This window comes from Rhinatrema bivittatum, chromosome 2 (assembly GCF_901001135.1).
Source record: "Rhinatrema bivittatum chromosome 2, aRhiBiv1.1, whole genome shotgun sequence".
Taxonomy (NCBI): Eukaryota; Metazoa; Chordata; class Amphibia; order Gymnophiona; family Rhinatrematidae; genus Rhinatrema; species Rhinatrema bivittatum.
The window spans coordinates 458682511-458754599 of record NC_042616.1 but is presented as its reverse complement, the minus strand read 5'-3'; the positions used below and the strand labels follow the sequence as shown (position 1 = coordinate 458754599).

Genomic DNA, 72089 nt, shown 5'->3' with positions numbered 1-72089 from the left:
TCTCTGTCCTTCTTGTTTCCATGCTTCCTGCAGCATTTTCTGCCAGAACTTGTATACTGTAGCGTGCACATACCATATCCTTGGTAGCTGCTAGTTTGTGCATGCAAAGTCTTTAAAGGGTCAGTTAGCAACATCGCGCATAAGTTGGCCAGCAAATAAGCACATAAGTGCTGTCAATTATTAAAACAAACTTGTGCCGGTGATGTCATCCATGGATGCCGTGGATGCTGCAGGCCCTTTAAATTCTGAGATGTCTACCATGTGCACACACATGGGGGGAGCTAGAGGCGGCAGTTCAAGTGGTGTCCTGCCATGCGAGGAGAGGCTGGCAGCATGGTGGTGAGTTGTAGTCTCAGGGACCTCGGCAGAGGGAGCCCTTCTCTCCTAGGTGACGTCAGGAGGTTCCGCAGCAAGGGTTACTGTGGATGAGTTAGATGAGATATTAGAGTACTCACTCGGTGTTAGCTGTTATGGATGTGATTCCACCAGATAGTTGTCGTAGGTACAGGCACTGAGGCAGGGAGAGCAGGCCCTCGAGGAGCGAGTACCTGTTCCCTGAATGGCACCTGAAAATAGGACAGAGGGCCCCCGAGGAGCGGGTACCCAAGTTAGTAGCAAACCCCAAAGGGCAGAAGGAAAGCTTCCTGTAGGCAGCAGGGAAGTGGCAGAGTAGCGCAGGCAGGAACAGTTCGTGTCCATACGAGTCTATTCGAGCCTTTGTCAACATAATGAGCTAGCAATCTTGAGAAGTAGATATACCTGGATTGGCGTGACAACAGATGAGGGAACACCCTCAAGGTTTGCACCACTGTGCGTATTTAGACATGGGTTGCACACGCGCGCACCCTAGCAAGTACCTGGGAGGAGCAATGGCGTATGGCTGCACCATAGCCGTTCCGGGGACACCAGAGAGGTTGGCTTGACGACGCTGCAGTAGCCATCTTGTCCAGGTAAGTGGGAGGATCCGAGATAGGGGTGCAACAAGCAGGGCGAAGACGTCGAAGACCGACAGATGCAACAATAATGTTCCTGAAAAATCTCACTAACTCCTGCAGCAGTATTAACTATCTCTCCAAAGTGTTTCTACAGACCAGAAACAAATGCTGACTTGCGATCCCCTCTAACAAGACCTGCCAACAGTTTCCCTGACCTAGTCCCATACAGAAAACGTTTTTCAGAGCAAATAAGGAAGATGTCACTCTTTTATGAAAGCTATCATCCAGTACTTTCCTTACTAAAAGAAATTGTTGCTGGTTTTCCAGAGAGGGCTGTATATCCACGTAAGTTTTGCTTCAATTGTTTAGTTAGGTCTAAAATATCCTTCTCCAACTCTCTCTTTTTATGGATAGTATATCTGATTAAGTCTCCCCTAAAGACTACTTTTGCCGTTTCCCAAAACAAAATTGTTTCCAATTTATGCTATTGTTCCTTTCAAAATTCTACCATTTTGACAACAGAAATTCTTGAAAAGCCTTATCTTGAAACAGCCATGGTGGCATTTTCCAATCATTGCATCGATCATTTCCTTGTATTACAAAAAAAAAGGAATACCTTTGGATGATCCCATTGGCCTATACTTACTGTTAAATTGATGATCTAGAGTCGGATCCACTATACAATTTAAATCTCCCCCTAACACCATGGAATCTTCCCCAACGAAAGGATATGAGACATGACTTCTGTGAAAAATGTATGGTCATAAACATTTGGCCTGTATACTGAGGCCAATATCATTGGTTTTGTTGCGATCCTGCCCGCGAGGAGCGCGGGCAGGCTCTTACCTCCACGTGGCCAGTCGGGCCACGGACGCTGTCTTGCTCGCAGTGGGTTGCCTCCGGCCCTGCGCGGCAGGGTCGGGTCACCGGGAGATCTCTCAGGCGGCTGGAGTCTGCCGCTGCCGCTTCTGCTTCTCTGCACCAGCTTGGGCCGTTCCCGCAGCTGCTCCACGATGCCGGGGTCTTCAGCTGGCAGGGAGGCCGTCCCTGCCGGTGCCTGCAGCCACCTTCTGCTCCCTGCTCTTCCTGCAGTCAGCCCTTCTGCTTCCTGCAGTCTTCTGCCTTTGTCTTCGCGGCATGGAGCCGCTCCCACAGCCTGCCACCTCTCCAGCTTCGGGGCAGGGCTGCCCCGCTTCTGGCTCCATTGCCTGCCCCGCTTCCTGGGTCCTCCACGTGGCCGAGAACGCCACCAGCGGATCCTGCTTGTCTCTGCTCTCTAGCTCTCCTAAGGTGCGGGCGCACGCCTCTCTCCTGTTTTTCAAGGGCCAGCCAGGTGTGGCCCTCTGGTGACCCCTCCCTGGGCATTGTCTTCTTCAGCCCTACAAAAGGGCTCAGCGTCCATTCCAGCTTTGCCTTCGCAAGGAGTTGGTCACTCCTGGGATCCCGCTGTCCTTCGCTCCAGGAGTCGTCCTTGTTCCAGCACTTCTTCAAGGTCCTGTGTTTCCTGTTCTTCGTTGGAGCTCCTCGTCTTGTCCTATTGTCTACGTTCCAGTCCTGATGTTCACCTGCTGTTCCAGATGTCCGTGTGCCAGCCCTAAGGTTTGTCTCCTGACCAGTACCTGTGTTCCAGTCCAGATGTTTGTTCCTGATATCCGTGATCCAGCCTGATGTTGCTTCTCCTGATCCTGAAGTCCGTGAGTCTGTCTTGCTCTTCTGATTTCCTGGTTCCTCGTTCCTGAGTCTTCTGCACGCTTGGTACCTCGCGGCAAGCCATGTCGTGGTCCGCGACCAGCCCCGCGGGCAGGCTGAGTAGGGCGCTTCATGATGCAAGCCTTGTACCTTGTTCCTGAATCTTCTGAAAGCCAAGTACCTTGTTCCTGAATCTTCTGTACGCTTGGTACCTCGCGGCAAGCCATGTCGTGGTCTGCGACCAGCCCCACGGGTGGGCTGAGTAGGGCGCTTCATGATGCAATCCTTGTACCTTGTTCCTGAGTCTTCTGAAAGCCTAGTACCTCGTTCCTGAGTCTTCGTCTATGCCTGAGTCTTCGTCTGTGCATCCCACAACCTCGTTCCTGAGTCTTCATCTGTGCATCCCAGAACCTCATTCCTGAGTCTTCGTCTATGCCTGAGTCTTCGTCTGTGCATCCCAGAACCTCGTTCCTGAGTCTTCGCCTGTGCCTGAGTCTACGTCTGTGTATCCAAGTATCTCGTCATGTTCCGGTCTCCGCTGCCCCGGCCTCCATCCGGCCTGCCGCTTCTTGCCGTACCCTGCGGCAGGTCCGAAATGGCTTGGAACGGTCGGAGGACTGTTCATAAGACCATCATTGCGTTGTTGGTCTTCCGAAGTGTGCAGGTCCAGAGGAGGGTCAGTGTCTCCAGTCTTCAGTCCAGCCTCGCTCCTGTCCAGCCCATGCTCGGGCATGCCTTGCCTACCGCGGCACCTCTTCAGAGTTCCTCTGGGGTCAGGCTGTGGCCCAAGAACACACATCTCTCTGTAAGTGGGACTGCTCTCCTAGCGCTCCACAACAGGTTTATCAAATAATGCTCCCAATATTATAACAGCGAAGTTCAGTATCTACAATTGAGTTTTGCAATTGAAAGGAAACAGATTATGAATAAGGATTGCCACTCCACGATTGTTAGAGGTTCCTTGAGCTGCAAATACTTTATTTATCTCTCTCCTTTTTAACCTCAAATGTTCTTTTTCTGACATATGAGTTTCCTGCAGGAACATAATTGAACCCTTAAGTCTGTTAAGGTGAGAAATCACCTTTTCCCTTTTTATTGGAGTGCCCAACCCTGCTACATTCCAAGTTAAAAATGTAATAGCACTCCCCATCTTACCACATAAAAAAAAAAAAAAATAATCAGGACCATACTTTGCATGCATTGTACGAGATCTCCCAAGAGACTTCCACAAATTCCAACTCCCCCTTATAATACATAATTGCCTTGACCTACTTGCCTCTCTTAATTTGACTTCTCTCCACACTAAAAAGGATGCATTCCCTCTCCCCTTTCCCTCCCTCTCCCACTCTCTCTCCCCTGCCCTTTATCCCATACCCAATCTACCATTCTCCCCCTACTACTGCCCCCCTTCCCTGATTCTTCCCAAACCTGTCCCATACCACTTGAGTACCCTGACAATCAAGAGAATGAATCACATTAATGTGTTTGGGTGCCCTACCCCCTCAATAGGTGCAATCTTCCATTCCACTTCCAGAACACCCCCCTTTCTGTCCAAATTTTCAAAATAGACTCTCCAAACTTCCATATTTATCTAGCTTAACAATAACTGTTAATTACACAAATTTATAAGAAAACTTCATGCTGATACCCTGTAACAGAAATTCATCATCTCTCTCAAAAAGACAGCCAAACAGGCTAGCTAAATAAAATGACTTTTGCTTATTAACTTGTAAACTAAGCCAACATAGCAGACTTTTCCTCTTATGCAGCTGCACTGCCTAGATAACTTCCAGTAATCAAACTTGCAAAATAGTGATTTCCTTCCCGATGTCAGCCCATCTCATCAATAGTAATATCCAGCCTCCTCCGACAAAGTCACAAAGTCAGGCATTTCTAACTGGGGAAAAGCAAAAACTTCAAGTTTCATCAGCAATACGTCCGGTAGATGCCACCCTCAGATATACATTCAAATCAAACTGGGCCACAGTAAACAGAGCTGAAGTCAGAATATGTTCAGCAGACTTTTAAACCTCATGCTATTTTGTCTAAGGAATGCACAAAAGATTCAGCCTCATCCACCGTGTCATAGAACTGAGTACCGCCATTGTACCACACTAAGCTTGGCTGGGTACAACAACACGAAGCGGATCTGCTTTTTAACGAGTGCCAAGCTTATTGGCATGAACTCTCTTCGTTGTGGCGAGACTCTCACTGAGAAGTCTTGGACAGGAGAATTTACTGATTTTGATATATCAGCTTTTTCTTCCTTTGATATGCTTTGTTTGCGTAATTAATTATCTTTGCTATCACGACATGCTGCTTGCTCCAACTTGCATTTTGAGGCCTCAACCTGTGCGCATTCCACCAACATGGCCTATCAGTTCCTGCAGGCCTAGGTCTTCGGGGAGCCATTGTTCCAGTATCTCCTGCAATTTCACATCAGAAATATCTTCCACAAAGCGAAAATTGGATCTCCGGTGCGATTTTCTAAGCCCTCCAGTTTTGTGACCTGCGCTCCCACCAGCTTCTCAAGTTTGGCACTTTTACCTGTCATGGCGAGCGCTTCATCTTCTACTAGGCCCACTCAGCCCTTGACTTGGTCAAGCCTGGAGTTGAATTCACTAATGAATGACTTGACATCTGTGATATGTACTGAGATTTCCTCAAACTTGGAATTGAATGCCACAACTACCGCCACAATAAGGTCTGAAACCTTTGACTTGTTTAAAGCAACCGTTGGGGTGCTATCCTTAATTGGAGTATTTTTTTTAGCAGCGGCCATTTTTCTTCAATCATTCGTGCTCTCTCCTTCTCTTTTCTGATAACACAATTTGACATGACCCTTGGAAATTTCATGACAAATGTATCCATCCGCCAAAGGAATCACCTCTAGCCTTTTTTAGAGTGGTTGTAGACAGAATTCATACAGATGGACCCAGATGCAGAGGGAGGGCATCCAGAGCATAAGAAAATGCGACTTCCTCCACTCTCCACATCATGTGATCTCCAAATCACAAATTTTTAGCCATGAAATGTCATTTTTGTTTTAAATTGAAATAGTGCAACCATCTATTTTATATTTTCTTAAGAAAATCCTTGTCATTGTTCCAAGTATAGAAGCTTATGGATGCTGAAAATGCCTTTAACATCAGCAGTTTGTCATGATGTTAATTACACAGAAAGATATGTGTACATATATTGGACACATGGCAACAGACACAAAAAGGGGTGAAGTAGCACAAGTTTGAAACTTGACAGGAGTAGCGTCAATTGTCAAGGCTTTTAAGAATTGAAATCAATGCCTGCTCTGCCACAGTGGGACACCAGAAATTGCAAACTTCCAAAACACATCCAGGACTTTGTAAACGGTGTATGGTTGGCCACATATGTGAACCCCACCCCCCCACTTGGTCCGAGATCCTTAATACAGGGGTCACACATTCCCAGGGCCAGACCTTTTACTCTTCTCACAACTTCTCTGCATTAATTAACCCCTGGGAAGCTGGGGTCCAACTGGTGAGGAGGAGGATTTGCTTCCAGGACCCTCGGCTCTAGGGAGTGGGAACCCTTTCATAGTATTTCACAGCCACTCTTCCAATGATACTCTTGTAGGAAGCTGTCTTCAGTCAGGTTCTCAAGAAACAAGTAACAAAACAGACTGGGAGTAGCGTTCAAAAGAAAAACTGTTTACTGCAACTTAAAGCATAAAATCGACACAAGAATGGTAAAAAATCATCATCATGAACAAAAGAATGATAACCCCCAGTATTACAGTCTCTTTATCTATTTCCAAACTTGAATCAATACACAAAGCCCTTTCCCAGTGAAAGGAAAGTAAAACCTCAATTCTCCAAAAATAGGCAGGGAGGTGGTGGTGGTAGAAAAATATCTCCTTCTTTCTCAAGGTGAAACAAAACTTCTCAAAACAGTTCTTACTCCTGGGAAACCACACACCCCACCTTTACTGTGGGGAGGGCGATGTAGAACCCTGACCCTAAAGTTTCTGCTTTTATCGGGGACAGAGCGCAGGAGCCAAAATCCAGTCCCAATTCGACAGGGGAGTTTGCCCTTCTGAGTTGGAAGCTGGTCCAAAAAAAAATAGCCAGCTCTCTCCAAGTTAAAAAAAAAAAAAAATCCTCTTTGTTCTGTTCTTCCTCAAGACAGAACCCTCTAGGTCTATGAAGGCTCTTGCGGGGCTTCTGTGCTTGAATAATCCCACTGTTGCAGGCTGTGGGACCTACAGGAATTCACCAAAAATTCCACTTTTCTCCAAAACAAAATATAGCTCCAATCAAAGAATACCTGCAACCACACTTTTAGCATGCTCAACCCAGTTTATAAAAGGGAGCTTGACCTATGCCAAAACACCGGGAATGGCCAACACCTGGGGAGGATCTATAAATGCATAAATCTCCCAGCAGATGACACAATTGCATATGCAAGTGCAAGAACCTTTGTATAAACATGAAATTCTTCTAAAGGGACATCTAGAAATTATTTCAAAATCATATATGATTTGATTTAACAGATCATCTCTTTGAGGAACAAACATTCTGACTGCTTTCTCTGGTCACGCCAACCTAACTTCTCCCAACTGTTTCTCTCATGATAGGAGGAGGATGGGGAAACAACAGGGGAGGGCCTGGATTATGAGCAGAGTGCCTCTACTGTCCTCTGCACTGTTTGCTCCAGCTACAGGTTCACAATACCATATTATCCCCTCCTCCGCCGCCCACCCTACCCTACAGGCATCTTGTGAGGGGAGGAAGTGGAGCAGGAAGCAGAAAGGGAGAAGATACCGAAAATGGGCACTCTATAGCTTTCTTCAGATGATTACATTGAGAGATGTGGAACTTCACATTTGTTGATTGAGTGGCAGGTTGTAAATTATGCAGCAACAGGCTATTTATGTGGTTTTTCCCACAGCCACAGAATTGTGAAAGCCTGGAGGGTACTGATGTAGATGTGCTGGCCAACATGTGCTGAGGAAATGTGCCCTGAATCAGATCTATAAAATATGAAGAGGTCTGCGAGCATAAAGTAAAGTAATAGGCTGTAAAAAGGGGCAGAGTAAAAGTAGAGACTGCTAAGTCTTTTTAGTTATTTGGCTTTATTATTATTTATTTGGTTGTTTTTATTGAAAATGTATATTTTTAGCCTATTTCTTCTAAATTACCTTGTTTTTATTATTTAGTTACTAGATCCAATCCTGATAACATTTTGGTATTTTACGTTATGATTTCTTTAATGAAAACTATTGATGTGACATGATTTTGCGGTTAATAAAGACAAAATAAAATAAAAGTAGAGATTGCTAAACCTGTGAAAGTGTGTGAGACTGCTCCTTGGAGAGAAAAATTACTGAATCAGAGAGATCCTGGGAAGAATGAGTTGTTTCAAGGAAGTGAATTTCCTGAGACAAGGAATAAAACCTTAGACTCCTAAGATTGTACTGGGACTGTCTAAAAACTTGAAATAAAAGATTTGGCTCCTGTGTGGAGAAACTTCTGTACCTAAAGGACTGGATATTCTGTGTGAATAAGTATTGTGTATGTGAAAAGAAATTTCAAAATGCAGAAAAGTTTGTATATCATTGAGTGAGTGAGGGCGAGAGAGTGCAGTACTTATCAGTGTGAACGGCACGGCAGCAGTAAGAAATCAGCACTAGGGACACATTCTATTTTCAAATAAAAATATTCTCAGTCACATATTGGGTATCTTGACCAATTGTTCAAGGGAAATAGTTTCTCTATTTCCGTATTCGCCTATTAGAGCATAAAAGCTGTTTAAAAACAGCTAAGATGCAGGCTTCAATGGTGACTCATTTTGCCGAGTTCAAATATCAATTTTTTTTACGTTAAATGATCGATTCTTGAATGGGTAAAGAGAGACTGGAGGGGGGTAATCGGGTAAAAATGTTACATCAGCACGAGCAATGGATTTATTGAATGCAGTCCATTATACCTAATGGATTCAATGCTGATACTGAATGGGCATTGTCCTTTAATAAATAAATGAACATTGGGACAGCTGATTTGTCATTTTTTGGTCCATCTTATCAGCTTCCATCACTGACGTGGCCACATGAGTTGACTGATGTAGATTTTGAAATTGAGCTCTGTTGCAGAACGCAGTTGACGTATGAATGACAATGGAGATGTTAAGAAGGTAACTTTGATACTGGCACACGAGTGCCAAAGGGCACAACCATTTTATTACATACGCGTGTATATGTGTGCATGGTATAAAATAGGCTATACGTCCGTACATGTGTGCACAATTTTAGCTGGATGTTCGCATGTGAGCGCAAATGCCATCTCTACTGTGCAAGTAGGGAAATTTTATTTGACACCCACGCCGACGCAGTTACCAGTTTCCCCAGTTCGTTCCCAGTTTGCCCAGGTAAAGGATAGGACTTCCTCACCCCCCTAGTTAATTAACCTCCCTTTTTCCCTGTTAGCTGCTCCCTTAAAACCCTGCTGACTAGACTATTTTTTTTTTGTTTTAGAACTTACACACTATCCGTAGCAGAAGTAGAGTTACGCAGTACAGGATCCTGGTGTGCGCTTGTGCGCGCAAGTATGTACGTGCTGGTTTCATTCATAAATCCTGGAATGCCCATGCCCCGCCCATGCCCTTTGTCTGAAAAAATGTATGCGTGCGTAAAGGGAGATACTCGCGTATGTGGGTGCCTTTTAAAATCTGTGCGGCACATGCCGGCCTGAATTCTGCACGTATCTCCTGGCTTAGGTGTGCGACTTGCTTTTAAAATTCACCCCTAAACTTGTAGTGGTTTTCTGAAAGTAAATGCTTCTACTTGAAATATTGCTGTTGAACTACTGCTAGACTGGTTTGCCTCATTGTGTGTTTTTATTAATCTTTTTCAGCGATAATCTAAAGAAACAGGAGCATGCACTGAGACGAGAGGATCACCTTGCTGGTGGCTGAAAGGAATCAGTAAGTTTTTTGGGACATTGTCTTTTTTAAAAGTATTGGGGCAAAGTTAACTATTTGGGAATATTAATTAGTGTGTTTGTGTGTTTGTGCTTTTAATAGTAAGGCAGTGAATAAACAAGTTAGACTGTATTTTTAAATAGTCAGTCAATAAGGCAGCTAGTAAGCAGTAGGTAGTGTGTTTAGTTTTAAAAGTCTATAAGGCAGCTAGTAAGCAGAACTGAGTGTTTGTATTGTTTTTTTGTATTAAAAAAAACAAACACAACCCCCCCCCCCCCAAAAAAAAGTAGCCAGAAGCTAGAAATAAGCTAGGAGCAGTGTATACCTAAGTAAAAAGGTTGAAAAGTTCCGCTCAGTTACTCACCTTGGAAAGGTGTTGAGGTAGTGTGACTTGGTTTGATTAGGTACCAACATTTGTTAATCAAGAGAGCAGTGAGTCACTCTGGCTGACTAACCGAAGTCAGACTGTTTGGCGACCCGCGAAGACGAGGCCCAGAGGTGAGAGAGAGGCTGAGGGCCCGTAGAGTGTGCGTGTGTGCGCGTGTATGAGATGAGTTGAGAGATTGTGTGTGAGAGTGAGGACCTGAATGTTTGCAGAGACAGCATGTGAAAGCCTCTGTGTGTGTGTGTGAGAGAGACAGCATATGACAGAGAGAGCCTGTGTGTGTGTATGAATGATTGTATGAGAAAGAGCATGTGACAGTGAGAGCCTGTGCTTGAGCAAGACAGCATGTGGGAGTGAGAGAGAGCCTGTGTGTGTGAGACTCAGACAGCATGTGCCAGTGAGAGACTGTGTGTATGAATGATTGTATGAGAGAGAGCATGTAAGAGTGAGAGCCTGTGTGTGTGTGAGAGAGAGAAATGCATGTGAGAATGAGAACCTGACTGTGTGTTTGAGGGAAGAAGATGGAGAGAAAAGAAATAGAAATAAAGACAATATAAAAGGAATTGGCAAAAAAAAAATAAGAAAGGGAAGGTGGAACAAAAAAGCCTGAGACCAACATATTAGAAAATTAAGATCAGACAGCAAATATAAAAAAAAATAAACTACTTTTTACTGATTGGCACATGTAATCTTTGGGAATGTGCAAGAGTAGCACTTTCTCTATGCGGATCTCACAATGTACGAGATCAGCCTGGAGGAAGTGGAAACCCACAGGGCCTGCACAGAGGAGGCAGCAGAATGGGCTTCAGTGTCAGTAGCAGCAATCGGTGCCTCCCCAATAGCCATGCGGCATCAGTGACAGTGGCAGCAGAGGAATGAGAGAGGTTGCAATGTTGCTGGCAAAAGAGAGGGGTGTCTGCCTTTAGTGTGTGCATGTGTATGAATGGGACTCTGCCTGGGGGTGTATGTGTGTGAATGCATGGGTGCCTGCCTGGGGGTCTGTGTGTGAGAATGAATGTGTGCATGCCTGGGAGATGGGGAAGGAGTGGTGTGAAAATGATTGGGAGCCTGCCTGGGGTCAGTGTGTGTGTGTGTGATAATGACTGGGAGCTTGCCTGGGTGTATTTGTGTGTATGTGAGGGAGCCAGTGAGTGTGAGAGCATAAGTGTGTATGAGAAAATCCAGGGGAGTAAGAGTTTGTGTGTGGGGGGAGTGTGTGGAGGGGGAGAGAGTGTCTTAGAGCCTGTCAGTGTCAGTGAGAGTGAGAGGTTATGGTGGATATAAGAGCATGAATGTGTATGTATGTGACAGTGTATGTGTGAGAGAGAGAGGATAACCTCCTAATCCTCGACAATATCAGGGTGCCTGGAAATCAAGAGCTCCCACAGAAGGGGACAGTAGGGGCTTTTTAAAATCCTTATTAGTTTTAATTATTGAATATTATTTGATGTCTGGTCTTTTTGAAATATTTTATTGGTGTTATATACAAATTTTTGAAAATTTCCCTGAGTTAAATTACTGGAGGTTCTATTCATCAGCAGTTTTGAAATATATATTTTTAGTATGATTTTCCTATTGTGATGTTTTATAGTTCTTGATTTTATTGTTTGATGTTTTATGAGGAATGTTGGTATTTTCTGTTTTTCCATTGCTGCATTACATACAGTCTACCTTGTTGTGATTTCCAGTTCAGTTTGTCTGTGCATTTCTGTGTATATTTTATGGTCCCTTTATTCTGTATTTGATGACTCACCAAATTGTATGTGTAATTGGGTACCCATGGGCCAGTATGGAGAAAAATCCCCCGGGCCACTATTTTCCCACAATCCACCCCTGAACCAGACTGCTGGCGCTAACCTTTAAAAAGGAGATAGAGCAGCTTTTAAACTAGAACAAAGGGGAAAGCAGACAGTCGCTCAGCAGCGCATGGTTCGGAGAGAGTTATCTTCAAAGGATACTAATGATGCATTAGAATTAGGGCATCCCGACAGTGAGGATCCAATAATAAGAAAAGTAGTCCAAGTGTCTGTAACTAAAAACTCACCTGAGCTAAAAAATTCTAACTTATCCCTATCAATTAAAAAGCAGAATGAAAATACAAACAAAAAACAAACTTTGAAATGTTTGTATGCTAATGCCAGAAGTCTAAGAAATAAGATGGGAGAATTAGAATGTATAGCAGTGAATGATGACTTAGACTTAATTGGCATCTCAGAGACATGGTGGAAGGAGGACCATAAATTAGCAATATGCAGACAAATGAACAGGAAACCCAGAGAAGACAGACTCGGCAATCAGTGCAACACTGGAAAAACAGAAGCAGAAATGCATTTCCTCCTGTATGGTGCAAAATACAAAAGCATAAAGAGATGCATATTCCTAACACTGATATAAAATGATTTCTACCTTTATTGTCTTGATGCCTTATTTTTCTGATTGAGTTGGTCTCAGTTTCTCTTTACTGTTTTCATCTTTTCTATTGTAACCAGATGTCAAATCCTGCCCCTGTGGGTGTGTTGTCCTTTAGTGGAATGGCAATTGTGGCTTCAAAATGTCACCCTGCCAGCAGCGTGGGTCAGAAGCCTCCAGCTAAACCCTTCCCCTATGAGTGAGGTGTGTTAATGTAGTGCACCACTCCTCATCGGGAAAGGTTTGAGATCTAACAAAATTCCTGTGCCCAGGCGACACAGAGGGAGTTGAGAATCAGCCTTAGTTCAAGGCTGAGGAAGCAGGGGCCTCTCCTGGTGGAGGGCACTTGAGGGGCCTCATCCAATCACAGGGAAGGTCTGGAGTTGAGTAAGAAGAGGATTCTAAGCACTGGAGTCTGGTTGGAGTAGAGGAAAGGAATTTGAGGAGTTCCTGAAAGCCCTGATATTGATGAAGCGGGATTTGGAAACTGGAACTGGAACTGTCAGAGGAAGGACAGTCTTTTTGGGAACATTCACCAGAGTGAAGCTGGGAGCCCTAAGGAGAAAAGGATTTCCCTGGAGAGTGTGTGGATGAGTGTACCAGGAGGGGTCAGGGGAAGGACAGCCTGCCTGGTGTAGTGGGGATTAGAACCCATGCTCATGATGGGATTTTGTAGATAGGATTTTGCAGATAGGATTTTGCATATCCTGCACCTCCCCAGCTTTTGGGTCGTTCTCTTTTTGGGATGGATCTCAGTGCTATAAATTGCCACTGAATAATCAATAAATGAATTCCTCTCTACTTGCTGTAAAACATAGAAAAGCATAAACTTCACTAGAATGGAATTTCTTAGTAGCGAATGACCATCATAAATATGTTCAAAGACTGCATTATTGATTTTGAATGACTAATGTCACAATGGACGTTGGTGTCTTAATCATCAGTCATTCAAAAGAAATGCCTCATCTCAGGAGGATATCATTGCTCATATCAATATTCAAGTCCAAATGACAATATCCTTATAACTTTTTTTTTTTTTAATAATTTTTAAAGATATGCAAATAAAACTTTGCAAATACTTATCTGGAGCAGGAGCTAAATATCCCCTGATCTGGAGCAACAGCACAAGTCCACAATCGATAGAAGTTGTGTGAACGGTAATAAAACCCCAAGGAAAAAGTCCTCAGTACTAGGCTTTAAAGTCTGTTAGAAAAAGCATAGGCCTTCGACGCCGCAGTGTTTCGAGCGTCATATACTCTCTGCGTCAGGAAGTAGGCTGTGATCTGGAAATTACCTCAAGAGTGAATGTTTAATTAATTGTTCTCCGTTTTCGTTTGCATTATGTTGGAAAAACTAACAAAGCGAGGCAAGCAGGACAGAGAGAGCTATTTTTTTCCTTCTCTTTTTCCTTAGGCTTTTTATGATTTTTGGAATCCTTGCATAGATCCAACTTTTCAAACTTAGGTAAACCTTATTATTATTTGAACACCACCTCTGGAACTCTAAGCCTGTTTATTCAAGAGGGCCATTTTGGATTGACTGGAACCCCCCTCACCGTGAGTACTGAGACACGTAGTGTAAGAGAGACCGTGCATCCTGCTTACCCCACCACAGCACCCAGGGCCCCGGAGGCTTAGGCCTCCTCCCCACCGGAGAACCCTGGCCTCCAGGGCTGAATTTGGATGTTTGAGTGTCTTTTTGGGGATCCAGTACTTTGCTGTGACCCTTCAGTTAGGTGGCCTGAATCCAAGCAGGGTTATACTGGGGAAGTTCACCAGAATCTAAAGCTAATTCAACTACCATCAGCCTGAGACCAGGCTGGATTTACACTTTTGGTGCTCACAGGCCTAAATCGGAGCCTGCTTGAGACCTTTGATGCTGTGCCAGCACACTGTCCTAAAGCACTTGAATATTTGATGGCTTCATAATTTGGCACCCTAGGCAGTTGCCTATGCCTAAATCTGGGCCTGCCTGAGCACCAAAAGAGAGAGAGAGAGAGAAAGAGACCTTGGAGAATAGATTACAGCTGTCAAACAGGTACTGGGAGGGCCCAGGGTGGAAGGGGTACCCATCCAGAAGAGCTGACCAGCTTTGGAGTGCAGAGATGAAAGAGCTGGTGTGAGCTTGGTCTTTTTGGAAGTGCTTGACTGGTGAGTGGGAAGAGCCCTTCTGAGTACAAAACCCTAAGGGCCTTGAAAGGGGTTTATTTTTCCACCCGTGAGGAAACCCCTGTGTGCCCCCATGCCCAGGACTTGAATGGGATAGGGCTACATTCTCTTCTTCTAACTCTTTTTCCAAGGTCCCCATTTTCATTTTCCATTTATTCTCATGCGTCCTGTCTTTTTCACTTCCTTTCCTACATCTGTCTGACATTGATCTTTCCCTTTCATCTCTGTTTTCTTCATGTATTTATTTATTATTTTTATATACCGACATTTGATCTGAGACATCACATCGGTTTACATTCAGGTACTGTGGGTAATTCCCTATCCCCAGAGGGCTTACAATCTAAGTTTTATACCTGAGGCAATGGAGGGTAAAGTGACTTGCCCAAGGTCACTAAGGGCCATATTTTGTTGGTTACTTAGAGGGAGAAGGAGGTTAGTTCAAATGTTGGTTTCAATATACAGTGGATGTTTATACAGTGATAATATAACAAAGGGATTATATACAAAGGTTATATGCAAAGGCTTATACACCAGGCTTGTATGTCAAGGATTATATTCAAGGACTATATATATATATATATATATATATATATATATATATATATATATATATATATATACACCAGGGTTGTATGTCAAGGATTATATAAAGGGTTATCTTTATTTATTTATTTTATACCGACATTAGATCAGAGATGTCCCATCGGTTTACAGATAAAGTAAAGGAAATAAGTGTGTGTGTGGGGGGGGGGGGGAGTACTTATTTCTTACAATGAAACATATTTTTAATGATGTAAAATAATGTAACTTGGATTCTTGTGTATTTCCTACCAGTCGACTTAATTAACAAGAACTAAAAATTAGAAATTATATATTAAAAGTTAAAAATCTAAATTCATATGAAAAGACCTCAAGGTAACTTTGTGAGACTTGAAATCCAGCAACGATAACGTAAACGTAATAAGCATAATCAGCATGCGTGACGGGAAACATAGAGGTAGGGAATATGTGTGACAAGGGTCGGACGGGAAATATGGTGCGGCAAGGAAAGGGGGGAGGGGGGATAGGATCACTGGGGGAAGGCTTGGCGGAAGAGCCAGGTTTTTAGGAGTTTTTTTGAAGAGCTGTGTACTGTAGAGGGTTCCGATCTGAGTTGTGCTTCTTTGGTTGTTCCAAAGTGAGGGTCCGGCTATGGACAGTGCGCGTTCTCTTGTTGTGGATAGATGTGGGGAAGACCAGTGTTAGAGGATCAGAGGTTTCGGTGTGTGGTCTCGTAGGGGTGTGCTTAACCAATTCAATTTGTTGTTATGGATGAGTGATAGGCCTTTTTTTACATAAAAATATAAGGCATGGCATGCTGGGTCAGACCAAAATCCACTGAGCCCAGCATCCTGACTCTGACAGTGGCCAGTCTGGGTCACAAAGTACCTGGGAGATCCCATAAAGTAGATCTAATTCCTGTTACTTACTCCCAGGATTGACAGTGGCTTTCTTTACTCTACCCGGCTCATAACGTGTTATGGAAGTTGTCTAAACCTTTTTTAAACCCCGCTACAAATTCCACAGCTTAATTGTGCGCTGAGTGAAAAAATATTTTCTATGATTTGCTTTGAATCTGCCGGTTGTTAGATTCATAGAGTTTTAGTATTATTTTAAAGGGTTTATTGTTGTCCTTTATTTTACCCATTCCACATCACTCATGATTTTATAAACGTCTATCATGTCCCCTCTCAGCCGTGTCTTTTCCAAGCTGAAGAGCCCTGGCCTGTGTAGCCTCTCATCAATCATAGGAGACATGTTCCATCCCCTTTAATCATTTTTTTTGTAACTCTTTATTTATAGTTATACAATATACATATCAAGCAACAAAGCTTAATAGAAATACAGAATGAAAGTATAACTTATAAGTCAAACAAGAAAAAGAAATGAAAAGAAAAAAGTTACACCCACATCCATCTGTTTATAAACCACCAAAGGGTGCAGAGCCTTGGAACAATTTCTCCTAAAATAAGAAAAAGAAGAAAAAAAAGGAAAAACAGGCTGTTAAATTAACATACATAATCGCAATGCCACCTAATTAATGACTTAGCACGGGGTAGAAGCTGAGGCCATAGCTATTCTGCTCTTCAATAACACCTTTAATTGATTAGGCTCATAAAAAATGAGCCTATTCCCATGCAGTTTAATTGAACATCTAGCAGGATAATACAGAAAAACCTCTCCACCAAACTAATAGCAGTAGCTCTAAACTGGAGAAAAGACTTTCTCCTATTCAAGTTTGTTGGGAAACATCTGGAAGAATCTGAATTCTGTAGCCCATGAAGAGAGCTCTAGTTGCAAAGAAAAGCTTCACGATGAAATTCTTCTCACTCACAGTAGAACATGTAATCAAGAATTGCCCATGCCTCAATTTTATCATCTGCTTGCTCAAGAAAATTTGTCAGATTAAAGAAACCTTAGAAGCCTCAAGGTTATTACCATCAGAAGATTTCTTGGAAGTAATACAATAAATCGTAGTTAAGGAAGGCAAATGATCTTTAGAGATAAATACTTTAAGGATATTTTATGTAACAATAAGCTCATGTGAACTAATCAAGGAGATATAAAGAAAATTTAATGGATGGAGATTGAGAGTTCTCCATCTATTTTCAAATATGTGATATGTAAAATCGAACACCGGTATATAAAAGTAAATAAATAAATAAATATTTCAAGACATCTATGTATAATAGTACTGTCCTTAGAGGAAGCCATTTTAAACTCCTGAAATAATAAATCATGAGCTTCAGGACTCAATAATCTATTTTCATGATCATAAAAAGTCTCTTGAGAAGCAGAGACTTGTCCCTTGAGAGTATCCATAGAAAAATCAAAATCATCCAATCTGTTACTTAGAGTATTTTCCAGAAGAACTAAGGCCTTCCATATATCTTCCAAGCTAATATTAGATGGCTTCTGCAAGATCAAAACTGCCGGAACTAGAGAAGCCGAATCCGATTGTTGACCAATGAAGCCAGCAGTCAGAGAAAGAGATCCAGAAAAAAATAGAGCAGAAGGAGGAATGCAGTGGTCAGGACTCAAGAGTGGTATCTTCCTCTAGCTGCAGTGCTGTCCCAACGACATTTCCAGCAAAGAGGGTGCCTGAACCAAAACTCGAAGTCCCAAGAATTATCTGAGGAATTGTACATTGTTGAGAGATAGTAGGCACAGGGTCAGATCGTACCCGGCCTCTTCTCTTACCCATATCAAAAAGAAGAAAATATTTAAAGATGACTCACAGGGCCAAGAGAGCATCCAAAAATCCAGAAGCCCAAAAACCTTTACAAGAGTCAAGCCCCTTTGGCATGTGGCTTCATTTGCGCGTGCCAGTGGCACACCACAGGGCGCCACTTTTGAATGTACCTCCAGCGCCTCTTCCCGACATCAGGGCAGCATCACTGGGTGGCGAAACAATGTCCCAGGAAGCCGGTACGTATCCCAGTCCTAGGCAGCTTTGCAGGAGATGAAGATTCTGCATCCCCTTTATTATTTTTATCGCCCTCCTCTGCACATCTTCTAATTTCACTATGGCTTTTCTGAGATGGGGCGACCAGAACTGCACACCGTACTCAAAATGCGGTTGCACCATGGATCGATGCAGAGGCAATATGATATTTTCAGTTTTATTTTCCATTCCTTTTCAGATCATTCCTAACATTCTGTTTCCTTTTTTGACTACCACTGCACACAAGCTGAAGATTTCAAAGTATTATCCACAAGGACTTCAAGGTCCTTTTCCTGGTGGCTCCTAATACAGAACCCAGCCTTGTGTACCTATAGCTGGAATTATTTTTCCTTAATTGTATCCCTTTGTACTTTTCTACATTAAATTTCATTTGTCATTCGTTGCCCAATCTCCTAGTCTCACAAAAGATCCTCCTACATTTTCTCGCAATCCACTGCTTTCTTAACAATTTTTAATAACTTTGTATCATCTGCAAATTTGATCACCTAACTTGCTGTTCCTTTTTTGAGATAATGTATGAAAATGTTAAACAGCACAGGTCCCATTAATAACCTTTCTCAATTTGGAAAACTGACCATTTAGTCCTACCCACTGTTTCCTGTCCTTTAGCCAGTTACCAATCTACAAAGGCGCACTGCCTCCTGTCCCATGGCTTTTTAATTTCCTGAGCAGTCTCTCTCATGGGGGAATTTGTCAAACTTTCTGCCTCTCCATTCATTGCTATAGTTTACCCCCACCTTCAAGTCAACAATATCTTTTTTCCAAATGTTCACCTAAATACTTTTCCATTTCCTTCTCCCTCTCTTCCCAGCCCATCTCCCTGCTCTCTCACTCCTCCTCCAATCTCCTATTCTGACTCTCCATAGTCTCATTTCCACTCTGTACTCACTTCTCAAGAGTTCTCAACTAATTGCCTCTGCCTAACATCTGTTGTTCATCCCCTCCAGCCCCTTTCTGCTATCTCTTACCATTAACTCATTATACTTAACCCTACCCCCTCTCAATATAAATTCACTGGTAGTACCCTCCCCTGATAGCTCATCTTGTAATCCTATCCTTTAAAGCAATTCCATTAACTCGTTATTGTTCTGTACATTTTTGTATATATATCCATTATTATGCAGTTCCTGTTAACTTATGAATTTGTAATGTAAAGTCTGCTGCTACTGTTTTATATCTTTCACGTGTTTCTTGTAAAGCCCGTTGCTGCATTATGTTTTATTGTAAACCGAGGTGATGTTCCAAATGTGCCGCGGTATATAAAAACTCTTAAATAAATAAACTCAACCTATGATCCCTCTTTCACTACATCCCCAGCTCCATTCCCATCCCCTTCATAAACTCATTCCATAGAAACATAGAAATGATGGCAGAAAAGGACCAAATGGTCTATCCAATCTTCACAGCAAGTTTATGCTAGTATCTGCTGCACCATGCAGGTTACCCCATGCTTATCAGTTTCCCAGACTGTAAAAGTCAGAGCCCTCGTTGGGTGCTGTCTGAATCCAATTCCCCTTTACCCCTTGCTGTGGAAGCAGAGAGCAATGTTGGAGTTGTATCAACAGTATCAAGGCTTTTTGGCTAAGGGTAGTAACAGCTGCATCAGCAAGTTATCCCTATGCTCATTTGTTCCCCAGACCATAAAAGTCATGGCCCTTATTGGTTGCTGTCTGAATCCAATTCCCATTCCCCCTGCCACTGAAACAGAGAGCAATGATGGAGCTGCATCAACAGTATCAAGGCTTATTGGTTAGAGGTAGTAACCACCGCACCAGCAAGTTACCCCATTCATTCTTTTCTTCATTTCCATTCCTCTAGTCTTTAGGGTTGCAGAGTGTTTATTCCATGCCCCTTTGAATTCTTTCAATGTTTTTCTCTTCATCACCTCCTCTGGAAGGGCATTCCAGGCATCCTCCAACCTCTTCGTGAAGAAATATTTCCTGACGGTTCTGAGTCGTCCTCCCTGGAGTTTCATTTCATGACCCCTAGTTCTACTGATTTCTTTCCAAAGGAAAAGGTTTCTTGAGTGTGCATCATTAAAACCTTTCAGGTATCTGAAGGTCTGTATCATATCTTCCCTGCACCTCCTCTCTTCCAGGCTGTACATATGCAGATCCTTCAGTCTCTCCTCATAAGTCTTTTGATGCTGAACTCATACCATTTTGGTTGCTCTTCTATGGACCGCCTCCATCCTGTCTCTGTCCTTTTTGAGATACGGTCTCCAGAACTGAACACAGAACTCCAGGTGAAGCCTCACCAAGGACCTGTACAAGGGCATCATTACCTCCTTTTTCTTACCAGTTATTCCTCTCTATGCAGCCCAGCATTCTTTTGGCTTTAGCTATCACCTTGTTACATTGCTTCGCCATCTTCAGATCACCAATCACTGTCACCCCAAGGTCCCTCTCCCACTCTGTGCACATTACTCTTTCACCGCATATCAGAATATCAGATACAGCTCTTTTGGATTACCATACCTCAGATGCATGACTCTGCACTTCTTGGCATTGAATCCCAGCTGCCAAATCCTTGACCAGTCTGTAAGCTTTCTTAAATCACTTCTAATTTTCTCTACTCCTTCAGGTGTGTCCCCTCTGTTGCAGTTCTTAGTATCATACGCAAATAGACAATTCTTACCTTCTATCCCTTTTGCAATATTGGTCACAAAGATATTGAACAGAACCAGACCCAACACTGATCCCTATGGCACTTCACTTAACACCATTCTTTCTTCAGAATAGATTCTATTTACCATTACACACTGTCTCCTGTCAGTCAACCATTTTGCAATCCATGTCACTACCTTGGCACCCACTTGGCTTGTTCACAAGCCTCCTATGCGGGACCATATCAAAAGTTTTAAAATCCAAGTAAATCATATTGAGCACTCTTTCTTGATCCAATTCTCTAGTCACCCATTCAAAAAAAATCTATCAGATTTGTCTGACAGGACCTTCCCCTGGTGAATCCATGCTGCCTTGGGTTGAGCAAACCACCAGATTGTAGATAATTCACTATCCTTTCCTTCAGCAGAGTCTCCATTAATTTTTCCACCACAGAGGTGAGGCTAACTGGTCTGTAGTTTCCAACCTCCTCTCTGCTCCCACTCTTGTGATATGGGACCACTACTGGTCTTCTCCAATCTTGCGACACCACTCCCATTTCCAGTGATCTATTGAAAAGGTCTTTCAGTGGACCCACCAGCACATTCCTTTCCTCTCTCACTTCTCCACAGCACCTCATCCCTTCCTATTGTCTCTTACCCTCTCCCCAGTTCTCCCAATGATTTACATCACTTCTCAACTCCTCCTCACCCTTCAGTCCCCTTCTCCTATCCCCATCTTATGCCCTCACTCATGACTCCTTTAGCCCATCTAACAATTCCACTCATATCTATCCAACTGCTGAGACTCCAATATCCCTCAGAAATCCCCGTTGAGTCTCTGAGTCACCTGCTCTCCTCCATTCTATCTCCAAGTTTCCACCCTCCCAACTACAACCCTTTTCTTGGAAGGAGCATTATCCTTCAGGGCACAGAAAAATAATTTATATCTCTAAAGGCTGTGCTTAATACCACTTTTCCCTTCCTGCTGATTGTACGTCAGGGGTGAGACCTTTCTGTGGGGGGAAGCTACTGCTTGGGGCTCAGGCAGTAAGTCATTTCCTTTGTCTGTGTGTTTGTTTGTTTGTTTGAACTGGCATTGTAGTGATGCTTGTCTGGGACAAAATGGAGCAGGACACAGAGCTGGGTGTTCAAAATAAAGTTGTTTTGTTTAACTAATTTTTATGCATTTCAAATTAAATACAAAGAATAAACTTTGCACAGAAATAATGAGAGTACTCATTAAACAATAGTAAAAGAGGGGAAAAAAGAATCATTTCATGAATTTGGTCCAAACAATCAATGTGGGAAAGAGTAGAAATAAGAGGAGATAAACATAGTGAACACAGTATATCGTGAAACTCGCTTTAAATCCACATTATATATTCCAAAAGGACAAGCTCCAAGAGATTGAACCTCCTGACGCATACTAAGAAACACTTTTCTCCTATCCTGAGTAGTCTTAGCAAAATCAGGGTAAATTCTAACAGGAGCATTAAGGAAATTAGCATTTAGATTTTGGAAATATGCTTTCATAACTAAACTCATACCTTGCTCACTATGAAAGGAAACAATCAGTGATAGTCTCTCAATAACCTCAATATTAATGTCTCTAAAAAGGCAGATAAATTCATTGTATCTAATCCAGGTTGAGGTAGACTTAGTGGACCAGTCCGTGATTTATAAGGAGCAAAGTAGACTTTATTAAAAGAAGGAACTTGCTCTTCAGGAAGATGTAAAATTTCCGTCAAATATTTCCCCAAGGTGACAAAGAGAAGTTCACCCATAACTTTGGGAAAATTGGTAAATCTCAAGTTTAATTGTCTGGATTGATTCTCCAAATTCTGAGCCCTTCTAGACAGGAAAGCCTGCTCATGTATTATCGCCTCATTAACAGATTGAAGTGGTTGAACATCATAGCCCAAAGGCTGCATCTTCCCAGAGTGTTCTGACAGAATCTGTTGGTGGTCCTGAGCTACAGTGTCCAGTCTCTGAGACCCAACCTCAACCCTGTGAGAATGATCCATCAAAGACTCAGACAAATTGGCCACCAAATTCCACAACGATTCAAGCATATAGAAAAGCACAAAAGGAGGGCTTAGCCTCTGCCAAGGCTGAAGTAGGTGGCAGTGTCTGCACTAGATTAACATTCTGGGAAACACTGATAGTTCCATCAGAGTCTACCGATTCAGCACAAACCGGCAAAGAGGGAAGTCCAGGATTAGCAGACATGGATGGTATCAGTTGCTCCCTCCATGGGTCTACAATGGAATCATCACCGCACGCCTCAGCAACTCCGGCAGTATCCTGCGAAGCAAATAGCAACTGTGAACGAATGTCCAGCGGGCTAAGCGACGTCTCCCCAGGAGAGAGCAGGGCTGCTCTCTCTGCTCCTCCAATGGGGCTCAAGGCCCGCAATGCTTCCGTGGCTGATGCAAACTCCTCGATGGTTTTCTGATCTGAAGGGAGTGAAGTCACGGAGAGAGATATATCCTACCCTTCCTTTCCTCTTAGGGGGCATCTTAGCAAAGAAACAACTAAACCAAGACAACCGAGACAGCAGGGGAGAAACACGTCTGCTTTCGCTGCCACCATGACTCCACCCCCCTCCTCCCCGAAAATAAAATTTAATGATTCTTTCCAAAATGAAAAATAACTTGGTAAAAATAACTGAAAATACAGCTGGATGTATCTTTACTCTTTGTGCGTCTGCTGACTCAGGTTTCGGGGGAAATTGCTGACACTCTGCACAGAGTGTATAACGACACCAGTCTCTGGGAAATCCTCATCTGTGTGGGAGCCTCTTAAAGTGTGAAACAATCCTACCTGAGCTCCCAGCAGAGATCTGCTACCCCGTCTGCGCCTGGATCCCGGGAGGAAGATCTGTGGAGGGTCTTCAGTTCTGTTCGTCTTTCTCTTTTCTTCCACCTTGCTCCCTTTCTTGGACCTCTCAGAAGGAAAGGTCTAGGCTGATAAAGATCAGGCACCTTGCCCAATCTCCAAAGGAGAGGAGGGGTGACAAAAATACCTCCTCTCAACAAAAAGAGAATTTCTTTAGTAAAATGTCCAAAACCTTCAGGGGGGTGACACTGTCCCTGCAGCTCTCCTCTGTTCTAGAAGGGCGTTGACAGATCTTCAGTTTCCTGGCCTCCTGATCCAGGGAAAGGCCATCTCCAGGAGTTCCAGACTACAACCCAGCAAAAACAGCTCTCAAAATAGCCAAAAATCCAGCTGAAGGACTGACTATGTTACATTCTTCTGTGCTTTTGCTTGGAACCAGAAATCAATGTTTCCTGTTGAATGACTGCATTTTTCTTTGTATGCTTTAAAACTTATAAATAAAGAGTTTAAAAAAAAAAAAGTAGCCAAAAATCCTAACAAAGACTCTTTCTCTAACTTGAGATGTATCCAACCTGGCAGGGAGCACACGGTAAGCAGCATCCTACAAAATACACAAAAGGGTAGATTTTAATACCTACGAGTGCATGTCCATGTGTGCACGCTACCCAGCATGCACACATGATGCCCGATTTTATAATATGTACGCGCCAGTGAGCGCATGTTATAAAATTGGGGATTGGCACGCGCAACGGGGTGCACATTAGTGCAACTTGCGCGCGCCGACACCCGCGGCCTTCCCCCATTCCCAACCCCCTACTCTAACCTTCCTACCCCTTCCCCTAACCTTCCCGTCTCCTAGCTCAATCCTAAACCCCCCCTCACCCCCCGACCTTTATCTTACATTCTGCGCCTGCCAGCAGTCTGCCAGCACATGATCCCCAGGCACAGCGGCAAATGGCCACTATGCCAGGAGCCTCTGACCCTGCCCTGCCCCTTTTTTGAAGTCCCGGGACATAACGTGCTTGGCCGGGCCTTTTTAAAATAGGCCCAGCGCACATAGGGCTTTTAAAATCCGGGCCTAAGTGAGGAATGTAGGCCTCACTAAGCACAAACCACGCTAACAAAGCTCCTCTCTCTACACTTCCCAACCCGAATGCCACACCTTCTTCTGTCCTAGCCCCTACATATAGTATAAGGTCCATCCACTCAGGCAGCCTCTGGAGGAGGAGTTGAACTGTGGTATCCTAGCTGGTTTGTGGGATACTAGGGACATCTTGTGGCCAAAAAAAGGGTGCCACATACCTAACCTCAGCGTTCTTGCTTCCCCTTGCCTCCCCTAAATCTTGGAGTCCCAGGTCCCCTCAATTCATTCCCCAACAATCCTGCTTTTCCCCCAAACCTCAGAGTCCCTGCTCTTTCCCTGCCCCAGCTCTCTCTCCACCCCAGCACCTCCAATTCCCAAGGACCCCTGAGTTCCTCCAAACCTCAAGTTCCTATTTTCCCCCTCATATCCAGAACGCCTGCTCTTCCCCCTAAGCTCAGAGTTCTTGTTCCTTCCCTGCCCCAGCTCTCTCCCTACTCGAGTACTCCCCAATTCCTGAATGGTCCTACTTTCCCCCCAGTCTCTAACTTCCTACTCATTCCCCCCCTAATCTTTGAGTCCCTGCTTGTTCTCTCCCTGTACCCTTGTCCAAGGATCTCCAAATCTCCCATCACTTTGGTGTCCTGACCCTGGCTGGTCCTCCTACCATTGGGGCCGGCACCTCTTCTCTCTTTCTGTCCCCTTTCTGCAGCTCGTGGGAGATAGAAAGTAGGGACTCAGACACAAGTAGCTCTGTTTGAACCTCATGGTGCTCCGATTCTGAATTAGAGGTGCCACGGGGCTGGGACACGAAGAGGGAGGGGTCAGGACGTGAAGAGGGAGGGGGGACATGGGCTGTTTCCGTGACATTGCTGCTTCCTTCTTCCAGCCTTTGGGGTATGAGGTCTTTGCCTCCTTGGGCCTGGTGGAGCGATTTGGACAAGACTCAGGAGAAGGGGTACCAGATTGATGGAAACAGTGCTGTCTCTATCATAACTCCCCTCCCCTCTTTCCTTAAGTCTTGACTCATAGAGGATAACTTTAAAACAACTGTGCACGCACTCACCTATGCATGTATGTGGGCATGCGGAAATCTACTCCTGTGTTTATAACCCATGCAGACGTGATATGTGCAGGTTATAAAATACATGCAAATGTACCCATCAACCTGCGCACGTATATAAAAAAGAAACCCGCACGAATATATGTTACACTTATCCGCATATGTTCGACGTATCTGGCTAAGTAGAGGACCACTATGCGGTTCAAACAGTTGATGTTTGAACCGTTCAGGCTGTAGAAAGGACAGAAAGAGAAGAGGCACTGGCCCCAATAGCAAGAAGATCAGCCAGTACTGTGTCAGAGGTGCGGCAAGGCCAGGAAACCAAAGTGATGGGAAACGTGAGCTGTAAACATACTCGAAGCCCCTTGGACAAGGGTACAGGGAGGGAGAGAGAAAGTAGGGACTCAGGGATAAGTCGCTCTATTTGAGACTTATCTGTCTATCTTACTTAGCTGGATAAGTAGCACTTTTCCAACTTATCTATCTGACTTATATGAATAAGTAGCACTTTTAAGACTTATCCAGGTATGTAGCAGCAAAGTCGCTACTTAGCCAGATAGATTGGAATTTATCCGGATTAGTGGCATGCATCTACTATACCCATGTATTTATTCTTCTAACTATACACGCGGAGATTTTACCCGAGTAATTTGCATGCATTTACCTTCTATAAGTTGGGTTTTACGTGTGTTAAGTTTGGAGATTTTCTAACATGCACACAGCAATGAAATCGCCAGTTTTACCAATTAGTCTACCATTTCACCCAGTCATTTAAACCCTCCTGGCTCTTCAGCCACAGCTCCCACCATGTCACCTAGATCCCCCACCCAGTCAGTATTTCACTTTTCAGATGTTGACAATCACTTACTCCAGATAAAGAGCAGGTGTAAAAATGCACGAGTAAGCTGCCAACCGTAAATGTGTAAATCTCTTATAAAATAGTAACTTACTCGCGTAAATGCTGGTCCCCGCCCAGGAACGCCCCAGACCACCCCTTTGTTTTATACATGCACATTTACTCCCATAGCCTTACTAGCACATGTATGTTGTAGGTTTAAAAAATAGCATATACTGTACGTGAGTACATGCTATTTAATGTGCTGATTATTATGCATGCAACTTTTAAAAATTAACCTTAGAAGTTTCATGATGCTGAACCTTGCTCCATTTTGTTCGCCCTGCTCTGAGCTCACCTCTTCCCTATCCTTTTTAAGGTACATTCTCCAGAAATGGACACAATACTCCAGGGGAGCTCATACCAATGACACGTAAACAGGCATTGCCACCTCCCTTTTCCTACTGGCTATACCTCTCCCTAACTCACCCCAGCATCTTTCTGGGTCTGGTGAACACAAAAGGAATAGATGCCGTTATCTTTTTCAAATACTTTATTGATGCAGAGACGTTCCAGATAAATTGCCCGACTCTGGCCGAGTTTCGCGGCTTTCTAGCCGCTGCCTCAGGGGCTCCAAAATTCAAATCATTAATAATGTTTGATCCACTCAGATCAGATAATGTGCCAACGATGATAAAACAACTTCAAAACGATGGGTCCAAACACAAATTTGTGTATAAACCGCAGTCTCTGCGGTTTATACACAAATTTGTGTTTGGACCCATCGTTTGAAGTTGTTTTATCATCGTTGGCACATTATCTGATCTGAGTGGATCAAACATTATTAATGATTTGAATTTTGGAGCCCCTGAGGCAGCGGCTAGAAAGCCGCGAAACTCGGCCAGAGTCGGGCAATTTATCTGGAACGTCTCTGCATCAATAAAGTATTTGAAAAAGATAACGGCATCTATTCCTTTTGTGTTCACCTGACGGTATCATAGATCGCCTACCTCTTTTCTTTCTGGGTCTGGACATGACCTTGTCACACTGTTTTGATACCTTGAGATCACCATATTTGACTACCCTGACGTTTCTTTCCTGGTGCATATCATTGTCTCACTCCCTATCCAGGGGCAGCTCAAGGCAATCTGCTGCCTGAGGCGAGGGACAAGATGGCGCCCCCTGCTCGCTCTGCCCCTGTCCCTCCTCCACGCCGCCAGCCTGGCCTCCGGCGGCCCGAGGCAGTGACCCTTCTCTTTTTTTTTTGCTGCCGGCGACCTGGGTCGGCAGCCACGGCAGGGGCGGGCAGGGTGAGGCGGTCGCCACACCGGCGTTCTGAGAGGGGCATTTTTTTTGCCGCCTCAAAATTCTGCCGCCTGAAGCGGCCGCCTCCCTCTACCTCATTATAGAACTGCCCCTGTCCCTATCATATATTGCTCCCTCAAATTTCTCCACCACAAATGCATGACTCTGCATTTAACTTAGTTGCCAAGTGCTCAGCCGTTCCTCCGGCTTTCTTAGATTACACCCCATTCTGTCTGTGTCCTCGTGTTCACTCTGATGCAGATCACAGTGCCATCTGCAAAAATGGAAACATTTACCACTCTGCGATTTCACTCACAAAAATACTGAACAGAATAAGCAGCAGGACAGATCCCCCCTGAGGCACTCCACTAATCATCCTTTTTTCCCTCCAAGAGAAACTCCGTTTACTACCACAACCAGTTTCCAATCCAGTCCACCACCTTGAGGCTCACCCCAGGCTGCTCAGTTTATTTATGAGCCTCCTATGGAGCTTTTCTGAAATCCATACACACCGCATCCGGCGAATGCCCAATATTTAGTTAGCATTTGAAAAAAATATTATTTTCTCTGTATTTTCTCAGCGCAACAATTATATTTAGCATTATCTGGCTTCTCATACTGTCTATTGGTTATTGTGCTCCCTCCCCCCTCTCTACTAAAGATTAATCAGTTTCTTTCTTTTAATGTTTGCTGCATTTCTTGATTTCTGAGGACAGAGCCTCCCCGGCATGTTTCACCCTGCACTGTGTGTACAGGGGACAATGAGGTGCATACTTAGGGGACCGTGGTAGTTTAGTAGGTGTTTTGGTTAGCTTCCTTATGAAGTTCCTTTTTCTTAAACCTTTATGCTTCCTGTCCCGTGTGTTACTTTCCATTTCGTATTCTAAAGAAAACTCCAGGAGCTAGAAAGCAGGCAGGCTTTTGTCTCTGTGTCTCCTCTAAGTACGAGGTTTTATAACTTTCCATGATAATTTTCTTCATTGGCGTTTTATGAATCCAAATGATTTTATTTTTTTTTTATGCAGCAGTTTCTTACAGCTCCTTTGTACTTCCAGCTTAGTCAGAATCAGGGCACAGTGAGCCTTGATTTGCAACTACCCGGGAATTTTTCGCCTATTTTTATATCCCCCCTATCTCCTAAAATACCTAATCTGCTTATTGTAGCGATGATCCTGCAATCATTGGTCCTGAAATCAATCACTAGGTGTCACCCTTAAGCATTGACCATAATTCCCTCCCTTTGGGACCTGTGAATGCTTTCTTCACAGCAACAGTGGGACAACATCCCAGTTGGTTTCCAAGGACCAGTTGCCACAGCTTATTCCAAAATTTGAATGTGCCGCAAACACACCAAGGGTGGCCCATCCCAAAGAGGGAGATTTACTGCCCCAGTGAATGACCATTTTCCAGTAGTTAATGACCGTTTTCCAGTAGTGTGTCAGAGGTATAAATATGGAAAGATCTGAGTTTTGTGAAAGGAACTTTTTGGTTTTTCTTACCAGAAAGAGTGTACTAACTTGATGGAGAGATTCAGAAAGATTAGTGCGTAGAGGTTGGGCTTTTGACTCCCCCATGTTGGAGTAGCAGATGGTGTGCTCTAGTAGTATATAAACCCTTGCCACCTCTTAGGGTGTGAATTTTAGTTGTTGATACTGGATTCAATTTTGGTTTGGTTCCTGCTCATGCAGTCCCCACTTTTGATTGTTTTTTCAAGGAATAAGGACTCTGAAGGGTTTTCTTCATAGAAGCTTGGATATAAGAGACGCGGAGCAGATTTGCTTTGCCCTTATGTTTTCGTCCATGTTTTTTGGAGACTATAGTTTTTTGAAAAGAAGGCCTTTATACTCTTCCTGTCTCTTTGTGAGTTTCTCCTTTTTGAGTAATATTTAGTCTGTGTCTTTGTCATCTGAGAACCCGAGTGCCTAGAGTCTCAGTATTATTGTTTGGTTGGAGAAGTGTTGACTTTCATCCTGAAAGAATCTCAAGAGTAGCTGGTTCTTCTTATCAACAAGGAAGAAAATGGATTTACATTTGTTGCCTGGGAGAAGGGAAGAAGATTCATTTTCTAAGACTTTCTAAAATGGTCTCAGGTGAGATATACTGGGAAAAGGAGATGAAGATTGGAGCCTGTTGGAACCGACTATAGGGAATGAGAGTATTGAAGACCGCTGGAAAGGTATGAGATATTTGAGACTTGTTAATCAATTTAATAATTGAGACTATTTTTTACCCATTCCAAGTGTGGGCAGCAAATTGGAAACTTTGGGAGAAGGTTTATACTTTCTTCAGTCAAATCAATTGGAAAGGAAAAAAAGTTAAATTATCAAGGAACTGACTATTATAAATTTGGAAGATTGTGGGATCAAGCGGTGATCCCCCAGGTTTGGCGACATAAATACAATCTGACTCCAGCCTTTCTTAAAACACTTTATCTTTATTTGCAGCTTTAACATATACACATTAGTAGACTGCCCTCACCTTCAGAAGTGTATTCCAATTACTCACAGTTAGTACTGCTTTCCTTAGTATTCACACAGCTTTGTTACAGCTCAGTGTTTGGACAGCAATATTCTACAGGAGCTGCCTTCCTCCTGGAGACCTGAGCCTGGTCTAAGTATCCCAACCTGGGTCCCAGCTCTTATTTCTCCTCTGTTGGGCCCACTCCCACAGAGCTCTCTCTCACATACAGGCCGATACAGAACGGTGCACTCTGCTGAGTGCACCGTTTAGCCCCCGTTTGGCCACACGTTTTAGACGGGCTATTATTATCCCTTATACTGTAAGGGGTAATAGCATGTGGGAAACGCGTGACCAAACCCCCCCCCCAAAAAAAAAAAACTAATAGCGCTCATCACATGCAAATGCATGGTGATGAGCCTATTAGTTATTACCCTGGAACACTGAAAGTAAAATGTGAAGCCAAGCCACACATTTTACTCTCAGAAATTAATGTCTGCCCAAGGGCAGGCATTAACATTACAAAGCACCGGGAAAAGTGTACAGAAAAGCAGAAAAAACTGCTGTTCTACACACCCTCAAACTTAATATCCTAGCGATATTAAGTCGGAGGCACCAAAAATAAAAAAATTAAAAATAAAAATCTGCCCGCTGGTCGGCAGTTTCGAAAACGGATGCTCAATTTTGCCGGCATCCATTTTCCATACCCATGGCTTTTAGTGAGTTAGAAAACCGACGCCGGTAAAATTAAGCGTCAGTTGTTGGACCCACTGACAGCTGCCACTTCTGCTAATTATGAGGCGCTAGGGACGTGCTAGTGTCCCTAGCGCCTCCTTATTAGCGCATGGCCTAATTTGAATAGAGAATCGCGTGCCCAGGAGAGGTGCCTGGGCGCGCATCGGGAGAGCGGGCGCTCAACTCGGTGCGCCAGCTCTCCTGCACATTTTATTGAGTCGGCCTGAAAGGGAATTAAAGGGGACCAAGCACCTAGCCTGGTCATGCACTGGTTTAAGGTGGAACATAGGTGGAACATATTTACTAGAAGAATAAGGTCACAAATTTATGGTATCTTTCAATGATATATATCAATTTAATGTAACATCAAAGAGTTCTGAAGAACAATTTCCATCCATTTGATCAATTATCAGTAAAAGAAGTTTGAAACCACTAGGCTTCCGGGGTGTTCATTGCTGTCACACCACACTGAAATCTCTTAAGTCTATTTACAAAAGGATGAAAGGAAGGAAGTGGGTTTTTGTGATATATGCAAAAGAACCTTGAAGCTAAACATCCCCCCAACAGGGAACCCTGGGCAACTCAGAAATGTAAACTATCTTAGAGAACAATTGCAAATAGGGTCTGATCCTTGGCAGGGTGCCTTTGGGTCCAGTAGCTGGCTTTATCCCACCCAGGGGGTATAATTGTATTGCTGTTTGAATGAAATAAGTCATACAAAATGATATTGAGCTTTCTTTGTGTATCTATGAAGGTGGGGGGGGGGGGGGGAGGTCCACACTCAGTACCATGCACAGTCCCACCAAACCTTGGCATTGATTCTCTAATAGGTGGGGGGAGGATAAGCTTCCCCCAAGCTATAGTGTAAATAGGCCTCTTCTGTGGATGTCAGCTCAAGCTCTTAGCCTCTGTACTGCTGAGTGCCAGTAAACACTCTAGAGTTGGGTGTTCCAAAAATAAAAAAAAAGTTTACTATTCAGCTTGTTCAATGAAAATTAATTGGCACATTTACTTCTTGTCACATCCAGAGTCACAGCAATAAATCAAATCCAATATGATCTGTGTCTGTGTTCCTTGGTCTTTTCCCAAGGTCCCCTGTCTTTCCTTTGATGGAATATAGGCTGCCTGGGTTGCTCTAAGCAGGGTTCTCCTATTCCTTAAGTGTCCCTCCTTCCAGGTACCTGGGGTCCACTGCTTGATACTGAAAATCTCTCCTTTCATGTTCCTCCTCTCCCCTCCCAGATCTGGATTCCATTGGAATCCAATCCTCTTCAATGACACAGCTATCTGTCAGTCTAAAAGATACAAAAATACTGCAAACAAAGAAAAATCTGTATCCTTCCCCATTCCTTTCTTTTGGACAAGAAAGGTAGACAAAAAGAAAAAAAATCTTCCTCCCATCAAAATTTCTCACATAGACAAAACACTCAAAAATCACTGAGACCCCCCTTTCACTAGCCACGGGGTGGGGTCAGGGCCGGTGCTTCCCAATAGGTGAACTAGGCGGTTGCCTAGGGCGCCAGTCATTAGGGGGCAGCAAAGAGCAGCCATATTGGACCACGAGCAGAGCCCATTCCCACTCACTGCCGAGAGAAGCAGAGTCTTGGCAGGCCACAAGTGGCACGACTGTTTGTGTGTGTGTATGAGAGAGAGGGACTGTGTGTGTATGAGAGAACAATTGTGATAGTGAGAGAGGGAGGGAGCCTTTCTAAGGGTGCGTGTGTGAATGAGACAAGGAACCTAAGTGTGTATAAGAGAGGGGGGGTCCTGTCTGAATGAATGAGGGTAGGGCTGAAGCCAGGGCCTGGAGTGGGGTTTGCCTAATACCCTTGCACCGGCCCTGGGTGGGGTCAGCAAATTGATTTCTGTGCTCCCTAAACTACACAGCAAAGTGCTTTAGCCACTACTGAATATGAAGAGGGGAATTTACAACACATCACCCTTTCTTCAGAAACAAATGCCACACTGAACCTAAGGGTTGCCTGCTAGTATGCAAGCTGGCAACCACTCCTGCAGCAATCTCCAGGGAGCTGCCGTGGTACAATGGTACATTCCTCTGCCCTGCATTGGGGCTGATGCAATAAGACACGCATTAAAACGGGCATTTGTATTGAGCGCCCGTTTTCCTAATGAACGCACAGTCACATCTCCTGGGTGCCCGATGAAATATTTAAGTGAGCTGCCTTGTTAAAAAGGAGGCGCTAGGGGAGAATTGTGCGTCCCTAGTGCCCGAATGCATTGGATCCCGCAATTGCAATGGGCACTCAAGCAAGCGTCCGTTTTACCCTGCATCAGGTCGATTTTGCCCAACGTACACGCACAAAATACATGCACAATAGCAAGGGGCAAAACGGCCTGGAGAGTGTCTATTGTGCAAGTATACAGTACGTCCAGGATTTTTGGTTTTCATCAAGCCATTGCATTATACCTTTATTCTTAAACACTGCAAGCGGCAGATTTAAGTATCACAACGATACTATGAAGGAGGAACCACAGAGGTCAGTATTTTTTAAATTTCCCCTGAGCCCTTGACTCACGGATTGACTTAACGCCAACTCTGGGGCTGGAGTTAAATTTGCCGTGTTGAAAAGTATGTGTTGGGCGACCGGTGATTTTCTGCATGGGGGGGGGGAGGGGGATAGTCAATAGCCTCATCCACATGGAATTTACATGTGATGAGCGCTACTGGCTACGCGTTTGTTTGGACGTGCGCTTTTGGACGCGTTAATCTCCTTATTGCATCGGGTGCTAGTCTAGCGCATCCAAAATGCGCGTCCAACCACCCGAAAACCTGTGCGCTAGGCTGGGTGCACTTTAGTGCATCGGCCGCATGGCTTGGGCCTAAACATTAGTCCAAAACATGTAGTGGAGAACCCAAAGGGGGTCTCTACATTTGGTTTTATGCCAATTTCAATTCTTTAAACCCTTGTGGAAAAAAAAATTTGGATAGCTCTGCTCCATGCATCATCGAGTAGACCTTTTCAAAAGCAGTCTTTGCAGCATGTGCACGAATGTGTGATACCCATTCCTCTCTCACCTGCCCCCAGTCTTCAGTCATTTCTCCCCTCATCTGCCCCATCCTCCTTCCATTCAGGCTTCATCATTCCCCTCCTTTTGACCTCAGCCTCTGTCCTCTGCTCAGCCACTCTTCCCTCCCGCACACCTCATTTTCCTTCCTCCGGCTGTGCTGCTGCAGCCTCAGGTCCTCTTCTTTCCTTCTCCCAGTGGGGTTTGGTGACCTTATTGGCTAAGCTGCACTTTCATTTCTTTGACTCCCTGCTTAGGATCTGATGCATGAGAAGAGGGACACACTGCTTGTGAGCTCCAGATACCCTTCAATGGCAGGAAATTCTCCCAAGATGCATGAGGCTTAGCATCTCTGGTGCCGCACGTGGGCGGCGCTCTCTTAGCATTAACAGCCACACATCAGGTCCCCCTGCCACTTTGAAAGTGACGATGGAATTCTTTGGCATAAGCTGGTTTCATGGTCTGTGGGTGGGCTGAGGAGGATGTAGCACGGTGATCGCTGCCCTGTCCTCTCATGTCCTGCAAGCCAGAGTCGAAACAGAGAAATACCATTCCCTGCCTGTTTTTCTCAAATTTCTTTTCACAAAACTATCACAACCTGGGGTGATGACCTGATAATCCCCGCCCATGGGAGACTCCCCACATTTAGGGGGAGCTTTCAGATCTTGATCAAAGGGCTAAATATTTTATCCCATTTTCTAACACACAGTTCATGTAGGACACTTATTGTGAGGCTGTGAACAAAACAAAAATCAGAAAACATAAGAATGTAAAAAGTACAGGAACCAGCCGGCCAAAATGCAGCAAGAAAGCAGTGCAGAAAATCTGTGACATATCAGGCAGTGTGCATCAAAACTGCCTAATAAAGGATAAGGCAGCTCTCAAACAATGAGAAGTGCTCTCAGATCAGTGCGCAACCGAGGAGATATGAAAACAAATGAATAAGTGAATATTGATAAAGGTCAAGCAACAGGCACATGAGTGCTCAAATAGATAATGAGCATAAATCATTCTCAGAGAATCTGATGGGAGATAAAGACCCAAGGCCCATGCAGCCTATCCATTCTCTTTCGCTCTTGTGGTTCTTGATCTCTGGCTTTACCTTCAGAAAATCATCAGCAAGTGAACCTTAAGGGCAAAATAAACCAATCTGACCATGTCCTGGCCAGCTGCATGAAACAGTTTCAGGGATAACTTGTGCAGGTAGGACACATCCACTTCAGTTCAGGCCAGCAAATCAGTAGGCTTCAGGTGCTTAAAGGTAATCGGAGGAAATATTCTCACTTTTAAATGTCCTCCAGCCTTTAACCATTCAGAGTAATCCAGACTTCTAATGCTGCTGGGCTCTCCTTCCCCTAAGGGCCCTTCTCCTCAGCACCATCCTCACCCAGACAATCAAACTGCTGGCTGGGCAGGCCTGCTACACCGAGTCTGAGCACATTGCAATGCTACTGCCTGCAATTAAAACACAAAAGCACAGTATTATCAAAGGACCTTGGACGTGAAACCCTGAAGTGCTTTAGACCAAGGGCGCCTAGGCTGGCGGCTGTAACTTTTGCAGGATAGGAGCGCTACCCTTGCAAATAGGGAACCATTCTCCCTCCTGTACTTGTGCATCTCCTGCCAAGTGTGCGGGCAAAAACACTCTTACACAAGAAAGAGGTACCCAGGGTATGAGGAGAGAAAGTGGAGACCAGTGAGAAGAGGGGCAAGTGAGGGGGTGGGAGAGCAAAACAAGGGCAAGAAACTGGAGAGAGAGAGAGAGAGAGTGCAAGCTAAAGCATATGGAAAGGCAGACAAGCACTTACAAAATTATTTCTACTTGACCCCTTTAGTCCCTCTCAGCGGTGCTTCCTCTTCATCTATGGGGGCCGTGGCGCGCTCTGCACTGCCAGGTGAGAGGTGGGCAGCGGTGCAGAGAGGCGTCCGATGCTCAGTGAGTACTGAAGGGGGCCATGGCAGGGTCTGCAGCACATGTGTAAACGGTTCTCTCTCTCTCTCTCTGCTGCTCTGCCTGCCTCTCTCATTCCTTTCCTCTCTAGAGAGAGCTCTGGGCTGGAGTTGGCACCAGCAGCTCTGTAGGGACCAGATTTTTTTGGTTCCCCCTCTGGTTCCCGAGCCATATAGCACGGCAGAGCTACCTCCAAATCCAGGAGCCCAAGTAGAACTTGTGGGTCCGGCAGCCCCCCCCCCCCCCCTTTTATCCGCCAGCCACTTTGCATTTTGCAAAAAAAACAAACCAAAAACCAGAGTGCAGATGGCACCCAGAGCCATCCCCTGCATTGCAGGGCAGGAAGAGGTTAATAAGGATGTCTTCTGAATATTAATACCGTGCACTGATGTCAGCGGTGACTGCAGAAGATGCAGGAGGGAAGGGGGGCAGAGAGAGAGAGAGAGCGCGTGCGAACAGTTTTACCTCAGATTCGGGCAGCAATTCCGGACCAAAAGCTGTAAACTGGGAGAGCAGGTGCTGGCACCGTCCTGACAGGGAGGAGGAAGGAAACCAACTCCTGTGTGCGGGGGACAGAGCCCCGAGGGGAGGGACTGACAGCCATGGCAGGGAAGCGTGGCGAGGAGAGAAGTTTAGAAGACTAGCGAGGAGGAGGAGGAGGAGGAGGAGAGGGCGCGATGGACCTGGCTGTGGCACTGCTGCCCCTCGCAGCCAACGGCAGCAACAGCTCGGCCCCCGGGACCAACCTGAGCGGCGGCGGTGAGTACAGGAGAGCGGACCTGGGGCACTCGCGGGGGCTTCCACCTCCTCACCCTCCTGTAAGGCTCTGAGTCGGGGGGAGCAGAGGGGCAGTTTCTCCGCTGATATGGGAGGCAGCAGATCTTAGCCAGCCCGCTGCCCCGAAATGTTTACTGCCCTGGGCACAGGCATAATGGGTGCCCACTGACAAATCCAGGGCAGAGCCAAAGGGCTCGGGGGCATCTCACTTCTTCCCCTCTCTCCCCGCTTGCCCTCCCCTCCCCTCTCCACCCTGCTCCCCAGCTCTCTCTCTCTCACACACATCGACATTCTGGGCTTGTTTGCATTTTTTTCCTGATTTCTTTGTTCATGGGTGGGATAAGGTAAGCTGTTCTGAAAGATTTCTCTCTTTGTATCCTGCCCATGGGGCAGAGAACAAAGGGGGGTAGATGAGGAGGATGGAGAGAGAGAGAGAGAGAGACACCTGTCTGGCACTATTCATGCACTGGGATGTGACAGTGACAGAGATCTACCTGAAGCTGCAGAGGAAGGGGGGAGAGAGCTGGAAACCTGCAGGACCTCCTGGATAAATGGCAAAAGACATCCATAGGGAGATCGTGCGGCGCTGCTAATAAATAAACGGAGACCGGAAATCAGAATAAGCATAGTCTATGTGCGAGTGCGAGAGAGAGAGAGAGAAACAGAGGGGGGAAAAAACCTAGAAAGAGGGAAGAAGACAGAGCAAGGGGTGGGGAGAGAGAAACACAGGGGAAAAAACCTAGAAAGAGGGAAGAAGACAGAGCAAGGGGTGGAGAGAGAGAGAGAGAGAGAAACACAGGGGAAAAAAACCTAGAAAGAGGGAAGAAGACAGAGCAAGGGGAGAGAGAGAGAGTGAGAGAAGCAATTTCAGGAAAGTAAACAGAGATACAGAAACCAAGAGAAAAATGTAAGTGAATAAAAGGGAACATCAGTCAGACGCACATGGCTTTTTAAACTCCAAGCAGGCAAGGGCCGGATTGATTAAAGGGCTCCTGTCATTCTGCGCCTGGCGGGGAATCCCTGCGCCGGTGCTGCAAGGGACGGGGGGGGGTGGCGGGCACAGGGACTATAAAGACGCTCTGCACCTCTCCCGGGCACCCCCGAGGGCAGATTAGGGCACTGCTCGGCGCCCTGACTCCTCCGGCTGCCTCCCTCTCATCTTCTCTCTCTCTCGGTGTACTTGCCCTTTAAGAGCTCAAATCACCCCCAAATCATTTTGGCCTTCGGGGGGGTTGATAAGTGGCAAATATTTGGGCAGCTGTCCTAAAAGGCGTTACCTGCCAGATATTTGGTACAAACAAACTATAGATATCGTGACTTAAAAAAAAAAAAAAAAAGATATTTAGGGCAGGCAGGAGAAGGAACCACCCCAGTGTCTCCACAGACTTGCCTACCAACACCTGTCCCTGTCGTCCCCGCCCCCCCCCCATAAGTACTCCTGTTTCATTCACCTCCAGCAGTGCTCAGACAGGAATCAAATCTAATAAGGTAAAGTAAAGTCTGCCTCTGGCCACGGCTGCTATGGATCCAGGCCCAAGCACTGCTGCAGTTTTATACAACTCCCACTAATTCCTATAGACGCAGCTTCCACACTTTTAAAACTTTTAAATGCTTGTGGTGGTGGGGGGAGGGGGGATAGGAAAGCTAGGCACACTAACACCTTTTTTCTCATTCTATCAAGTAACACCTTATAAAAAAAATGTGTAGTGATTTCCTAGCCCTTTTAACACTAGCTAAAGTGTGCAATGCAAAAGCTGCTTTTAAAAGGCCAGTGCTGCTTTTCCTGCTAGGAGTCATGGGACTTTGTCATTTAAAACTTGCTTTGGGCTTACACCTGATGGCTAGAACCTCATGTACAACCTGCACACCATCTCTTTTGTTTAATCTAAATGTACTTTTCCCTGCATTCATTTCACATATCTAAAACTTTCACACCAGAGCAGGGAGGCAGCTACTAGTCTCTCCAATTTTCCATTTTCTCAATTTTTAAATTCACTTAAAAGAACATTATCGGGATGACAAATCTTGAACTTGTTACCAAAGACAGTAAATCAAGTAGTGAAAAAGAAAGTAGAAAAAAGTGTGAAGGAGTACAGTAATGATAAAGGATGTCTGACATTCAGTGAGATTCTTAGTTATATTACACATGTGTTTTGCTTCTCTGACTGTACTGAGATATTTTGCTAGCATGTATGTGTGTGTTTTTGCATATGCGTAAGTCTTCCCTGTGGCTGGAGACAACATAATTTGAAGCTATCCCTGCTGTCCCTTCGGTTGGCTTGCTTATTTTCTTGGTCAGCTTTGGAAGCATGCATCTTGTAGATCTGGACATGTAAGAACATAAGAAAATGCCATACTGGGTCAGACCAAGGGTCCATCAAGTCCAGCATCCTGTTTCCAACAGAGGCCAATCCAAGCCATAAGAACCTGGCAAGTACCAAAAACAAAGTCTATTCCATGTAACCATTGCTAATGGCAGTGGCTATTCTCTAAGTGAACTTAATAGCAGGTAATGGACTTCTCCTCCAAGAACGTATCCAATCCTTTTTTAAACACAGCTATACTAACTGCACTAACCACATCCTCTGGCAACAAATTCCAGAGTTTAATTGTGTGTTGAGTAAAAAAGAACTTTCTCCGATTAGTTTTAAATGTGCCCCATGCTAACTTCATGGAGTGGCCCCTAGTCTTTCTATTATCTGAAAGAGTAAATAAGATTCACATCTACCCGTTCTAGACCTCTCATGATTTTAAACATCTCTATCATATCCCCCCTCAGTCGCCTCTTCTCCAAGCTGAAAAGTCCTAACCTCTTTAGTCTTTCCCCATAGGGGAGCACAGTAGCACAGTACAGGAGGAATGGTATTTCTCTTTCCATGCGTTCTTTGTTGCACTGTCTGCAGCAAGGCTGGCTCCTCCGTCTGATTTGTACCTGACAGTTTCTGCTTCTGTGTTTGGAGAGACTCTGCCTGTGGCTTGCATGTTTGACAGTAGTGGTGTTTTTTTATTCTTTTTTCTATTTTGAAAGTTTTCATATACAATAACATATAAAAAAAATACCTTTTATACTGAAAATGAAGATTATATATAGGGAAATCATAATAATAATCATGTAAGGAAAAAGCAACGCCTTACACACATCATCTTCCATGTAGCCCGCTATCAGGGGGCAGGGAGCGGAGGGAGGACTGGGCCAGACCGTAGTTCAGTGGTAGTGCTGCACTTCCACTCCTTGGGTCAGCTGAGGCGATCGTAGCACCCTCTGGGGGTGGGGGGGGGGGGAGTCATAGTCCTTGCACAATGGCAACATCTAGCAGATGAATTCAGGGCTCCCCTGATTGCAGGGGTCAAATGGGCGTGAGAGCTGCCTCATTTCCTAAGGAGTGTCGCTGCCATGACTGCAATAAAGGAAGTTGGGAGAGGGATATAAAATAAAGGGGGGGGGGGGGGGGGTGCAGGTGGAAATCCCCAGGTACTTGCGAATGAAGGTTTAGGTGCCAGATCCCAGCCCTGGTTCCCACTGAACTACCCGTAACAGAAACATGGGAGTATCCTGCACGGAGCGGCAGTTACTACCCTAAACAGAAACATGGGAGTATCCTGCACGGAGCGGCATTTACTACCCTAAACAGAAACATGGGAGTATCCTGCAGGGAGCGGCATTTACTACCCTAAACAGAAACATGGGAGTATCCTGCAGGGAGCGGCAGTTACTACCCTAAACAGAAACATGGGAGTATCCTGCAAGGAGCGGCAGTTACTACCCTTAAGAGAAACATGGGGGTAACCTGCACGGAGCGGCAGTTACTACCCATAAGAGAAACATGGGGTTAACCTGCACGGAGCGGCAGTTACTACCCTTAAGAGAAACATGGGAGTATTCTGCAAGGAGCGGCAGTTACTACCCTTAAGAGAAACATGGGGGTAACCTGCACGGAGCGGCAGTTACTACCCATAAGAGAAACATGGGGTTAACCTGCACGGAGCGGCAGTTACTACCCTTAAGAGAAACATGGGAGTAACCTGCTTGGAGCGGCAGTTACTACCCTAAACAGAAACATGGGAGTAACCTGCACGGAGCGGCAGTTACTACCCTTAACAGAAACATGGGAGTATCCTGCACGGAGCGGCAGTTACTACCCTTAAGAGAAACATGGGAGTATTCTGCAAGGAGCGGCAGTTACTACCCTTAAGAGAAACATGGGGATAACCTGCATGGAGCGGCAGTTACTACCCTTAAGAGAAACATGGGGTTAACCTGCACGGAGCGGCAGTTACTACCCTTAACAGAAACATGGGAGTATCCTGCACAGAGCGGAAGTTACTACCCTTAAGAGAAACATGGGGTTAACCTGCACGGAGCGGCAGTTACTACCCTTAACAGAAACGGGGGGGTAACCTGCACAGAGTGGCAATTACTGCCTGTTTGTCTCTAAGGGGGTGAAGGAAGTTGGGATCATTTCTCAAAAGTGAACTGCAAACCCAAAGGAGAGGAGGAAACTGCTGTGTCAAAAAAAATAAAAAAAGGAAAATGTTTGGAGCACTGCAAGACGCCGAACTCAGCTCGTTGCCAACTTGGCCAGTAGTAGTGAGGTATTTTTCCGGGCTGCAGTTCTGTGCAGGGGTCTCACTTTGTTACTTGCAGCTTCCAAGAAGCGGTTTCTCTGCACGCTAGCGCCTGCTGTTAATGCTTGCAGTGCTGGCTTTTCATAGCTAGGCTTCTTGACATTGCAGTCCTGGGAGACAGCGCTGTAATAGCTAGGGTAGAGTTACTATAGAGAAGGGAAGAATGCTTTTAGGAGGGTTTTGCATTTCTTTGGAAAATATGCAGCAGTTGAAGAAGCCCTGTGTCTCTCTAATAACAGAACACCAGAATTTGAATGTTCCTAGCTCTATGGTGAATAATGATGGGGGTGTGGGAGTGTGGGTGTGTGTTGGGGGGGTGGGGGACTCGTAGTCTTGCTTTGCACCCGTTGTTGGGGGAGTTTCTATGGATGTGGAATATTTATTTAAAGCAGGGGTGGCCACAAACAGGCTGGGGTTTCACCCCAATGAAAATGTAGGAGATAGATTTGCATACAGTGGAGGCAGTGCAAGCAAATCCATCTCATGCATATTCATTGTGGATCTCCTGAAAATCTGGCCTGCTTGTAGCTGTCAAGGACTGGAGTTGGCCACCTCTGCTTTACAGAGTTAGAGGTGTCAGGGTCTGTCTTATTCTGTGTAATTTTAGGTTAGTACTTCATCCCGCACTTAGAATACTGGAATTATACTGTTATTGAAAAGTGGTTTTACTGGGGGGCTTGCAATTCTTCAGTGGTTTCCTTATTTCCTATAAGGCGCATATGTTGGGGGTTTTTTTTAGCTTAAAGCTTGCAGATGTGCTTATTCTGAGGCCAGGCCATGCAGAGCCTATGGAATGTTCAATGCTTTTATTATTATTATTATTATTATTATTATTTCAATTTGATTTGATTATATTTAGATTTTATTTTTCTGGATGAACCTGTGGTTTTGTCCTTTCTATATGCACCTGTGGGACACATGATTTGCAGGTTTGGGTTCTTTTGTAGGCCTCCTAGGATGGGAAACGGAATGACTTGGTCACAGAAACAGAGGAAAGGACAGTAGATAAAGAGCGGAAGGAATTATCTAAATCCACCCATTCCTGAAGTAATACCATAGAGTTGCCGGATCCTCAGGCGAAACCCTCGCAGGCTCCTATCTCAGGATCCCCCGTCCTTCTAGAATTCTATTACTGTTCATCCGTGCACCACAGTGATGTGTTCCCAGGAGGCTCTTGTTAAATTATTGTTTGATGACAAAGGGCGTCTTGCTGAGGGAAGCAGAGCTGTGAGAGTCCCTGGATAAGAAAGTGGCAGCTCACTGCGGTTATCAGCAGTCACTGGATCAGAGCTGTACATTTTTAATCCTGGGGATGAGAACGTTGATATACAGAATGTGTATGCTAAGAGGGTGGAACTAAACTGTTTCCTTTCCTTGACTTGCTTCTCATTCCTGCCTGACGCTGACTGCCCGGATGTTTCTCATGTGTACCAAGAAGGGATAAAGTTAGAGATTTGATTTTGTCATAAAGTATTCCCCCCATTCCAGTCTGCAGAAGCCTGAGATGCAGGCTTGCTCTAGGATTCCAGTTTAAGTCAATTTTTTTTTTTTTTTTTTTACATCAATAAGACACAAGAATGTCCTCCCTGGATTTGGTGTTATTTTTGTTAATCAGTATCGCTAGGTCAAAATGTGATCAGGGGCCCAATTTGATCTGACTTTCCTGCACCCTGGCACTGTTGGTTCAAAATTGTAATGTTCTCTTGTTGATTCTACAGAAAATTAATATTGCTGTTCACACAGTTATCTCCATTAGAGGAAGCCCCTGTGTATTTGTACATTGGCATGATTAACCTCTCTGTCCAATACCCAGCTGTAGAGCTGGGCTGAGTAGTTTAATTAGTAATTTCTGCCTGGTTTTAAGGACTGGAGTGGAGCATAAGAACATAAGAACATGCCATGCTGGGCCAGACCAAGGGTCCATCAAGCCCAGCATCCTGTTTCCAACAGAGGCCAAACCAGGCCACAAGAACCTGGCAATTACCCAAACACTAAGAAGATCCCATGCTACAGATGCAATTAATAACAGTGGCTATTCCCTAAGTAAACTTGATTAATAGCAGTTAATGGACTTCTCCTCCAAGAACTTATCCAAACCTTTTTTGAACCCAGCTACACTAACTGCACTAACCACATCCTCTGGCAACTAATTCCAGAGCTTTATTGTGCATTGAGTGAAAAAGAATTTTCTCCGATTAGTCTTAAATGTGCTACTTGCTAACTTCATGGAATGCCCCCTAGTCCTTCTATTATTCGAAAGAGTAAATAACCGATTCACATCTGCTCATTCAAGACCTCTCATGATCTTAAAGACCTCTATCATATCCCCCCTCAGCCATCTCTTCTCCAAGCTGAAAAGTCCTAACTTCTTGAACCTTTCCTCATAGGGGAGCTGTTCCATCCCCTTTATCATTTTGCTTGCCCTTCTCTGTACCTTCTCCATCGCAACTATATCTTTTTTGAGATGCGGCGACCTGAATTGTACACAGAATTCAAGGTGCGGTCTCACCATGGAGCGATTATAGAGGCATTATGACATTTTCTGTTTTATTAATCGTTCCCTTCCTAATAATTCCTAACATTCTGTTTGCTTTTTTGTCTGCTGCAGCACACTGAACTGACGATTTTAAAGTATTATCCACTATGATGCCTAGATCTTTTTCCTGGGTGGTAGCTCCTAATATGGAACCTAACATCGTGTAACTACAGCAAGGGTTATTTTTCCCTATATGCAACACCTTGCATTTGTCCACATTAAATTTCATCTGCCATTTGGATGCCCAATCTTCCAGTCTTGCAAGGTCCTCCCGTAATGTATCACAATCCGTTTGTGATTTAACTACTTTGAATAATTTTGTATCATCCGCAAATTTGATAACCTCACTCGTTGTATTCCTTTCCAGTCTAAGTACAGGTCCCTGAGGCACTCCACTGTTTACCCTTTTCCACTGAGAAAACTGATCATTTAATCCTACTCTGTTTCCTGTCTTTTAGCCAGTTTGTAATCCACGAAAGGACATCGCTTCCTATCCCATGACTTTTTAGTTTTCTTAGAAGCCTCTCATGAGGGACGTTGTCAAACGCCTTCTGAAAATCCAAATACACTACATCTACCGGTTCACCTTTATCCACATGTTTATTAACCCCCCTGTTTAGCCTCTTCCTTCAAGGCCTGATGCAGAACAATTCAACGTGATCAAATCAGCACAATCACTCCACAAGTTCAAGCCCAGCTCCAGATCATTGCCTCTAACTGTAAGTTAATTCTCTAATTCAGCCCATTGTTCTTATCTAAATTTAAAAAAAAATACATATATATATATATATATATATATAACCAAAAATTTGGCAATACTATCTCCCCTAGTGCTGAGGCTTATGTACCAACAAACTCCCCAACAAACTGCTGTCAGGGTTAAAAGCACTGTTATAATATGTAATAAAGCATTTCAATAAATGTGGTTGTTTTTGAAAATATAAAATTTATTAATAGCTTCGACCAAATCACCAATAATGTGTATGAATAAATATATTACAAATCATGAACTGTAACATACCTACTAAAATCCTCACCAAACCCCTTAATTTTGACCCTCCATCCTCTTCTAATATAACCCTCAATCTGGCCCTAATCAACTAAATATACCCTCCTCTCATCGACGTTATAACAGGTCTATGTTAAAGAAATACACCACTTAGTACTTCAACTATCTGAAATCTCGTGTCTTCAATCGCATTCCTTAGTTCACACATTAATCAACTACTAGTGGTGTATATCCTTTAGATGGGATGTAAAGACATCTAAAGGATATACACCACTAGTAGTTGATTAATGTGTGAACTAAGGAATGCGATTGAAGACACGAGATTTCAGATAGTTGAAGTACTAAGTGGTGTATTTCTTTAACATAGACCTGTTATAACGTCGATGAGAGGAGGGTATATTTAGTTGATTAGGGCCAGATTGAGGGTTATATTAGAAGAGGATGGAGGGTCAAAATTAAGGGGTTTGGTGAGGATTTTAGTAGGTATGTTACAGTTCATGATTTGTAATATATTTATTCATACACATTATTGGTGATTTGGTCGAAGCTATTAATAAATTTTATATTTTCAAAAACAACCACATTTATTGAAATGCTTTATTACATATTATAACAGTGCTTTTAACCCTGACAGCAGTTTGTTGGGGAGTTTGTTGGTATATATATATATATATATATATTTGTAGCCCTTTGCAGCTTTTGCCTGCAAGCGGGCCATAGTTATCACCACAGCCCACAAGTAAGGAGGGCATAAAACTGGTCCTGTTTTAAAAAAAACCAAAAACAATTTCTTTTGTCTTCTCTTCGCTTACATTGAGGTATATGATTTCTTCAAATACAGGCAAAGCGAAATAGGCTTATGCCCTGCCACTAATTGGCCAGTGCTTCTCCAGCATCTCTGAGACCTTCCCAGCCAATTTTGAAGCTCCTCAAATTAAAAAAAAAATAAGTGGGGTTTTTTCTCCACCAAAATTGGCCTTTTCAAAACAGGCTGCGCCATGTCAAATTAGAGGTGCTGCCAATGTTTGGTTAACAGATGTTCCTGAAATCCGACTCCTCTGCTGTGGCTCAGCAGGCCCCAGCAGAGTGCACTGTGGAAGCTCTAGTTGCCCTTGTCGATGAGGTATCCATTGGGCCGGAACACACAAGTTCCACTCTTATGGACCACCCGCCCGCTGGCATTTCTGACCAGCAGGGAGCTAGAAGCCAATAGGGAGGAGGTAGGGCATCTGAGCCGCCTTGTGGAGCTAAGACTGTTGCCAAAAAGTTTGGAAAAGGGGGAGAAGCAGGGGTTTAAGCCCCGAAAGAGAAACTAAAACTGGTGGATCCAACCTAGCGAAGAGGCTAAAGAGGAAACGCGCGGAGTAGGGGATAACGGTACTTATTGGGCAGCTAGGGGTAAGATGCCGCAGCCCCCAGTCAACACGCCCCAGGACCAGGCTTTTACACCTGTTCCACAAACAGGAGCGCAAGACCCTACGGGCTGCTATGAGCCTACTCCAACAGCACCGTGCAAGTCTAGTGTTAAGAATACTCACAATCAGAAGGAGGATCTGCAGTATAGATCCCCATATTGGCCGGCTTCCCTTTTGTTATCTGAGCAATTTAATAGAAGCTCTAGCTCGCCATATAGATATTACCCAAGGTACAGTCATAGAGGTTATTCCCCAGGTGAGCTGTATGGCCATAGGCAGGACTGGAGGGATCTCCCTTTGAGCTTAGTTTCCAGGTACCCACGCAAAAGGGGTCCCTATTACTCTCCATCAGTGCTCCATTCTCCCTGACATCGCTACCAGGAGTATTCCCCATACCATGGTAGTAGTAGGGACTTTGAGGAGCACTTCTACTATTCTCCTCAGTATTCGAGACACTGGCACAGCGGCCACAGGAATGCCCATGCAGTGGCCTCAAGCGACGCATTGCGAGCCGAATTGGAGGACACGCACTGCTGACATCAGTGCACAACACCAGAACGTGCAGCGGAGCCCTACTGCAGCAACGTGGGCACCAGACCCCAAGCTCCAGCACCTACACCAGTGCCAAGGAGCCTGGTAAGTCTACTTTGCAGAGTGCCGGTAGGGTATTGCTCAGGGAGTGCAGGCTAAGTGCAAGTGTCGGAGCCATAGATGATCTTCCTCTTCTTCATCCAGTTGGGTCACCTGGCTCGTCATCTTCCTCTTCCAGAAATTCTAGAACTTTCTCTGCGGCAAATATATCAGACTGGGAGATGCCTCACAGCCTACAGAGCCATCTGGAATGGAGCATGAATTATGGGAAGCAGTGCCCGATATCCCTTAGACATCGCATCAGGCACAGGCTTTATATTGACTTATTTAGGTTGGTGGAGGGATGTAAGAAGCGGGAGAGGAAAGAAGCGGGAGAGGAAGAGGGAGCTAGATGCATCTAACCAGCCACAAAGGGATATTGTTAAATGGGTGTACGCATTCACATAAATGACCTCTGTGATTGCCCGTGCAGAACCCTCTACAGTCCAGCCTCTCTTTACATAGTTGGACACCATCTTGGGTACTTATAAAGAATATAAGAGGTTTGCATGGCTAGATTATAATGAAGCCTTTCTGAAAGGATGGCAGGTAGGTCTGCAATGTCCTGGGGAAAGCAAGACGTCATCATATGGCTCACCAAAATGATGATGCGTGCATTTGATTCCAAAGCAAACTCGTGATCCTTTTGGTCCTATCATATGCAGCAGGGGCTATTCAAGTGCGCACAGGTCCCTAGTGATGTCTGCTGGAGATACAACCGAGGAGCATGTTCTGCAACCGATTGCAGATATAAACATGTCTGTAATCGGTGTGCAGCCCTTCACCCGGCTAATAAATGCTCACGAAAGGACAAGTAGGGATGTGGGCAGGTTTTCGCCCCAACCCCTGTGAGTTGGCAAGAGATGCTTCCTTGGCTAGCGCGTTACCCTGATAAGGAAGGGGCAAATACTATACTGAGTGGTTTATGGGAGGGTGTTGTTATCCTGCACATGGGTCAACTGCCTTCTGGTAAGGTGGTCAATTCCCTTCGACACGCAAGCTGGCCAGTGTTGTCAGGGAAAAACTAAAAAAAGAGGCTCAGCTGGGGCAGATTGCTGGGCCTTTTGCTGAGCCCCCAGTTGAGCCTCTTGTTACCACTAGCAGTTGTCCCAAAAAGGGAGCCAGGAAAATACAGGCTTATACATAACTTTTCTTACCCAATGGGGGCTTCTGTTAATGAGTATATTCTCTCGGAGTACTGCTCAGTTCAGTAAGCGTCCTTTGACAGCACATTGAAATTGCTCAGGTCTTGTGGCCAGGGTACGCTTATGGCAGAAGTGGACATAGAGTCCACTTTTTGGCTATTGCTGGTGCATCCAAGTAGTTTTCCACTTCTTGGATTCCATTTCAAAGAGGCTTACTACTATGACAAGTGTCTGCCAATAGGATTCTCAGTTTCATTCACCTATTTTGAGACATTTAGCACCTTCCTACACTGGGTTACAGCAGAGGCAGTGTGGCTAAGATCAGTAGTTCATTTTTTAGATGATTTCCTATTTGTAGGAAGAGGGGCGATATCTGAATGTGCAAATTTGTTCAATGCTTTCCAGGAATTGGTGCATAGGGACCCATTGGCAGATGATAAATCACAAAGTCCAACAATCACCCTCACATTCTTGGGGATCGAGCTTGATTCCATGCACATGGAATCCAGACTCCCTCCTGACAAGCTAGCAAGGTTGACTGATCTGGTGTTGATCACCATGAGCAGCAGAAAAGTCACGCTGAGGCACATGAGATTCCTCGTAAGTAGCCTGGCCTTTGCCATGCAAGTCATCCCTATGGGCAGGGTATTCCTGCACTGTCTAATTTGGTCCATGGTCGGTTTGGTTCGCGACCACCACTGTCTGTGCATAAGCAAGGCCATTAGAGAAGACTTAACATTGTGACTGAAGTTCCTCAGGGATTTTAACAGTGTCCTAGCTTGGCTTCTCAACCCTGTCAGCAGCAATGACCTGCAGCTTCACTCTGATACTTCAGGAGGCATTGGTTTTGGCATTTACTTTGGTGGATCGTGGTACGCAGTCTGTTGGCTACACCAGTGAGTGGTGAGTGGCCTAACCAAGAACATCACATTTCTCAAACTCTTCCCCATCGTGGTTACTGTGCTCAGTTGTCATCAGGTGGTGCTGTGGTGTGACAATGCAGCAGAAGTCCAATCAGCAAACAAGCAGACATCCAAGTGCCTCCTGGTGACAGAGTTGCTCAGAGAGTTGGTTTTATGTTGCCTGCACATGAATATTGTGGTGTGATGAGATAGCAGATTCACTTGCTCCTGCAAGCGGTCCTTGTTCAGGAGGCTGGCGCCGCAAGCGGAGTCGGTCAGAAGAGAAGTCCCAGGACAGCCATGGTCCTTCGGAAGCAGATGGTGTGTGAGATGCTGCGAAGATCACTCGCTGCGTCCGCATGGAGTGCCTACATCTGCAATTTCAGCAATGTGATGGCATTCCTTGTTGCGAACGGTTGGTCCGGGCGTCGGGATCCGGAGGATCTCCTAATTAGCTACATAGTGCACGCTAAGCAGCAGGGACTATCCAGGAATATGGTTTGCTCTCACTTAGCAGCACTACCATTCTTCACGAAGTTTGAAACTGGCTGCTGATAACAGTATTACACTGTTAAAAGGATCATGCTTGGCTGGGCCAGGGAAACCTTACCCTGACATGACACGCGGAGACCGATGACCCACGACCTTTTGTTTTTCCTCTGGCACATATTGCCCGCCATAGCCACCGATGAGTTTGAGACCACTGTTTTCCGGGTGGCCTTCGCACTAGCGTTCTTTTGGCACCATCGCGGAAGGCATCGCAGCTGCAGGGTTTGCTGCAGGAGGAATCGGCTCCTTGAATGGCACCCTATCTCTGCAACTGAGGCAGTCTAAGACTGATCAGGGATTGCGTGTTCAGGTTATCATATCAACAGCCGTTCAAGGCTTACTTGTAGATTTTAAAACCCCTACGCGCACCGAAGCCAAGAGATATGCGTGTGACTCAACACACGCCTCGCGGATTTTAAAACTCACACGGGTACATGCATAACATTTTTTTTTACCAAAAGAGTGGGGGCGGGTCAGAAGTACACCATGAAATCTGCGCGTACTTACGCGCACAAGTATGTGCTGGGGTCCCCTACCACATAATTTTACTTCTGCTATGGACAGTATGTAAGCCATGTAACAAAAAAAACTAGGCTAGTCAGCAGCGTTTTAAGGCTCGGGGCTAATAGGATAAAAGGGAATCAAGTAAGCTAGGGGTTTTAGGAAGTCCTCTCCTTTTACTGGGCCAAACTGGGAACAAACTGGGGAAACAGGTAATTGCGTCGGGGTGTGTAGCTACTAAAATTCCCCCCATTTAAGCGTTCACATCGCCATATGCGCACATCAATATAAAATCGTGTGCACATGTATGCGCATATAGCCGATTTTATAACACATGCGCTTATGTTATAAAATCACCATGTGCATGTGCCAGCAAACATGCGCACATGTGTGCCTGCACGTGGGTCTTAAATTTTACTTTTTAGTGACATGTCCGATCATGTGTGTTATGAGATACTTAGCCATTCACCCAAAATGGGGTGGTTTATTCTTGATACATTGTGACGGATTCCCTCTAAGCAGATTCCAGTTTACAGCAGTCCTCAAGAAAACCTTGGCAAAGGCTGTGTTGCAGAGTGAGTGTTTTGGCACCCACTCAATCTACAATGGAGCTGCTTCCTGTGCCGCCACTGCCGGTCTCCCACAAGCTGTCCTACAGCATATGGGGCGGTGGAGGTCCAAGGCTTTTGCGTCATACATTAGGCATGACTATGGTTCCCTTGTGCTGGTGCTGGATGGGGCACTCAGCAAAACTTCATTTTTCTCGCTCATTACAGCCTCTGTCCATCGTCACTTCATGTGAATTGTCGGCCACTTGTTTATCATTCATGCCCTCAAAAGAGCCACAAATGGGAAATTTCATCGAGATCTTGAGCTGTCAAAAAAAGGTTGGGCCGTCAAGTGGTTGGGTTGAGGAGGTATGCTTTGGCACCAGCTGTGGCCCCTGTTGCGGTTGGGGAAAATGAGACCTGCACCTCCAGACTTCCTTATCATCCACCTTGGAGGTAACGATTTGGGGAATGGCGCAATATTCACTTTATTGAATGCAATCAGGGACGATTTGAGCCACATCATCTTGGCGTGGCCGTCCTCCAAAATCTGTTGGTCCAAAATCATACCCCGTCAGCAAATGGTGGGCAGTGGATGGTGGGGAAGATATCATGCCAATTTAAATTGGCAGGTTGCCAAGGCCCTTCAGTGCATTGGCAGGAATTATTTGAGACATGAGTGGGTGGACATGCGCTGTGCAGAAATGCACGCTAAGGTCGGAGTACATTTGTCAAACATGGGCATTGATCAGTTTTTACAAGCTATTCAGGAGTTGGTTATTAGTATGGAGGAATGAGCATAGCCGTTTGGTATGGAGGGAGCTCATCATGAGCGGGCAGGTAGGGCTTACCCTAGCTCGCGCATGATGAGATCACTGTGGTGGAGGCGACTAAGTCCAGGAGGCAATAATACGGATCAGGGAGGTGCCAGTAAGAAGAGGGGGTGCTTGGGCTACACCTCACAGCGATTGGCCAAAATGGTGAAGGGCAGGCCCAGGAACTGGGCCTTGATGGTCGAAGGCCGGATATGTCCGGGAGGGGCTCTGAAGAGGCCTGCTGCGTGGCGGCATGCACAGGACCCCTTCAGGGAGGATGGTCCTGACGCCTGTTGGGGCTCATGTGAGTGAGACCCTGCAGTTTCCTCTTCGGCTGCAGCCATTTCATCCAAAGTTTACAGTGTTATGTTTCCTTGTGTATTTTGGGGCACATGGTTGGGAAGGTGGGGGTGGGAGAAGAACCACGGGTATCCGGGCTGCCCCAGTTATTTCTGGACCACCTGCTTTTCTGGAAGTAAGCATCAGGATGCATTCCTTCTTCTCTTGTCTTCTTGTGGGGGGGGTTCAGTTGCGTTTGGTAATTTTGGATTATGTTCCCCTGCAGGTTCAGTTTCTCTTGGGCGTGGTTTTCAGTTCTTGTAAGGTCCTCAGGTTGTAAATTCTTTATGGGAGTGCTGGAAATGCTCCATCCAGATTGTGGACTGCTAAATAAAGCGTGGGTTTACATTCCCTTCTACATGGCCCAGAAGGAAATTGTTCTCTGTTGCTTCCTCAGTCGGGGGCAGCTTTTAGCTTCCCTACCTGCTTCTTCCTTTGCAGTCCCGAACTCTATAGTGGTAAGTGCTGCCTGCTTCTGCCCGAGGGGCTGTCTGTGCCCTAAGAGAGTTTTCTGACCTTATGAATTAGGATTTCAAAATCTCAGTCAAACTAAAGCTGCTTTAGGGTTTTGTGCCTGTTTCAGACTGGTTAGCAATTCCCTTGCAGCTGCTCTTGTAAGACCTGCACTTCAGCCTCTGGCTGCTAGGTGGATGTCTTGCGCAGTTCAAGTTTTTATTCAGGAAAGCATTAACTGTTTTTATATTACTGGGATATAGTCTTGTAAGCATTCTTTCATATTTAAAAACATCTAAGGCTTTGTCAAAGACACTTTTTGTTTAAGCAGACCTATTAATTCAGTCTTTAAGAGCAGAGCAATATATAAGAACTGATACGGAGATTTATGTTTTACGGGTCATTGTTTTGTGAATCTCCACTTTTATGCTTGTTCTTTTGTAAATCACATGAAGCGACTCACAAATTTGAATAAAGATTAAAGGTATTTCCTTTCTATTTGAACATGCCATATATAAGGGGACAGCTGTGGAGGTTTCAGGAAAAGGTACAGTCTGCTGTTATTTGTTTTGATCTGCTAACGTACAGAACATTTTATCTACAGTCTAGATAGGACTGGGGTCTTGCTAAAAGTGCATTTATTTCCCTGAACTTCCAGTCACTAATGACATCAATTACATTGTGCTGTGCTGAACGTGAATCCGCTACAAACATTTCCCACAGCTCTCCCATTCAGGATCGACAGCCTTGGCTTTGCTTTTATATATATATATATATATATGGTACTCTGGGGTATAGTCTTACGCTGCTGGCAGTTCTTTAATTAGGAGGTCAATCAGAATGTAGTTGGCCCCAGGTGGCAATACATGGGCAAAGTGCATTTCTGTCTGAGGGCTAGGAGTTCAGCTCCTGTTATGTGATTCAGTAAAAGGCAGGCTACACAGCAGTGGCAGTCCCAGCTGGTCCTGTCTTGATTTACACCCGTTCATCCACAGCAAGATTCAAATAAAATCTTTATTTTATGGTCTAATGATCCTCTTCCCCAGGAGCCTGTGGCAGCCCTGCCGGGGAGCTATTCAGCTTCTACCTGTTCCAGGCTCAATTTCCTGCTCCTTTCTCTCCAGCAGGCTCCCTCTAAGGTTGCTTCCCTCTGCCTCTGCCTCTCTGAGACGAGTTAAGCTGAATCTCTAAATCCTTCCACAGGAAGCCGGGTTAAACCCAACCACTAGGGGTCTCTCTACATGGGTGGCCTGGGGATTCCATGTACATATAACTCCAGCCAGGTAAGCTTTATTCTACTTCCGGACCCCCAATCCTGCTCGCTGCCGTTCATGACAGAAGGGGGAGTTTGAGGCTGAGACGCTGAGAGGTTTCATTTGTGGACCACCAGGGATTTTTTTTTGTTTGTTTTGATTTCTCCCCCTTCTAGTCTTGTCGCTGGCGCAGCTCTCCTCTGACTCGAGGGGCAGGGACCTGGCCGTTAAGCAGGGGCTGCGAAGGCTCATCTGCACCTGGACGTCAGACCCAAGTCTCCCAGAGGACAATGCAGAGAGCTGCAGCCATGAGCCCCCAGCTCAGGCACCCCCTGCCCTTGTTCACCTTTTTTTTGGCCCTGCTGGAACAACCCAAAGCTACCAAGCTAGAAATATAATTTATCCTGAAGGGTTCAGAGGGCTTGTGGGGAGGAATGGGAAGCATGAGGAGTGGAGGGGCATGAAAATGAAAACTTGAGAAGGGGAAAGGGACCTCAGAAAGAGAACATAGGACGAGAGGGATGGGACACTCCCTCTTCCTTCCCATGCACCTTCCCTTCATTAATTCCTTCACTTCCTTTCCCCCTATCCAGTGCATTTTGCCTGAGGGACCCTGACAAAGCAACCTGGAAAATGGCAGAAACCAAGACTTTCTGTTAAGGGAATTGGTTGGGAGGATCTGTAAACCAGTCAGAGTTATTGCATATCCTCAGCAGGCAAAGCTTAGGACAGAATGGAAGTCTAGGAGCAGCTGACTGGATGAATAGCCACTTAGGTTTGATAGGAGAACTGTTTTTTGGGGGGTTTTTTTCTCTCTTTTCCTCTTCTGTTCCTTTGGGCTTCCAGCTCAGTTAGAACTGGGCTATGGCACCATGAGCCCTCTATCTCCAGCTACCTGGGGGAAGGGCGGGCGCTTCTCATGTTTTGTAACACCCCCCTCACTAATCTAGCCCAGGCGTTGCAACTATAGTCCTTGGGCAGAAGCCACAAACTACAGCTCCTTCTGAAATCTTGAGCATGGGAACCCCGAGGCTAGTTACTGGAGGCTGCCATTGTGTGATGGCCAAAATGTCCCCCTACCAGAGGCTGTAAGAACTTGAGCTATGCGGTGAAAGCTAAGGTTGACAGCATAAGAGAGTCTAAATATGCGACAAGAGAGGAAGCAGCTCTCTATCTGTGTCTCCCACAGATAGAGAGCTGCTTCCTCTGGATGTAACAGTCACGGCCTGTTACATCCAGAGGGAGGTACAGAATTGTCCTGAAACAGATGCTTGCCAGCTCTAGAGCAGACAGCCTGATCCATCCCTCCATATGACAAGCAACCAGTTACTTTAGATACTGCATATCCCAAGAATCATTGAGATATGAAGATCATGCATCCAGGGGGTTCACTGGCCCACACACTGGGTTGGAGAGGACATTGCCTGAGGTCCCAGAAACATCAGCTCCAGAAAGCTGTGCAGACATGTATGGAGCCTGACGTGACCCAACCTATCAAAACCATAATTACAAGAGCTACGAAAGACAAAAAAGGCCTGCCACAGAAAAAAAAAAGCAAACATGAAAACAGGGACTGTGCCCTTCTGCCCCACTATCAAATGGATTGTGGTTACTGTCATCCAGCTTGTCTGCTCCAGATGATTCCCTGTTGGCCGCTGGCTTGATGTTCCCAGTTTCACGGGCTAACAGCATCTGGGGCTATGCCCCCAAGCGTGACTCCGTCCTCCATCGTCATCAGCTACCTGAGAGGTAGAAAAAGCCTGCAGCCACCCACGGGCTTCCTCCAAAGAAGGGGTGACCCAAAAGAGTTGGGCCCCTTCATGTGCTGAAGAACATGACTTCCCAGATAAGTTACTGACTACGAAGATTTTGAAGGATTGTGATCGAGGAATTGAACATAAACGTTACGGAGCTAATTCTTTACTAGGCTTGATTTTTAATGTTATTGTGGAATAAATACAGTGACTTCAGAGTTATTAACTGTATGTTTTTAGCCAGCTAATACTTAAGGAAAACTGAATTGCATACATTTTATTGGCTTTGCTACTATTGCAGATTAATTATATGCTTTTTTACTAATGTTTGAATATTGTTCTCAAACTACCCCCTTTGGTTGCCACATCTGGGTCTCTCTGATAGGAAAATCTGCCAGAATGGAGGAAATATTAGAAATGAATTCTGTTGGGGGCAATCTCATGGAAAGGAAAGAACAGAAGTTTCCAAAAAGGCAGTCATTTAAGACCTAAGAATCCCCCAAAGATGGAATTTTAATTTAGCATTTCTATTCCACCTTTCTTGGTTGGTTAGATCAAACGTAAGTAAGCATTACATTACAGGTAAGTTGCAGAATTCAATCCCTCTGAGAAAAACTTCTCCATCAAATAGTCCAGGACCCATTAGTTGGCAAAGGCAGTCTCGGATGGCAATTATCCACGATCTGAAATTAGAGCAAAATACAGATATTTTCTGTCTGACAGAATCATGACTAAATGTAAATGATTTAGTAACACTAAATGAAGTCTGTTCTGCTGGGAACAATACATTTCTCAGCCTAGACGACAACATAGAGGTGGCAGAGTGATTATAATTGCTCGCCACTTACTCCCAATTAAACAGGTAACTTACTCCTCTGATAACAGGAACAGAATGTCTCCTGTTAATAGTTGGAGAATCAGTAATTTAGCTATTCTCTTAATTTATCCCCCCAAGAGATAACAAAAGAGTGCTTGCTCTACTACTTCAACAAAATTAGATTAGAATTTCGGTGATTTTAATCTCCATATTAATAGTGCGCCTATAGGAAAAACCTCTGATTTTCTCTCTTTAAATTTTACTCAAATAATAGATTCACCTACCCATGACAAAGACCAGATTCTAGATTTATTATTTTTATTCTCTGTAGGAAAGCCAGCCTTTTTATTGAAAATGTATTTTTATCGCCCCTTATATTCAGGTCAAATCATTCCCTGATCTTTCCACTTGTGTCGTCTGCACCCAGATAAGTTAACTCAGAAAGGAATGCTTGCATGGCCCTTGGATTAGTTGAAGCTATAGATGTAGACTCCCCTATTTCAACTAATTGGCTCAGTAGATGGAGTAATTAGAAAGGTGGAATAAAAGTATGTCCCGGGCAGTGAATAAAATTGCTCCAGAAAAAAGAAAGAAATATGTCAGCAAATAAAACTGCTCCATGGTTTACAGAAGAATAACGGACCCTATAACAGGAAGAGCATAAATTAGAAAGAATATGGCAAAAATTAGGAAGAAGCCAGGATAAAGAGAACTATAAAAGGCATTTTAACGGCTACAACAAAAGAATAAGAGACTTAAAGAAAATTACTTTTCCCTTTAGGCTGTCACAGGCCCAAAATAAACCTAGAGAGCTCTTCCAATTTGGAAGACGTTTTCAGAGCCACTCATGTCACCAACAAGAATCTATATGTGTAACAGCGTTAATATGGTATTTTCAGCAAATGATTTAGTGGGTTATTTTAAACAGAGGGATGGTAACTTTCAAAGCGGTGCGCAGGCGCAGGTGTGTATGCTCGTCGGCCCGCGCCCAGGATCGTGGCTATTTCATAACATACGTGTGTATATGAGCGCATGTTATAAAACAGCCTGGCTGTGTGCACGTGCGCTCTGTGTTAAGTGGGCGCAGGCCTGTGTGCACAAATCCCACATCTACCACGCAAGCAGGGTGATTTTAAAAGGGGCACGCACTGACAGCCACGGGTTCTGAAACCGGACGCCGGCAAAATTGAGCGTCCGGTTTTCAACCCATGAGCCGCGGGCCGATTTTACTTTCTGTATCGCGTGGGAATGACTAATAGGGCCATCAACATGCATTTGCATGTTGCGGGCGCTATTAGTCTTGGGGGGGGGGTTGGACATGAGTTTTCGACGCGCTATTACCCCTTACTGAATAAGGGGTAAAGCTAGTACGTACAAAATGCGCGTCCAAATGCAGGTTAACAGTACGCTCCACCGGAGCGCACTGTAATGTATCGGCCTGTAGGTGTTTGCTGTCAATATGCGATTCTACCAGGTATGTTGTAGAAGGTTCAGGCACCGAGGCAGGGAGAACAGGCCCTCGAGGAGCGAGTACCTGTTCCCTGTAAGGTACCTGAAATAAAGCAGAGGGCCCCCGAGGAGCGGGTACCCAGGTTATCATTAACCCCGAAGGGCAGAGAGAGCTTCCTGCGGCAGCACGGAAGCGGCAGAGTAGCGTAGACAAGAACAGATTTGAGTCCTTGCTAACTCGGGGAGCTAGCAAATGAGTGAAGGTAATATATCCGGATGGCGTGACATTAGCATGAGGGAACGCCCTCGAGGTTCGCGCCAAGAGGTACTTGGGAGGAGCAATGGCGGGAGGCTGCACCATAGCCGTTTCGGGGACGCCAGAGGCTACTGCCGCTTGTAGACGCGGCAGTAGCCATCTTGCCCAGGTAAGCCGGAGGAGCCGTGAATAAGGTGAGGCAAAAGGGGCGAAGCCGTCGAGGACCGATGGACGCAACAAATGGTAGCGGGCACAAGCATAGTACTTAAGCAAGAGGTAAAGATCTTAAACGTGATCTTAGACTCATATTTAAGTATGCAGTCCCATATAAGTGCTACACTGAAAACTTTGCTTTTCCGTTATAGAATATCTGGTATCCCCATCCATTCTTATGAAAGGCTGAATTAGCTACAGTACTTCACACTTTACTTACAGCTTGCCTGAACTATAGCAACTCAATATTCATAGGTTTACCAGAGTCAAAACAACATAGAAATATGATGGCAGAAAGAGACCATTCAGCCTGTACAGTTTGTTTATCCACAGGAACTACTCAGATCTACAATCCCTACTGCCCTCTCTGTGATCGCCTTTGCTTGAATTGAGATACTGTCCTTGTCTCCACCACTTCCATGGGGAGGCTTTTCCACGCATCCACCACCCTCTCTTTTAAAAAAAAAATATTTTCTTAGATTACGTCTGGGTATAACTCCTTTCCAGTACCAGGACCAGCTCTTTCTGCTCCCAGAGCAGATATTCAGAATTATGTACACCTCCCCCCCCCCCCCCCCCACACACATACACAACCTGTGACTAACCAGTGGCTGCTTCAGCACATTGCTTTCTCCTTTGATTTCAAAGGGACAGCTGTCCCTCTAGTGGTGGGACAGCTGATGATGTCACCATCTCTCCCAGCCTGCCCAGTATCCCTCTCTTTTTCTTCCCCCGCCACTTGCCCAGCAACCCACGTTCTCTTCCCCTCCACCAGGCCCGACCTAACCAGGGGTGCATATCATGCATTTGCACAGGGTGGCATACACAGGGGGTGGCAGCAGCAGGAGATGCCAGGAGCTGCCAGCAGAAGAAGAGAAGAGACTGCACCACTGCTGGTGGAGCCCAACCCACCAGGAGATGAGAAAAGGAGAAGCCATGTGGCTACTGTTGAAGCCCAACCCGCTCGCAGCAGAAGAGGAGGGGCTGCAGTGTCACCAGTGGAGCCCAATCTGCCAATGGCTGAAGAAGAGGAAGGGTCATGCCCGGCACCACTGGTAGAGCTCAAACCACTGATGGCCGAAGACAAGAAGAGGCAGTGGTGCCGCCAGCTATTAAGGAACAGCCTATTGGTGTGTGTATGTGTGTGTGTGTGAATGGGAGCCTGCCTGGGACATGTGTGTGTGTGTGTGTGTGTGAATGGGAGTCTGTCTGGGACATGTGTGTGTGTGTGTGTGAATGGGAGCCTGCCTGGGACGTGTGTGTGTGTGTGTGAATGGGAGCCTGCTTGGGACATGTTTGTGTGAATGGGAGCCTGCCTGGGACGTGTGTGTGTGTGAATGGGAGCCTGCCTGTGACGTGTGTGTGAATGGGAGCCTGCCTGGGACGTGTGTGTGTGAATGGGAGCCTGCTTGAGACGTGTGTGTGTGTGTGTGAATGCGAGCCTGCTTGGGATGTGTGTGTGTGTGTGTGGGAATGGGATCCTGCCTGGGTCACGTGTGTGTTTTTTGTGTGTTATAAGGCTGGTTGAGGAAAGTGGATCACTATAGGAAAAATAGTTATAATATCAGACCTATGGTATATCCCTATGTACTCTGCAGATTCTTTGGGGATGGAGGAAACCAAATACAGTTTCAAGCTGTCTGTTCTAACACTGGGGAATTGCTTTACATAACACACAATCTTTCACCACTACGCAGGAGCACTTGATGATTGCACAGAGCCAGGAGGCACTCTGAACCTTCCCCTCTTCCCACAGATGAAAAGCCAATAAACTTAAAGAATATAATTCAACACAACTTTAATGAACAAATATGGTGAACTTTGCAATAGTTGAAATGCCCTTTACATGCATACAGCTAATAAGTATTGAGCCAATGAAGCTATGGATTTTATGTTAAAAGACTTTAAAGTTCTTAACTGAAGGTAACTAAAAATGTTTCGAAGTCCCAATAATTGAATATCTGCAGTTCAAGTGAAAACAAAATAAGATCTCTAGTTGGCACACTTTTCTTTTCCTTTCCTTTCTGTAGACTCTCAAAGTTCTAGCTTATGTTACCTTGATGTTAAGAGTGAGATCTTTATTCCTTAGGACAACTAACACACAGGCTTTGGTGGGGAAACCCACAATCAGTTTTCCAGGCTTGGATGAAATGGACTCTGGAAACCTGGTTCCTAAAGATTATGCAGGTCCGGCCTTGCTCAACACCACTTTTCCTCCAATCCACTGCTGTACATTCTGGCTTCCACTTCACGCTGGCCTCTGACTTTTAGATAATGGAAATTTCCAGGTAGTCTGATTTCAGTAGGTTTACTGTAGTCTCTGCTGCCTCGGCCGTCCTCTTTCCCACTCCCAACCCTGTGGACAGCAGCTGTGCACACCCCTGTCCTCTCTGCAGCTCTCTGTCCCCTCCCTCTGGGGCTTGAACACAGTAACACTCCTGAGATACATACAGTTCACTCCTGATCGGATGAGAATCCTTGCAGGGTTGTGTTGTTTGCTTCTAGGATTAGCTAAAGATCCTCACAGTTTGCAGTATGCTGACTGGATCCCTACCAGGCATCAATCCAGCTGGGGATCACTTTTATATGTGCTGGATAAAGTCATTGTTTACCCCTTGTAGCCTTTTAGTTCACTAGAGGCTTAAGAGTGACAGCACAATGCCATCACACAGTAATTGAGTAGTAGTATTATTGTGGGTTGTAGATCCCCCATGTGAGAACCAGACATGGTGAGCTCTCAGCGTATATAAATCCCTGCCATCGTTGTAGGATGTGGACGTTTTCGTTATCCCTTGCAGGTAGGGGCATTGCTAGGTGCTTCAAAGATCCAGGTCATGGGCCCTTAGGCTTCCTTTTATTCTAGCATCCTCAGGACAGTGGCAATGAACAAGCTACCAAAGGATCAACAGAATCAACAGTTCCATCAAGGATGAGTTATGCACTCGTGAATCATCTTGAAACACCATAAGGATGGCACACAGTCTGCACAGATGCATGCATTCCATTGTTTGCGTGCATTGCTAATTTTTCCAAATGTTATGACAATATTATGAGTGCATCAATCATCTACACCCATCGCTGATCTCTTCCTAATGTGCTTCCACAGCTGGTCGAGGGACCCAGACATCGCACAGCATACAGCTATTTACCTCAGCCTTTGGGTTACAGTACCAGGTGCTGCATAGCCTTTGCCTCCCCCATTGCATCAGCAACCAGAAACCTGATAGAAACAGGAAATATATCATTTTAATCAGCATTTAAAATGGAATTAAACAGATAATTAATAGTTGGTGTGCCTGTTGTTGGCTTGCAAAATGGCTTTAAACTGAACAGGCTAACAACTTATTTTCTGCTTGCTGATAGAATTTTCAATCATTTTTGGGCTTCTTCAGGCAATTTTAGTGGTCGACCATCACCAAATTCTGTAAAACACTCGACAGCAACTTTCGCTTTGACCTAATTTTTCAGCAATCCACTTTTTTGTAATAAAGTTTGCTCCAGCATCACGTGCCTCACAAAATGCAATACAATTAATATAGGCAATCTAACGCTGTTTTTTGCTATCTTATGTTTCGGCCATAAATAATAAATTTCAGTAATGTGTGAGGTACTGTTAAATTCTAAATTGAATGGCCTACAAAATGATACAAATATTATATTAGTGGGATAATCCAGTGGGGTGCCGGGGGGGGGGGGGGGGGGAGGCAAACGTTATGCAATACCCGGTACTGTAGATATTTAAAAATTGTATTGTTTTTAATTCAATACTGAAAACAAATTGATAATGAATCCTCTGAAAAAAGTGAATTACAATTGCAATACAGTAATCCTCCCATACCAAAACAGTACTAACTGCCAGCTCCCAAACAGTAACAACCCTACCTATGAAAAGACAACACTGCAAATATTACACCAGGCTCTAAAACATCAATGCACCTCCTATTGGGGAAAACAGAACAAGCCAAGCTGCCATAGATCGCTACACAGAAACTACACACCAGCAGAATACTTCATCTCGGTTACACATGCAGAAAACAAATGTTCACCAAACGCAGAATAAAAAGACCATAAAGTATAAACAGAAATGTGCAGACAAAAATTGAACTTGAAACTGCAATAAGCCAGACTCTGTATGCTGTGCAGTGATGGGAAACATCACCATTCTACATAAAACTTCAAATAATCATATCAAGAAATATAAATCATCATAACAGTAAAATTATACAAAGAATAAATATGTCAAAACAGTTAATTAAAAGAATATTCAATAATTAAACATTCATATTTTTCTTTAATTCCCAAACGCCAATAAAAGGAGAATATATATCAAATGAATTAAGAAAATATTTCAAAACAGAAGTCACATCAAACACCACCCAATAATTAAAACTAATAAGGCTAAAAAAAATGCCCTGCTGTTCCTTGCTCTGTACCAGTCTGTGGTTGGAAAAAGTGCTATAAATGATATTAAATTAAATTCAGGTCACAGGGCCACCCATGCAGCTCTAGTGCAGCGTTTTTGCTTCCCCCTCCATTTTGGCACACTAGGCTGCTGGAAGAGCCAGCCTTACCCCGACTCTCTCTTTCTGTCTCTCCTGAGTGCTCAGCAGCAGCTTATCACCCCAGCCCAGTGCCCAGCCAGCAGCCAGAATAGAAGAATGAATGCTGCAGAGGGTGCCAGTGAGGGAGAGAGTACCCTATGTGGCCGCACAGGTCACATGCTCCAAAAACTGGTTCGATTATTGAGGTAATATTTGAACTAATGGTTCATAGGTAAAAACCAGAGGGAAAAAAAATCTCCTAACATCATCTTTTGAGTCCTATCCTATATGTAACCCCCTTTTTTTGTTTTCAGATTGTATGGTAGTCCAAGGGCACACAAAAGAATTTTTCTTGGGGCTATCTCCTTTTGCCACTTCCCCAATTTTAATAAGTCCCAAGGAGTGGATTCTTTCTAGGGGGGAAAGGCTTAACCTTTTAGGCCCAGGCCGTGAACAGGAATCCTCCCTGAGACGTGCTACTGTCCCATTTGGTGATGTTAGAATTGTAGAAACAGGCAGGGCATGATGTGGGTTTTCAAAAGAAACTTTACTTAGATTTGCAGAAATACAATAAATGTCCAGTCGATGGGTTACTTGTGTTCAGTCTGGGTAATACATAGGGAGCTCTCTCTTCTTCACTCTGTGCAGATGTCCTTAGTACTACTCTCTGGGAGCAGCTCACCCCCTTTTCTTTTCTGTGGGGCAAGGGTCCTAGCTGGAAAGGGAGTCCTGTAAATCCCGAAAGAAATATCATACCTGCAGTCCAACAGAGTCCCACCTGCTCCCAGCTGGTGTCCTGCGTTCCCCGGGGTGGAGATCCAGTTGGGGGGGGGTCTCCGATTTGATCTTGAAACTCTTCTCTTCTGGACTCTTTCTGTGCTTTGACCTCTTAGGGGAAAAGATCCTTTTTCTGGATACCAGCAAGGCTTTTACTGCCCAGCCACACAGTGAGGAGGGGGTGGTACAAAAAAACCAAACCTTCCTCACATAAAATGCAACTCTCAAAATTCCAAAACTTCCCCGCTGAGTGACTGAAGTCCTCTCACTGGATGGAAAGGAATAACCAGGTCTTCTCCCTCCTGTCCTTCGGTTACGAGGGGTTGTCTCACCAGCAGGAACAGGATTACACCCGGGCACAACCCAAATCCTGAAAACCTTCTTACTAAAGTCCTTTTTCCTGTCAGGAAGGGATAGCTCCTACCAGGTAAGGAGTGCGCTGGAGTTGGGCAATGCCCCGAGCAAAAACCAGCTCCTCTCTCAACAAAACCCAAACTAAACTGACCACACGCACTAAGGCTCCGATCCACCACCACCCATCCCCCCTTTCTGGACAAGGACTGAACCATTGCAGGCATCCTCAGGGAAAGTGGCTGCGAGGGTTGGCCTGCCCCTTCTAGCTGTTACCTACCAGGCAGGGATCTAGGGCCGGCTAGTGGGACACTAAGGGCTCCCCACATATCGTTTTTGTCCAGGATTGTTATTTCACAGATTATTACATCACAGTTGCTTTCCTCAGATGACAGCCTTCTGTACACATATGGCAGACATTTATAAAATGGCAGACAAAGAGTTTCTAACAGCTTCAAATTCTTTTCAGCCTGCAGCCTACTATTTTCTAAGACTGGCCTTAAGCTGCAGACTCTCCAGGCTTCTTACTGGACTGTGCCCACTTGGAGTGGTAGCTCTGGGTTTACCACAGTCTCTCTCTTGCCAGCTGCAGCTTCTTTGGCCCTTTGCCTCCTTGGAAGACACCTACTGACGGTTTCTTGGCCCTCTGCTCATCAGCTGCCCTTTTCCAGTCTTTCCAAGGGCTTTTCCTCTAGCTTAAGTCACACCTAAATTGGCCATACCTCTGCCTCCATGGTTCCTGTGCTCTTGGAACTAATTACCCAGCAAGCTTCTGTCTACCACAAAATCACTTCCTTTCTGCCTTTCCTTTTCTTCTTTGAAGTGTTCTCTGCTCTCCTGGTGGACCAACTGCACCTCATTCTGTCTGTTCTAGGCTGAATAGGGTCCTGATTTTATTATAGATTACAGCTACTCAGAGCCTCTGTCTTAAAACCACACTCCCCTTATCATATTCCTTGTGCAACTTACAGCCTGCCTCTTCTGTATCCTTAGGCTGCTATTCAATGGTTTCACTTACCATAAGCTCAAGTTTCCTTTTTGATTACCATGTAAATCCCCCTTGGCCAGGGGTCACCTTCCGAGCCCCAGAGAGTATTGGATTCACTCAACCAGTGTGGGCGAATACTGCCTCTGGGTCTCGTTAGTTGGCGACAAAGTCTCCTGCAAGGTCAAATGGGCAGAGGCTGTCTGAAAAAATAACACACAGTTCACATAAAGGTTAGTACTTAAAAAAAAAAAAGTTTACTTGAAAAAATAACCAGTTCAGCATAAAATAAATTTTTAGTTCATAGCAAGACAAGCAGAAACAGCAGGAAAAACGATAGTTCAGACACAAAAAAATCATAGTTCCAAAACACCTTTAAACAGACTCCAGATTTCTTGAATTTTTCCAGTTCACTCACAATCTTGGCAGAGATGACTGAAGACACAGGCAATTGAAGTGAGATGGAGCTCCAAGACAGGAACACAGCCTCTTGCTATCCCTCTGGCCCCCAGCCCAGCTCCTGCTCACTGGCTTCAGTTCCACACTTCAAGGCTTGCTCTGTGCTTCCAAGAACTCCCAACACAACTGCAATCTAAAATCTCCACTCTGTGCCTCATGGGAGGCCATTTTATACCCCCCACCCCACCCCAGAGATTCTGTTTTATATTCCCTCAGGGAGGAACCACCCTATCACTCAGCTAAAATACATACACACCCTCTGAACTGCTTCTGAACTTTCCTAGCTAGAAGATTCCCCATAGTAAAGTGTAAGAAACCTTTTCAAAACACCACTGGACCCATAGGTGAACTCTCCTAGCTGAAAGATTCCACATTTTAACACACTCTAGTACACACTAGTGGCCAAGCAGGGGCCACAGCTGCTTCATTGTTTAATTATTTCATGTAATTTACTGCAGTTCAATTCATATTTACTTGGTTCTTGGATTCAGCAAGGCCCATCTTTTGGGATGCTGGGTAATCTTTCAAGGTTCGGATACTTCTTAGAGGGCTTTCTGCTGATGCAGAGGCCTTCTCTGCACTCTCATCTTCCTGGTTTGAAGGGTGCTGCATCAGGAGATGGGGTATTAGGGCTGTTTTGTTTGATCTTCCATCGACTGCTGTCGACTTTTCAGCAGTGATGATTTGTGGCATGGGGTACATCAGCCACTGCTGCCTACTGGGGTATTTTGAACTATTGCTCAAACTTCTCCAGCCTTTTCTTACCTCCTTAGACCATTGCAAACCAGTTGTAAACATTAATGTGCATGACACTTCTCATTATTTATTTATTTAAAACGTTGTTTTTATACTGGTATTTGGTTATTATCATCGTATCGGTTTACAATATAAAAAGTTAAATCAACTACTAACAATACAATAATATAAAAACAAAATATAAAACCAATGGATTCATTCGTATGTTATTAAATTATTAAAATACAATTTCATTTTAAACTTCATTCATGCACATAACCAATCATACCAGTGCTCCTCACATACTATCTGCTGATTATCATTACAAGGCAGCAGAGAACAGTCAGTGAAAAAGCTTGCTCTGTGTTTTTAAATTTCTACATGGAGAAACTCCTATAGCCTGCCACTGTTCTGTCAGGTGACCTCAGTAATAGCCATTCTCATTTTAAAAAATACCTCTGAGCATCCTAGAAGCAACAAATAAAATAAGAGGGCATGTTCCAAGTCTAAGGAGCAGGCTTGCATTTATGCACAGGCCTACTTGGTCTATAATTGCAAAGGCAAAATGTTTGGGGGGGGGGGGGCGAGGAGCAAAGTTCCTGCCCCTCACCGCCCTGCTGACTTCCAATTCCCACCCTGCCACATGAACCTACAACCTAATGTTATTCCCAAACCCTCCCTCTGGCTGGGCCTGCCATTCTCTCCCTTCTGTACTCTTCCAGCCCCTACCCAATCTCAGAGCTCTGGGCTCCCGCTGTGCTCTTATCACAAGGCGCAGACTGGAGCCAGCCCATGGCTCCACAGCTCACAGGCTCCTCTTCTCACAAGTATGGAGGGGAGGAGAACATTTCAGTGGGGTGTGAGCTCAGGCCCACTGACTTCACCAGTCCCAATAAATTTACACTGTCTTTTGATAACAGCACTGCCAGAGCTTGAGTTCTGAAGGGGGGGGGGGGGGGCGGAGCAGGTGAAAAGAATTGGAGGAGTGGCCAGAGGGATGGGAAAGGAATCAAACTGGTTTGGTGGTTCCAGGGGGGGAGAGGGGTGTTAGGAAATTGGATGTCTTTCCGTCCGCAGGGGGCAGTCAGAGGAGAGGTCTGCTGGTGGAGCAGAGGATGTTAAGAAAAACAGAAGTCTGAGGGAGGGGGAGGCAGCATGGCATTCCATCTGATAGTGCCTAGGGGCGGCAAAAATTACAGTCCATCAGTCTGTCACTGCCAAGGGGAAACAGATTTCACTGCCTTCAAAGGCAGGGATTCTGCACTCAAAAAGTGATAAAATTATGGATGAGGACTAAGGGCCTCATTTACTAAGTTTTTTTTTCCTATAGACACAGGATGGGATGAAAACATCAGTAAATCGGGCCTTATGTGTGACTGCTGATATTTCTTACATTCCTTTGTACCCCCTTTCCCCTTGAAAAGGTGAGTCATACATTTAACAGATAAATACAATAAATAAATAACTTGCAAAGAATATTGGATATGTTTTTGGAGGATAAGGAGATTGTCAGGCATGATGATGTAGTTAAACTCTAGAGAAAAGTGCTGATCCAGGAGCTCATGAGAATTACTGTATTCTGGGTTGTAATGGAAATGTTTTTATTGCTGCAGAACTGGCAATAGATGAACAGTGCTTATAGTATTTATCACCCAGAGACAGCTGTTAGGCAATCAGAGGAAGGCCTGATTTGAAGAAATTCTAATTTCAACCTAGAACAATTGTGTAACTGTGTAACTGCATAAACATTTCAAATGTATATGGTCTATAGGTGGAACTGTCTTGCTGTCAGGATGCTGCCTACTGAGGATCACAAACCATAGATGGTCTCAGCTTTGCTTTGCCAGAATCTTCAGGAGGCGCCTCCTACCCACCTCATAATATATAGAAAAATATCTCACAAAGCTCCATTACCATAAAATGCCGAGGCTCTTTGACACCTGCAGCTAACATCTTTTTTTTCTGTATTCCATTAGATCTGCCAAAAGGAGTATTGTATACCACCAGAATAATCATGCCTTCCGTCTATGGCATCATCTGTCTTCTTGGCATTTTTGGCAACTCAGTGGTCATCCTCACTGTAGTGAAGAAGTCCAAATTTCACTGGATGAGTGTACCGGATATCTTCATTGTCAACCTCTCCCTGGTGGATCTCCTTTTCCTCTTGGGCATGCCCTTTCTTATCCACCAACTAATGGGTAATGGAGTCTGGCATTTTGGGGAGTCCATGTGTACCATTATCACTGCTATGGATGCCAACAGCCAGTTTACCAGTACCTACATTCTTACCGCCATGTCTATTGACCGCTACTTGGCCACTGTCCATCCCATCTCTTCCTCTAAATTCAGAAAGCCATCCATTGCAACCCTTGTGATCTGTCTTCTCTGGCTATTTTCTTTCATTAGCATTACCCCTGTCTGGCTCTATGCCAGACTGATCCCCTTCCCCCAAGGGACAGTGGGCTGTGGCATTCGTCTCCCCAACCCAGAGACCGACATCTACTGGTATACCCTGTACCAATTCTTCCTAGCTTTTGCTTTACCGTTTATGGTTATCACTGTCGCATATATCAGAATCCTCCAGCGCATGACATCATCTGTGGCTCCCATCACTCAGCGCAGTGTACGACTGAGGACCAAGAAAGTGACACGGACTGCCATTGCCATTTGCTTAGTCTTTTTCATTTGCTGGGCTCCATACTATGTACTGCAGTTAACCCAGTTGACCATCAGTCAACCAACCCTGCTCTTCTACTATGCCTACAACGTTGCCATCAGCTTAGGTTATGCCAACAGCTGCTTGAACCCCTTTGTCTACATTATCCTATGTGAGACCTTCCGTAAACAACTAGTCCTCTCGGTTAAGCCAGCCCATAGGCAGAGGCAGGCAAGTAGTGTGGAAACTCAGACAACGAGCTTACGATAAAGAGTATTTGAAAATTTAACCCATAAGGGAAAACTGCCAAAGCTGGAAAAACAACGGAGTACTCTTTCCTCAAGGACTCTCCTCCACTTTCCCATTATGCATACATATATTGTTGTCACATTGTAGAGGCATGCAGTGGATAGAGCTCATGCTCAAAAAGGGGAGGGTGACAGGCCAGCCTGAAAGAGAAGATAACATAACAGATGTGGAGGACTCTTAGGGCTGGAGTATAGAGTGTTTACAACATCTGGAAGGTATTCAAAGAGAAATGTTCTAAGTAGTTTGACAGCAAAAGTATATTTCTTTCCCATAACCTGACTGGGGCTCTATGAACCCTTTTTGAAAGACATAGCAGAAGATTGGTCACTTGTTAAATATATAAGACGAACTACTGAAGAATGTTATCACAGTATGACAGCCACTGGGGTAAGAAGTGCCCTTCGTGGAGAGTATACTTGCTATGGAATTAAATTATGAGCATGCAACGTCAACATGATCTCCTAAAGCAAGATGCTCTCCCAGTAAAAGCTGAGGGAGTAAATAGCCTCCTTATGTCAGAGCTGTATTCCAGATTGCCCAGCAGGGTTAGGCTATACATGTATATAATTAACAATGACTTTTGATCAGGATCAGAAGTATGGTCCAGAGGGCAAACTCTGTAACCACTGAGCTTCAATGTTGTTTTAATCCAAATTTCAAGTGAATTGTGTCTTCCTATATGGCACTGGATTGCTGAGCCTCCCAGCTCACCAGTGTTACAAAAGCATTTTTATTCGATGAGGCAAACTGTTCCAAAGATACCGCAACATACAGGTGAACTGACAGCAATTATGCCTTATGGTCAGCAGGAAGGGAGCTGGCTTTGGGTTGCCTCTAAGAATACAACATGCTTTAGGGTTATAAAGTGTTTGCTTGCACTAATTGGTGTATGTGTTTGTGGAAAAGGGAAGTAATGAATGTGCTTGCATTCCTCAGGGTATGCGCTTGCTGAGGCTTAAGATTTTTTTTTTTTTAAATGACCTCTCCGCTCCCCACCCTGCTATGGTCCCAGTCCCTTGTTTGCATTCCCGGTCTATGGAAGTTCCTAGGAAACAGATAGTCCTTGCAGTTTCCCGATTTTATGTCCTGTATTGCATTTCGTTTCTCTTACACAAACCGCAGTGAGCTGTTGGTTGTACTGTCCAATTAATGCTCCACAATGAAGCCTGGTAAACAGCAAATTCGCCCACTGCTACCCTCAGATAACATTATTTCAAAAACTAATTGCACTGTATGCTGCTTTTACTCATTTTAGGGGTAAATCTGACATTTTCCACCTGAAGGAGAATTTCAGAGTTAACCCAAAACAGCCTCAGCAAATTGTCTTCCAGCCAAATTGAACTGTGAAATTGTAAAGAAAAGATTGTGTTATTTTGCACCATATACTCTGTATAAAAAAAAAAGACTCGCACATCACCCAATTTAAAACAGCATTTTATGAAACAAGATTCTTCTTTTTAATATATTCAGCTTTCACAGCAGAATATTGTTGTAGCAGATTTAATTAGATTTTTACCCAATTCTAGGGAGGAAAGTACCAATCTGAATTGGATGAGCTACTTCTGTGGCTGGAAAAGAAATACAATAAACCCACATGGTATGCCTTGAAATGGCAAGACCATGAACCATAGCCTGAACTACCACTTCCAACACCAGAGCGGAGAGAGAGAGAGATGGGATCAGTGAGAGTCTATTAAGGAGCCTAGATTGGGACAACTACATCTTCCAGATACTGTTTTTTAACAAAGGAGTTCTTCCTATACCTCTCAACCTGGAACCACAACAAACACCACCAGGCCGTCAGCAACTCTGTGAGCAGGGTCCACTTTCTTCATGTTCACTCAACTAAGCATTCTGGAGCTTGTAATCCATTTTTATCAATACAGAAACTGTAGGACTATAGATCCCAACAAAAAAATATTTGCCCAAATGAAAGTAGACTCAACTAAATCCACACAATAAACTCACAAAAATAATTAAATCAAAACAATTGTTGTATTTTTTTGAATTTACAAACAAAGTATCAAAAAATATTTTAATGGAGGAAGTGATAGTTTCATATCATATGTGCAGGTACCATCCCGGTTACCATTCAATGTTATAATCATTAACCAACCACCATCCCCCTGGTTTTTTTTATATATAGTGAAACTCCCAAAAACCTTTTATGTAAATTGTAAATTAGAACCGTGAAAAACTCAATTCAAACTGGATACTTCAATAGCACGGTAAGGGGAGAAGGAGTCGCTTCCGAATTACTGGATAAGAATTTTAGGAGCCTTCAGGATACATTTGATTATGTGTAGCTAAGTACAAAACATATCTGGGGAGAGGGAATTGTTACCGAGTGTTTCAGGACCCATTTTATGTGCAGACGAATATAAAAAATTGTTACCGTGCTATTGAAGTATCAGTTAATAATTATAACATTGAATGGTAAACAGGATGGTACCTGCACGTATGATATGAAACTACCAGTTCCTCCATTAAAATATTTTTTGAGATGTTTGTCTATTTGTAAATTCAAAAAAATACAATAGTCTTGCTTTAATTATTTTTGTGAGTTTATTGTGTGGACTATAGATCCCAGCATTCTTATGGATAATAAAATAACACATCCAGACTGACTTACATGTTCTTGATACATTATGAAGATAATCAACTTCCTGAACATACATGAACCTCTGTAGAATTCCATATTCTCTTAGTATATAGAATTACCCCTTTAAAACTACTGAAAGTCTCTTCACTGATGACGCCAGACTTCAGAGATCGAGGTGCATGTGGTTCACTTGAAATTTGCAGCCTCTCACTAGTCTCCAAATCTCTCGCTATCTTTTTCCCATTGATCCGTTTGATTGATATTTTTTTTTGTTTTAGATAAAAGAAACAAAAATGCAGGTGAAATTGAAGATTCCAGTCTGCAATTATGTATTTACATGGGAAAACTTGGAGCCCTGCTTATAAGCTCTGTGTGTACCCCTGGTTTTGCTCTGCTTTATTCATAATGGATTGCAAAGTGGATGTGAAATAAATGATTTTTGGACATTAAATGATAATTAAACAAATACATATAGCATCAGCTGAATATATTTTGAAATTACTGCATGCCAGTTTTTCCAAAGTACTGGGGTCATATATATTAGAGGCGCCTCTCTGATGTTTTGATTGCTTCACTCTGGGTCCATGTGCAGTGCTCTTTTCCTGGTGAGTTGATCATAAGAAAGGATTAAACCCCATGATCCCTACTTTTCTTTGCAGGTATATCAGAGTCCCAGCACACAATGACCAGTGTTCCCTGTGTTTTAGGGAAATTCCCTATATCATGGCACTTAAGCCTCAAGGAA

The 72089-nt window shown here is 44.6% G+C and overlaps 1 protein-coding gene and 1 long non-coding RNA gene across 2 annotated transcripts; one reads left to right on the top strand and one right to left on the bottom strand.

Moving 5' to 3' along the window:
- Positions 1-55472: 55472 nt before the first annotated feature.
- On the bottom strand, positions 55473-65151 carry LOC115086169. Its single transcript, XR_003855121.1, has 3 exons — positions 65002-65151; positions 64617-64786; positions 55473-55877 (listed from the first exon to the last, which is right to left on the bottom strand). It is a non-coding gene; the product is annotated as an uncharacterized LOC115086169 (long non-coding RNA).
- A 2606-nt stretch (positions 65152-67757) lies between these two features.
- MCHR1 (melanin concentrating hormone receptor 1) lies at positions 67758-68949 on the top strand. Its single transcript, XM_029592668.1, has one exon. The coding sequence runs from the start codon at positions 67792-67794 to the stop codon at positions 68701-68703; it is 912 nt and encodes a 303-aa protein (XP_029448528.1). The 5' UTR covers positions 67758-67791; the 3' UTR covers positions 68704-68949.
- The last annotated feature ends 3140 nt before the right edge of the window (positions 68950-72089 follow it).

What these genes read in the sequence shown, in the direction of transcription:
- MCHR1 (XM_029592668.1), top strand. Translation starts at nt 67,792, where the DNA reads ATGCCTTCCGTCTATGGCATCATCTGTCTTCTTGGCATTTTTGGCAAC.